The 61,304-nt window shown below is 43.9% G+C and overlaps 1 protein-coding gene and 1 non-coding gene across 2 annotated transcripts; one reads left to right on the top strand and one right to left on the bottom strand.

The window, feature by feature from the left end:
* Positions 1-2,655: 2,655 nt before the first annotated feature.
* KIF7 (kinesin family member 7) lies at positions 2,656-23,875 on the top strand (the record flags this gene model as incomplete). Its single annotated transcript, XM_089684287.1, has 8 exons — positions 2,656-2,853; positions 3,193-3,318; positions 3,575-3,751; positions 5,589-5,804; positions 11,748-11,954; positions 18,834-19,032; positions 22,152-22,313; positions 22,391-23,875. Coding segments are annotated over 8 exons (1,674 nt in total), but the record flags the coding sequence as incomplete, so codon positions are not given.
* Positions 23,876-48,795: 24,920 nt separating this feature from the next.
* TRNAR-ACG (transfer RNA arginine (anticodon ACG)) lies at positions 48,796-48,868 on the bottom strand. Its single transcript has one exon. It is a non-coding gene; the product is annotated as a tRNA-Arg (tRNA).
* Between the last annotated feature and the right edge of the window lie 12,436 nt (positions 48,869-61,304).

The following is a 61,304-nucleotide window of genomic DNA, read 5'->3' as shown; positions in this document are numbered from 1 at the left end:
CTCACAACCCCTAACATTCTAACATTTCATTTGTCATCTACCTGAACTGCTCTTTGTGTTTTTTGTATTGCTGTATTGGGGTTATAAGATGTATGTATGGTTCTGTGTAGTGTTGTAGAATATTTAGGCCATATATAAAGAAATGAAAATCCATTTTTGCAATTGCTCTGGCTCCATTGTTAGTGTTTTCACAGGCATATTAAAAAACAAACAAACAATATTTCATGCATGTACCTGAATATTTTTTTTTAATAACCTCTTATCTGTTTTCAGTACCTAAGTTTGGAAGAGAGGGGGCATTACTAAAACCAGCCATAAATGAATCTCAGCCAGTTTAGCAGGAACCATCTATGGGCAAGGCAGGTTGTATCCAGGTTGATTGATTGAATTGGGTACGACCAGCTCGTCGGATCCTTTTACTGCCGGCAGCTATAGCCGCTAGCAGTAATCCTGTTCTACCAGAAGAGAAGACTCCCTGCCGGCAGAACACAATAGCACTGCTGGAGGGATTCCCTCCTCAACAATGACTGTGTTGATGGGGGAATCAAGTGATTTTCGTTTCTGCAACCAATGGTTGCAGGAAAGAAAATCAAATCTATGGTTTGCCTAAGAGTTTATTAAGCTCTGCTGCATTCACTAGTGGTGAAAAACAATCTGCTGACAGGAAAAGAGATTAGAATGAGCAGATTGATGACTTCTCATTGTGTTACTACTCTTTCATTGTCCAGTCAGCATGCTGCAGCAGAGAGGTGCCACCACTGTATTTATTAACATTATTATTAGTATTCAGGATTTATATGGCGCTAACAGTTTGCTCAGCGCTTTACAATATAACGGGAGACAATACAGCAACAATACAGTTCAATACAAGAGGGATAGGAGGGCCTGATCCTTGGAGCTTACAATCTAAGAGCATTGGAAATGGAGTCATCCTCCGGACCTATAATATAAATTTAAACAAAAGACTGACTGGCATTATCCGTTTATAAATAAATACCATATGGACTGCGCATATGCCGTGCTAATAATTATTATTATTATTACATCGAGTTTATATAGCGCCAAAGGATTTGCTCAGCGCTGTACAATAGAGGGGGGGACAATACATGAAACGGTACAGCAACTACAAACCGCACACGAGGGGTTAGAGGGCCCTACTCTTTCGAGCTTACAATCTAGAAGGGAGGGGGTAGTGGTACAGGAGGAAATGGCTGTGGGGGATGGAGTGGTAGGAGGAATGAAGGAGAACGGCTGTTAGGTGAGGGTGGGGTAGGCTTCCTGAAGAGATGGGTTTTCAGGGAGCGCCTGAAGGTGAGGAGGGAAGGTGACAGTCTGATGGATTGGGGTAGTGAGTTCCAGAGGATGGGAGAGGACCAGGAGAAGTCTTGCAGTCGTGCGTGGGAGGAGGAGTCCAGGGAGCAAGATAGGAGGTCCTGTGAAGAGCGAAGGGTACGGGTGGGGTGGTACCTAGGAATCAGGTTGGTGAGGTAGTCAGGGGCAGTGTTGTGAATGGCTTTGTAGGTCAGAGTGAGTAGTTTGAATTTGATGCGTTGGGCAATAGGGAGCCAGTGGAGGGATAGGCAGAGGGGGGTGGCAGAGGTGGGAGCGGGTGGTGAGGTGGATGAGTCTAGCCGCTGAGTTCAGGATGGTCTGAAGCGGGGAGAGCCTGCACTGGGGTAGGCCGGTGAGGAGGGAGTTGCAGTAGTTGAGGCGTGAGATAATCAGGGAGTGTACGAGTAGTTTAGTGGTGTCTGGGGTAAGGAAGGAGCGTATCTTGGCGATATTGTGCAGGTGGAGCCTGCATGTGTTTGTAAGTGATTTGACATGAGGTTGGAAGGAAATGTTTGAGTCCAGAATGACGCCAAGGACTTTGGCTTGCGGGGCGGGATTGATGGTGGTGTTGTTGGTAGTTATGGATAGGATGGGGGGGGGGGGGGCATGGGGATAATAAACACTAAGTGAAAATAAATAAATAACTTGTGACATTGAATAAACATTTTGTTATACTGGTATTAATAATTCAGTCCCAGTATATGAAAAATAAAGTGCTCAATTCTTGATTGTGAACTCTATATAGTGATAGGCGCTCTACTGTGCGCAGACTGGTGCCCCACATGGACTTGCACTCACCGTCATCCCATGACCACCTATCTCTAGGATGGTCATTTGTGCTTTTGGGACTATCCCAGTATGCAGCATTTCTAATGGTATCCGGTGTTCCTTCACAGCGGCTATATCAATACCAAAAATCCTCCTCAGGCAAGGAATGCAAGTATTCAACATAAAAATAGAAACAGAAACGAACATCCCACAGTGTAAAACCATTACAACTTTAATGTTGGGGACATACTGAAAAATACAACTCACAAAAGAAGTGCCATAAGCTGGCACTTGGTGTATTCAGCCTTGTTGCTTGTAAAGGGAAGAAAATGGCCGCAGCTATTGCGGTTTAGCCTCTAGGCAGCGTGCGTTCCAAAGGGCGGACATGATGTTGCCGAAAGTTGCGTCATCAAACCTCGACGCGTTTCGATCAATGGGTCATCATCAGGAAGTGCTGTGCAGTTATTGTTCCTTGTCAATGGATTATTTTCAATATCGATCATGTAACACGAACCATGTTCCCAAAGTGCCTTGAGATGTTTTTGTTCTCTGCAGGTTTTAAAAGAGAAGAAGCAAGCCACAGAAAGGCTGGCTTCCCTCTCTATCCAGAGTGAGAGACGGGTTCAAGAATTGGAGAAGAATATCTCACAGATGAAACAGCAGCAAGGGCAGCTACAGAAGAAGCTTAAAGAGGAGAGCGAACAGAAACGGAGACTGGAGACTGAGATGCAGAAAAGGAGACACAGAGTGAAGGTGACTGGAACACTTTGTACAGACTAAACAATTGTCTCTTTCTAATAGTGTTCATTCAGCCAAGAACATGTTTATAACAGACATGAAAACCACAGCCTAATCTGCTAAACATTCTGATTCCTTCGGACACATGCAATGCAAAAGACTTTTTGTAGGAATTAATCATTAAAAAATGCAAAGTTGCCCTTTTGTTTTTTTTTGTGTTTTTTTTTTTTTTTCTCATTCAAAGGCTTTAGTTGCCTTATTGTAGTATGAAATGCAAAGTGGGCCTGGAGCAACTCAGCAGGTGGCAGGTAGTAAGAAGACCAATTAACAAAAGATTTCCTGGCTTGCTTTTAGGAGCTTGAGTTAAAGCATGAACAGCAACAAAAGATACTGAGGATCAAAACTGAGGAAATAGCAGCTTTTCAAAGGAAGAGGAGAAGTGGGAGCAATGGATCAGTTATCAGTCTGGAGCAGCAGCAGGTAAGCTTCATGGATTTCACAGCATCTTCTAGTATAGAACTGTTTGATGCAAGCGGGTTGTATAATTGTTCTTTCATCACCAGCCAAACAGGTTTGCCGCTGTTATCTGTTTAGCTGTGTTTTGTGCTTTTTGTGTAGATATAAAGTTAAATAAGCAATTTGACTTTCATAAAAATGAGTTGGCAAATCCCCCTGTTTAGCATAGCAGTCACTTGGAGCGTGTATAATCTATCTGCATGCATCCTTTATTTGCTAGAAAATTGAAGAGCAGAAGAAATGGCTGGACAGCGAGATTGATAAGGTACTGGAACAGCGCCGTGCCTTGGGGGAGTTGGAGGAGGAACTCAAGAAAAGGGAAGGTATATTGATTAAAAAAGAAGCACTTCTACAGGAGAAGAATGATTTGGAGATCAAGAGGCTTCGATCCAGCCAGGTGAGTCTGTGGTCCTAAATACCATAATAAATGAGATTTGCCAGTAGAGAATTTTAAGACTAATCACTATCCATTTGAGTATATGCATTAGCAAGTTGCTTGTTAACCTCTTGACGCTGATCGCACGCAAAGTAGCTGCCTCACAAAACTGGTCTTTTTTTCTGTGGGGCCGCTAATTTGCATTCCTGACTTTCTGCTGGGAGCGCGCCGCACGGCATGCTCCCAGCACAAAGATCAGGGTGTCGCTGAGAGTCCCAGGTCCCGTTTCAACGATCAGGACCCGGAACTCCCGATCCTGGGTCACCTGATATCCTCTGATTGGCTTTCACAGTGATCAGTCACTGTGAAGCCTGCCCCCCTTGTTTTCTCTTTCTGAATGAAGGAGAGAGATAGAGATTCTCTCTGTCCTTTCAGAGAGAAAAAAAAAAGTGTGTGTAAAAAAATAAATATAATAATAAAAAATAAATTAAACTACCTAGATCAAGGTTTAATCCCAGGTTTGTGCCAGGGTTAGTGTATGGGTCAAGGGTCAGGGTCAGTTTTGTTTTTGTTTTTGTTTTGGGGGTTTTTTTTTAGGTCAGAGTGTTTTTTTTTTTTTTGTTTTTTTTTGTTTTGTTTTTTTTTTTTTTTAATTCTTAAATTAGTATCAGTGTCAGTTAGTGTCAGGATTAAAAAAAAAACGGCAAATTGCGCACTATTGTTTATGGGCTGTACTACGGGTACAAACAATAACTAACATACATACTGTACATACATACATACATACATGTATTATCGCTGCGAGCAGGAAAAACATTTTTTGGGTTGTTCTTTAGTGGTAGGTTATGGTAGTAGCAAGAAATATACAGCTACATTTAAAATAATGTTTGGGCCAGTTTTCTTTTGGTAATAAAAAAAAAAAAAAAATAGGAGATATCCATTACCTTTTAGCACCAAATGAAAGCCCAATTTTTCATGAAAAAAAATAAGGTATATTCCACCTGGATGCACAAAGTAGTTGTGATGATATGTTCGGTTTTGCTAACACATGTCAAAGTTGCAAAATTGTGCTTAGGCGCTAAGATTTGTTTTACCATCAGGCAAGAAGGGGTTAAGAACTCTTAAAGTGTTGTGTGTATCTCAGGTCTCAAGCACTTGCTCCTCCAAATACGCACTGCATTTCTAATCCTTACTTTAGGTTATGGGTAAGCAGCCTTTCAGAGGCTGAGATCTACCTGGACAACATGGAGGAAAACAAAAATCCATGGGGAAGGGGGTGGGAAGGGTGTAGTAGTGTCCTCTGCCCCCCTTTACATCACTGTCCCCCACAAATTAATTTGTTATACTTTTTTTTATATATTTTATTAACACACCTTTTTTTATTGTATATATGTGTATATATATATATATAATATTTATTTATTTTTTTTTACATATTTATTATTGTGGTATCCATTAATCACGAGAGCAAATACCAAGTGGTTTGTGAGGAAGGTGCATTGTAGCGCCACACCAACATCACAGTCATGTGATTGGGCAGTGCAAGAGCTGCAGCATTTTGATAGTCATCGTTGAGCTCTGAAATGCATTCTGCGAAGCGTTATTGACTAAAAGATTGGCCTTCCTTTTGGCTGTACAGACGTTTGCAGGAGGCTGATTCTAAGAATCTTAATTCTGGTTATATGCGAAATATGTATTTAATATTTTCTTTTTTTATAAACCTGTAACTGACTTGTTTTTTTGTTTTTTTTTATATTTGCCTGGAGATCTATTTTGAAATATGAAAGTGTCAGCTTTCTGTTCATGGACATCATTCTGTGGCTGACTTTTCATAAAATGTTTAATAATTGTTCTTCAGGCTCTGAGCAACGATATCGTCAGGGTGTCCAGCCGCATTGAGGATCTGGAGAAGGAGCTGACTGAGAAGAATGGACAACTCTGCCAGGGCACTGGCTACGACCAACAGCGAATAAGAGATGAAATTCATAACCTGAGACAGGAGAAGGATCTGCTGTTAAAGCAGAGGGTTGACATAGATGAAAAACTACGGCAGGGAAACCTCCTTTCTGCTGAGGTAAATTGTTATATTAACCACTTGACCTCCAGAAGGCTTTACCCTCCTCATAACCAGAGCATCATTTTTTTTATCCCACAAATATACTGAAAATTTTGAAACACATATTTTCCTTAGTTTCTGTTGTAAAATTTTGCTAACAAATCTTTTTTTCATAAATTTAGGCCAAAATGTATTCTACCACATTTCTTTGGTAAAGATAACCCCACTCTGTGTATATTATTTAGTGTGTGTGAAAGTTTTATATGTGCAAATTACATATATTTGAAAGTTGATCAGCCTTGATGTACTGACGGCCTATCCGTGGGTGGCAGCTGGGTGATCATGGATTTTTTTTTTTTACACTATTATTGCCTATAACAGCGATGATCACTGTTATAAGCAGTAGTTTTACCTTTTATGAATGGCTTTCCATTCATGACAGCTTGGTTACTATTGTGATGCGGTGATTGGCTACAGCTAATCACATGGTATAGGTTGTCAGGTACCATGTGATAGCTGTGGGCAAATCACAGCATCACAACAGTAAGCAAACTGTCATGAATGGAAGCCATTCATGACCAGGGGCGGACTGACCATTTGGGAACTCAGGCACTGTCCGAAGGCCCGGGGTCAGTAGGGGGCGCCATGAGATGCACCTGGTACCTTTCATAGGCTTTTTTTAGGTGTGGTTTGAGTGTGGGCGAGGACACAGGGGCCCCATGATCCCCTTTTGCCCGGGGGCCCCATGAGTTGTCAGTCCGCCCCTGTTCATGACCGTTTTAAATTGTAATAGTGTGATTGCTATGATTGGTCATAGCGATCACATGATACCCTGGCTGTTCGTAGTGCCCAGGCACCGAGTGTCGTGATCTGCTTGCTCTCAGTAAATGTACTGTCGTTTTGGTGGCAAGTGCAGTACAGGACACAGGAATAGATTTAGACCATGACTAATATGCCTCTACTTATAGGTGATTGGACACTATCAAGTCTTTGGTAGAATTGCCCTGTATGTTTTAACAGATGTGGAGTAACTGCTAGATTTTCTAGTATCGTCTTATATTTAAAACTATGTTTTTTATTTAAAATAGGTGAAGTAGTTTAACTTAAACAGGTCAGTTGGGAAACCTTCATTGGAAAGGTATTATGTTCTTACCAGGAGTAAATCAGGAAGGAAAAATTATCCCGCAGGAAGCAAAGTTGGTTCAGAACTGGCATGCCACCTATTTTTAGGATGATTTTGTAGCAATGCTACTTCTTTCCTGGGGAAAGGGTGCGTTTTAGTACGTTTTCCTTATGTTTACGTCTGTCTCCTGAGCCTGTTTCCCCCCCATAGTATTATTGTGGTGCCCTAGCAGTCAATGCCCAACCAGCAGTTTTCCTGCCTAGGCACTTCATCAGACTTCTTTATCAGTGTGAAACCTGGCACAGTATAAAGAGAAACATTTCTAGATTTACCCCATAGTTCTGTGTTGTGCAACAGAGGAACACCCTCATCTGCTTTATAGTGGTCACATACTAGAGGAGATCTGGAAATTGTTCTCTGCAGCTCCATACCTGCCGAATGGAAACCGTCACTCCATACTACAAACACACACTGCCAGTGTCACAAATTTAGCAGGTGACAAATAAAACTACATTCATTTCAATGGCCCTTGCTAGTTAAATATCCTTTCTCATTTATTGGGGGACACAGGAAAACTTTCACCTGGTTATATCACCCCACCACAAGAGGATTGAACACAGGTAAACAAGAAAACTGTGGGCCAGCTCAGTATAATCTGCTGAACTACTGGCATGGCATTTTTTGCTGATTTTGGTGGTTGGACGTCTTCTCTTTAGCTCTTCTGTGTAAAAAAAAAAAAAAAAAAAAGTTAACCACATTTTTTTTTTTTTTGCCAGCACCATTTTTCTTTCTTTCTCTGCAAAACTTTTCTTCAGTCAAGAGACTTTCTTTCCATTGCTGCTAGAGCTTGTCTCTTCAATTTTTGGCTTTCGGTGCAGCCATCCTCAACCTTGCTTTTATTATGCTGCATCTGGGCAACTCTGGATAGTCTGGAATTGCCCTCCAGGCACTGGGTTCCAAATAGGATTAGCTGCAGTGCACTTTCCAGGTCCAGAACCACTGACATTGCCTCAGAGCTTGCCCTATCTGTGAACACTCACTTTGTGAGTAGGCCAGTTGGGCTACCTTGTTGATTTGGGCCTCTGGACCCCTTTTAAAGGCTAGGTTCTCCTTTTGGAACATGTTACACCTCCTGATTCCCTCTCCTGTGACCGCAGGCATTAGATTTTCTCCCCCGCACCCACTGTCACTTTTTAAAAACAGAGCAGCCTTGTGGGACCCTGCCCACACGGCTGCATCATTCACTCAGAGTTCTATGAATGAATGAGCTACAAGTGCCAATGCTTACCGTGGCCAATGGCTTGTAGCTCTGAATGGACTGCGTGAGCGCTGGTGAACGCCCTCGTAGTTCAGTGATTCTTCCTTCAATTCAGTAACTGCTTACTCATATGAGGTGTGAGCAGACAGTGTACTGAGAGTCTTCAGGAGCCTGGCATTGCATCCGCGATGTGCTGATTGTGGGTGCAATGATTTACAGCATGTGTCAAAACACAAGGCTCAGAGGTCAAATCCGGCCCGCCAGGCAATTTTATATGGCCCTCACACCTCTTTTGCAGATGCCACCCCCCTTGTCTCAGCCCCCACCTTGGCTCCGCAGTTGGCAGCAGAGAGGAGGACAGAACTCCTACAGATTCTGCAGGCTCAGCACCCCCTCATCTCTTCGCCTCCCCTGGTCTCAGCATTTAGCAGACTCCGGCGGCTGACCTCCAGCCTTCCTCTTGTCGTCCTCCTCTAGACCCTGCACTTTCTGCTTCCCAGCTCCACCTCCAGCTTCTTCCGGGCAGCAGCACAAGTTAGGGGGGTGCACTGTGATGTAAGAGAGGGTGGTGGACTCTTGACTTCTAGTGGGGGGGGGGTGCTCTGCACCTCTAGTCTTACAGATACAACTGGCCTTTTGAGGGCAACCATAATGCTGATGCGAACTGCCACAAAACTGAGTTTGACACCCCTGCTTTACAGGTTCCAGTGTAAAAAAAATAAGTACACATTTTTTCACCTGCAAAAAGATGTGCATTAATTTATTTTAAAAAGGTGAACTGATCCTTTAACCACTTGCCTACTGGGCACTTCCCTCTCAAACCACCCCCTCCCCCCACTTCCTCCTGCCCAGGCCATTTTTCAGCTTTCAGCGCTGTCGCACTTTGACATTTGCGCGGTCATGCAACACTGTACCCATATGAAATTTGTATCATTTTTTTTCACACAAATAGAGCTTTCTTTTGGTGGTATTTAATCACCACTGGGTGTTTTTTATTTTTTGCGCTATAAACAAAAAAAAAAGTTTTTCTTTGTTTTATTAGAAACTTTTGCAAACAGTTAATTTTTCTCCTTCACTGATGTGCGTTGATGAGGCTGCACTTATAGGCAGCACTGGTGGTCACTGATGAGGTGGCACGGATAGGCAGCACTGATGCGGTGGCACGGATAGGCTGCACTAATGGGCACTGATAGGCAGCACTGATGAACTGGCACTGATAGGGGACACTGACTGGCGGCACTGACTGGCAGCACTGATGGGTGGCACCGCTGGGCACAGGTGGGTGGCACAGGTGGGCTGCACTGCTGGTCACTGATCATCAGTGCCCTGATGATCAGTGCTGATCCCTTCACTGACAATTGCCAGTTCTCGGCAGCGTGAGGAAAGTGCAACCGATAACCGGCAACTGTATGTACCCGGTGATCTGCTGTGTCATTGGACACAGCTGATCACGTGGTAAAAGACTGCTGTGATTGGCTTTTTACCATATCACGTGATCAGCTGAGTCCATAGGACACAGTGATCACCAGTGGCGCCAAGGGCACGCAGAGGGCATGTTCTAGCAGGACATCCGTGGATGTCCTCCCAGAACTGGACAGCCACGCTGTAGCCGGCCTTCGGCTATAGCACGGTTGGGAAGTGGTTAAATCTCCCCAGTTTCCGCTAGCTTTCTCTGTGGAAGAGGTTAATGCTGTGAGTTTTGATGTCATCCCCTGGGTGGACACAACAGCAAGAAAGTATCTCCTAGCTGCTGCTCCTGCTTGCAGAAAGTCATGTGGAACTCTGATCTCTGATCCATTCCTCTTGCTTGCCTACAATAACTGGGGGGGGGGGTGAAGGGGTGCTCTACTTACAGCTTCAGGGCTGCCCGCAGTACACCCACTGATGGTGCTGACATCTGCAGCCTGGAATCATGTTCCCATCTGCCTCTCGTCTACTTTGTCATTGAAGTCCTCTTTGGCTCTGCAGCGTGTGGTCAGTTCCTCCACTCTTACATATACGATTTTTGCTACAGTCATACAAGACTTTCTATCCAAATCATCCAGTTATTTGCTCCCTAGAGAGGCCAAAGGTGTGATGCAGTGCCTTCTCTTGCAGATTCTCTATCTATATACCTTTGGCCATCGTGTCTTCCGAGGCATTGGCGGCAGAGACTCTGTCCGATTCTGAATCACACCAGTCTTCGACTAATAAGCTTTCCCTTGAGGAGTCTACTGCCATAATTCCCAAATTGAAGGGGACAGTGTCAACACTCTGATACTGGAGGATTGATCTGTTCATTCTATCATGCTGTTTCCAGTCTTAATTTGATGTATGGACGATATGTAGTCTCTGACTGTCTTCTGCAGCATGTCAGTGGTCTGTGGCTGTCTTCTGCAGCATGTCAGTGGTCTGTGGCTGTCTTCTGCAGCATGTCAGTGGTCTGTGGCTGTCTTCTGCAGCATGTCTGCGGTCTGTGGCTGTTTTCTGCAGCATGTCTGCGGTCTGTGGCTGTCTTCTGCAGCATGTCTGCGGTCTGTGGCTGTCTTCTGCAGCATGTCTGCGGTCTGTGGCTGTTTTCTGCAGCATGTCTGCGGTCTGTGGCTGTCTTCTGCAGCATGTCTGCGGTCTGTGGCTGTCTTCTGCAGCATGTCAGTGGTCTGTGGCTGTCTTCTGCAGCATGTCAGTGGTCTGTGGCTGTCTTCTGCAGAATGTCAGTGGCCTGTGGCTGTCTTCTGCAGCATGTCAGTGGTCTGTGGCTGTCTTCTGCAGCATGTCAGTGGTCTGTGGCTGTCTTCTGCAGCATGTCAGTGGTCTGTGGCTGTCTTCTGCAGCATGTCTGCGTCTGCATCTAGTTTCTGCAGCGCGCATCTGCATGTCGGCCGCTGGCTTCTGCAGCATGGCGCCGGTCGGTGACTGTCTTCACTGTTGTATCTACAAGTTAAATAAATTCATCATTCACCGTGTGTGTGGAACACAAGTTAGCTATTAAGTGCGTGGAAGTATTTTTCGCGTTTTTCCATGCTGCCTGGTTTGCCCCCTGAAACCTAAAAATAAAATCAGTACTTTAAGGAGTAGGAGAGCACACGACTCACTCCCTTGCTGCCCACAATTTAGCATTTGATGCTGGAGTGCTGTTATAGGTGTGTTCTTAGTGTGATTAGACTGTCTCAGTATATGATGGCGAGTTACACGGATATTTGTGGGGGACAGGGCTCTGCCAGGCACAAAGGGAAGCTAAGAAGCATGTACTGTCTGCTATCCAGGTAAACTGTTACTTTACTCTAAATGGCCAAATAGTGTCAGAATTCAGCTGCTTAGGCCTGGTTATTTGTCTGCACAGTGACATCAATATTAGGGACCTGTCATATTATTATTATTATACAGTATTTATAAAGCGCCAATGGTTCGCTCAGCGCTGTACATTACAAAGGGGGACAGAACATGTGACAGAACAATACCAATACAATGCACAACATGAGGGGATCGACCATAGACCAGCATCTATGGTTGAGCGATGACTAAATCGGAGTTGAAAATCTATTACAGTTATAAGTTATAAATATTATGAATATAACCTTTTTTTTTTTTTCCTCTTCAGGAAGAGAGGATCCTTTTCCAGTTGGATGAGGCAATAGAAGCTCTCGATGCAGCAATTGAATACAAGAATGAATCGATAACACGCAGGCAGCGAGTTCTGCGAGCCTCAGCTAGTCTGCTCTCCCAGTGTGAAATGAACCTCATGGCAAAGCTGAGTTATCTGTCATCCTCTGAAACCCGGGCTCTTCTCTGTAAATATTTTGACAAGGTAAATGTTCTAGTGAATAGGCTACAGCCAGACTGCTCCATGAAATGTTAGGTTGAAGAATGCAGAGAATGAAGTGTGTGTATAGCCCGGCCTCCGACTGTACTCCGTGCATGTTATTTACAACCTTCCAGTAGCTATAAACTGGCTGGATTAACCACTTCCCATCCGCTGTATAGCAGAAATACTGCTACAAGGTGGCACGGGTGTGCAAAACTACATATATATACACGTGATTTGTGGCCTCAGCTGTCAATCACCGGGTCCCAGCCGGTGATTACTCGCTGGCACCCAGTTATCGCCGAATATTACTGACGTGGGGAGAGAACTGTATGTAAACAACACAGTTCTCTCTCCTGTCAGCTCCTGCACACTGCTTTGTATGGCTGTGCATAGCAGAGCCATACAAAGCAGTGTGCTTACAGTTGAACGTACACACAGCACATAATGTGAAACAGCACACAGTTAACCCTTTGATCACCCCAGATATTAACTCCTTCCTGCCCGTTGCTATTAGTACAGTGTCAGTGCTTTTTATTAGCGCTGATCACTGTATTGGTGTCACTGGGGATGTCGGTGACACCAGGTCATTTCCCCCCAGTGTCAGAATTCCCGCAGTCCCGTTATAAGTCGCTGATTGCCGTCATTAGTAGTATAAAAAAAAAATCCAGTATATATACCGCCATTTGTAAACGCTATGACTTTCACATAAACTAATTAATTTAAACGTATTGGGATTTTTTTGTTTTAGCAAAGACGTGTCGCAGAATACATTTTGCTCTAAATTTATGACGAAATGTGATTTTTTTTTTTTTTTAATTGGACATGTTTAACCCCTTCCTGACCAATTATTTTTTTGCATTACGGCACTGCATTATTTTAACTGACAATTGCACACTCATGCAACGCTGCACCTAAATGAAATTTACATCCTTCCCCCCCCCCCCCCCACAAATTTGGCTTTCTTTCAGTGGTATTTGATCGCCTGTGCTGTTTTTATTTTTTGCGCTATAAACAAAAAAAGACCATCAATTATGAGGATATTTTTTAATTTTTGCTATTAAACATGTCCAGTAAAAAAATTTAAAAGATCAAATTTCATCATAAATTTCGGCCAAAATGTATTCTGTGAAATGTCTGTGCTACAAAAAATCCCAATACATGTAAATTAATTGGCTTACGTGAAAATTATAGCATTTACAAATGGCAGTATAGATAATGGGATTTTTTTTTTTACTAGTAATGACAGCAATCATCGACTTTTAGTGGGACTGTGGTGGACAGTCTGACACTGGGGTGGAACTAACTTTGTGTCACTGACACCCCAGTGACACCAATACAGTGATCAGTGCTAAAAAAAAAAAAAAGCACTGACACTGTACTAATGGCACTGGGCAGGAAGGGTTAATGTGTTGCTGGCTATAGCCAGTGGCACTATTCGTACAGGAAAAACCTGACAGACTGGTTGTCCACAAGTCATTCCATAGATTGACTTGTGTACAACCAGATTGCCCATACGTGGATCTAAATTCGGCTGGTTCAGCAGGGAGCAGACAGAATTCGATCCATGTATGGCAGGCTTTAGCATTAGCTTGTAAATTCACACTAACCATGACATCAGATTACAGAGTAGAAGAAAATGTTGCTGTTTGTCACCTTAAACACTTCATATCCTTAGGCTGTTGTAAGGCATGAGCTTGGTGTCATTTTTTTTTTTTTTGTTCAGTCCACGATCTTAAGTTTAGTATAAATTATCCAGGCAACTTGTTCCTCGATCTTCACTGTGACTAATAAACCCATGAAGCGTTTTGTCATTTCCAGTTTTAGAGCTGTCATTCCCCGGCTATTGAAACTGGGAAATTAGCTAATCAAGCACAATCTGTGCTTGATTAGCTGCAGTGGAGGGCAGGGGAGACATTGAGGGTTTCAAATGAGGATGGATCGGGGGGCGGGACTGAGCTATGCTCTCTGTGTCCCATATACACACCAAGCCAGCTCAGGAGTGAGTATGCACGAGTGTCATCACAGTAAGCAGCTTGCTCTGATAGCATTTGGCAAGGGGGAGGGGCCAGAAGTGCTGGAGGGGGACCCGAGAAGGAAGATCGGGGCTGCTCTGTGCAAAGCTATTGCAGAGAGCAAGTAAGCATGATGTGCTTATTTTAAAGAAAAATAATTGAACCTTTAGAAACGCTAATAAAACCCTAATGTCTATTCCATAAAAAGTACCAGCTACCTGCCCTTGCTAAAACATGGACTTGTTAGCCCTTTCATCAAAGCAATAAAGTTAGTGCTACTAAAGGTTTTTTTTTTTTTTTAAATGGCAAACAATTTTTACTTACCTGCTCTCCACAATGGTTTTGCACAGAGCAGCCCCAATCCTCCTCTTCTAAAGTCCTCTGCTGGCGCTTCTGGCTCCTCCCCCCTAAGCAGTGCCCCTATATTAAGCTGCTTGCTATAGGGGCACTAGTGCATGCTCGCTCTAGAGCCCCACTCTCTGCATCCATAAGACACAGCAGAGTGGGACTTTGCCCCATCCCCTACTCTCTCCTCAGTGAGGAGAGCTCTGAGAGCTGATTGGAGGGAAGAGACACACCCCCCTCCACACAGTACACAGGAACAGAGCTGAGTCTGGCAATCTGCTGGAGGTCTTTCACCTGTCACCATTTTTCTCTTGGTGTCAGGAAAACTTGTCAGAAGTGATTCATGCTGATAGCAGAGGAATGAAGCACCAGACATAAATGATTATGCAGTTTCCTTTCTTTCTACCACGAAGTGGAAGGAAAAAAAATTTGCTTGATTATCCCATCAATACAATCCGTGTTGATGGTGGAATCCTTCCCACAGTGCTATTGAGCCTTCCCTGATGGCGGAACACAATAATTGGTATTGCTGGCTATAGCCGGCGGCACTAATCATACAGGAAAAACACCCTCCACACAGTACACAGGAACAGAACTGAGCCTGTCAATCTGCTGGAGGTCCCTCACCTGTCACCATTTTTCTCTTGGTGTCAGGAAAACTTGCCAGAAGTGATTCCTGCTGATAGCAGAGGACTGAAGTAGCTGACACTTAGAGCCCTGGATTGATACAAGTACACACTAATAGAGGGACATGCTTTGTTCATATTTCATCTGAGGTTTACAACCACTTTTAAATATACTGTATCCGACGTTCACTTTTTTCATTATGAAATTTTGTATCTTTATTTGGAGGGTTATGGTGCAAGGATATAATATTGTAGATGTTCTTTTCTGTGACAGGAATTTATGGATTTTGATTAGAATGTCTGAAAAGCATTGTTGTGTGAACAGGGAGCTTTGACAGTGACATAAAATACAATCCTTTCAGTGAATGGGGATTATATGTCAAGGAACAGAGGCATTGGAATTCTTTAGAAACCAGTTTGGATGAAACATTGCTAAAATGAATACTCCATTCAGAACTGGACACAAAACAAGAAAGAGAAGAAAGTGGGATTTTTTTTTTTTGTGGTGTCAAATCCTCAGGAATTAACTCACAACTCAAAACATTAGATACAAATATTACATTTTATTGAGTACAAAATGTTTAAATCATATATGTTTTTGACACTATGTGCACGCTATGATATGTTGAGAAGAATAATGTGTATGCATTCCCTAGTATCCAAAGGTCTCCTGAAGAAGCAATCTACCCCGAAACGCGTTGGGAGCTTCTTTTAAATCTCTACTATTGAGGATTATTAACCGTTTCCCCGCCGACGTATAGATATACTGTGGCACGGGTGCACAAAATCACGTATATATACGTGATTTTGCATTTCCGGTACAACTTATGTAGGAGGATCTGTTTAATCTCCCTGTATCACCTGAGCCCAATCACTTCACTGGGACAAAATATGAGAGCGTTCCAGTTTTGGTATAGTTGCAGTGCTGGCTGCATAGGGTTAGTAGCTCATTGATCATCTTCACTGGTTGCTAGAAATTACCCTTTAATCCCGTTAGAACAGTGGTTCTCAACCTTCCTAATGCCACGACCCTTTAATACAGTTCCTCCTGTTGTGGTGACCCCCAACCATAAAATTATTTACCCAGTAATTATAATTCATGAGTGTCGTTTTACCTTCAATACTGCTGCTTTCAACACAGTAGCTGCTTTTAACAGAGTAGCTGCTTTCAACACAGTAGCTGCTTTCAACACAGTAGCTGCTTTCAACACAGTAGCTGCTTTCAACACAGTAGCTGCTTTCAACACAGCAGCTGCTTTCTACACAGTAGCTGCTCTTTACACATCGGAAATATGTGTTTTCCAATGGTCTCAGGCGACCCCTATGAAAGGGTTGTTCGACCCCCAAAGGGGTCGCGACCCACAGGTTGAGAACCACTGCGTTAGAAGGTCATACATTGCCTGCCAAAAGATGAGTAAAAGGGATGCATGCACTTTGGTAATTCTGCACCCCTGTTGTGGTGTACATTTGCAAATCTTTTCAAAGTCTGCAGTTCACAATCTGCTATCTACTCATTCCTATTTCTAAGTACTCCTAATTGCGCCCCAATTTTCACCTTACAACACAGGTGTTCCCACCGTAAGCCTGATCTCAGCTTTCATCTGGAGAGTGGTAGTTTTTTGGTAGTTACACCTGATCAGCAGAGAAATAATTTCATGACTTTTCTATTTTGGGACGTTGTGTGTCATCAAATCATCTGCTACTTTGTTGAACTAAAGTGTGAATGGGCCTTTAATCTAAGACCCAGTTCACACTGGTGAGGCTTTGAAGTTGTATAACAAACCCCAGCGCACAGGAAAAAACCTCCAAAGGTATAATAAGGGTATGGATTGCTGCTGCGCACAGGTGTGATAAACCAATTTAGTATAAGAAATATAAATAAACAGCGCAAATCAAAACCCCCTCACTAGATGAATAACATAAATCAATTCCATACGGTGTAGAAATCAATATAAATATTAAATAATAGTAAAGTGTCCAAAAAAATAATTATAAAATTAAAAATGATAATAAATGAACAAAAGTCGTTTCTCCCAAATAGATTGTGTATTTAAAAGACTATTTCTCCTAAAAGATTGTGCTTCCATCATCCACCAGTGAGAAACCAACATCAACCGCACTCACCAGATGATGGTGAGTAATGCGCCTTTTAGGATTTTTGGGATCTTAAACCCCCATTATAGCCTCTAGGACTCCTTTCCTTAAACTGAACCTCTCCAAAACCGAGTTTCTTGTCTTCCCCCCCCCCAGCCCGGACACCACCCCCCATTGACTTCTCCATCACATCCAACAATACCACCATCAAACCCGCCCTGCAGGCCAGAGTACTTGGTGTCATTCTGGACTCCAACCTATCCTTCCAGCCCCAAGTCCAATCTTTAACAAACTCGTGCAGACTCCACCTCCGCAACATCGCCAAAATCCGCACGTTCCTAACCCCAGAAACCACTAAACAGCTCATCCCCTCCCTCATCATATCACGACTCGACTACTGCAACTCCCTCCTCACTGGCCTGCCTCGCCGCTGGCTATCCCCGCTTCAGTCCATCCTGAAAACGGCTGCCAGACTCATTCACCTTTCCAACCGCTCCATCTCCGCCACCCCCCTCTGCCAATCCCTCCACTGGCTTCCGATTGCGCAACGGATCAAATTCAAAATCCTAACACTGACGTACAAAGCCGTCCACCATACTGCCCCGAACTACATCACTGACCTAATATCCAAGTACCGCCCAGCATGCACACTCCGCTCCTCACAAGACCTCCTTCTCTCTAGTTCCCTGGTCTCCTCCTCCCATGCCCGCCTCCAGGACTTCTCCAGGGTGTCACCCATCCTCTGAAACTCCCTGCCCCAACCCATCAGATTATCACCTACTCTCCTCTCCTTTAGGCGCACCCGGAAAACCCACCTCTTCAGGGAAGCCTGCCCCGCCCCCCGCTAACTTGCCGACCTCCTCCACTCTTCCTACCACCCCATCCCCCAGCTATCTCCTCCTGTACCACCATCCCCTCCCTCCTAGATTGTAAGCTCCAAAGAGCAGGGCCCTCGATCCCCTCATGTTTTGCATTGTATTGGTATTGTTCTGTCACATGTTCTGTCCCCCTTTGTAATGTACAGCGCTGAGCGAACTATCTGCGCTTTATAAATACTGTATAATAATAATAATATAGGATTTAGGATTCTCCTTCCACTCGCTCCTTCCTTCTCCTTTTACCAAGCTCCACAGCAGTGCAAGGGAAAAAAATATAAAATAGTGTAATACTGCTATTACCCCGTGCAGTACTAATAAAATTGCCAGGCCACTCACATTTCAAAGGATGAATAAAAGCATTCATTTATTGCCTCCATCAGTTAGCATAAATTCCAAGACTTCCACAACCACATATCAGAAACCTCACCACCTATTTCTGCAGAGGATGACAGGATACAGCTCTAACAAACATCAAAGATGGCCGCTTGGAACGCACCGCTTGGCAAGCGTTCCACTCACCGGAAGTGACGCAGGGCGTAAAAACCGCAGACTGGAAGTGCGTTGACGCGTTTCGCCCCTCCCACAGGGTGTTCTCAAGACCTGCTTCAGCACAATTTCAAAGCCACCGACCTGTGCAATTTCATGTGCGACGTGCCCCCATCTGTGCAACTTTATTTACACAAATATAAATGCAAGCCACACATGAAATCGTGCAAAAATAGTACAGGAATATTTTTCAAATTTGCTGCAACTTGAGTCACACCGATTTGAATGGTTCCATAGCAGCAAATAAGGTGTGACCTGTCTTGCGGGTTTGATCTGTCAAGTCGCACCGGAGTGAACCGGGCCTAGGATAGTCGTGATTTATAATATTTCCCCATATACTGCTATCAATGAATTCTGCCATACTTAACCCTTTTCTAGGTGGTCACACTGCGTGAGGAGGAGCACAAACTGCAGATCGCCTTCTCAGAGTTGGATATGAAGCTGGAGGAGCAGCAGCAGCTGGTGTGCTGGTTGGAGGTGGCACTAGAACGGCAGCGTCTGGAAATGGATCGTCAGCTGACCTTGCAGCAGAAGGAACATGAACGTAACATACAACTCCTGCTAAAGCAATGCCAAGGTATAGCAAAGCTTTCGTCCTGTTTATATACCTTAGACTCTGTAATAAGCAGTGTGGGATATGTTCATTAGAATATGAGCTGTGTTCACATATTATTATTATTATACAGTATTTATAAAGCGCCAATGGTTCGCTCAGCGCTGTACATTACAAAGGGGGACAGAACATGTGACAGAACAATACAATACAATGCAAAACATGAGGGGATCGAGGGCCCTGCTCTTTCGAGCTTACAATCTAGGAGGGAGGGGATGGTGGTACAGGAGGAGATAGCTGTGGGGGATGGAGTGGTAGGAAGAGTGAAGGAGGTCGGCAAGTTAGCAGGCGGTGAATTTGATCCGTTGCGCAATCGGAAGCCAGTGGAGGGATTGGCAGAGGGGGGTGGCGGATACAGAGCGGTTGGAAAGGTGAATGAGTCTGGCAGCCATATTCAGGATCGACTGAAGCGGGGATAGCCAGCGGCGAGGCAGGCCAGTGAGGAGGGAGTTGCAGTAGTCGAGTCGTGATATGATGAGGGAGTGGATGAGCTGTTTAGTGGTTTCTGGGGTTAGGAACGTGCGGATTTTGGCGATGTTGCGGAGGTGGAGTCTGCATGAGTTAGTTAAAGATTGGACTTGGGGCTGGAAGGATAGGTTGGAGTCCAGAATGACACCAAGTACTCTGGCCTGCGGGGTGGGTTTGATGGTGGCGTTGTTGGACGTGATGGAGAAGTCAATGGGGGGTGGTGTCCGGGCTGGGGGGGGGGAAGACAAGAAACTCGGTTTTGGAGAGGTTCAGTTTAAGGAAGTGGAGCGACATCCAGTCTGATATGTCGCTCAGTCAGTATATTGACAATATTGTACTCCCTTCTGCTATTTCTGACTGTTAAGTCTGATTCTGATGTCTGGTTGTCAGAACATTCCATTCTTAAAGCGGAGCTCCACCCAAAAGGGTTTCCGCGATTATTGCAGCAAGATTCTAGAACATCACTGAAAACCAGTCCACGGAAATTTACAGTAATACCTCCGTTAACGTAATTTTCGGTTTACGAATGAAAATCCATTGAAAATAATGCCTTGGTTTACTATTTTTTTTTTTTGCAGTACGAAGTGTATGTCGGTGCCGATTTTTAAATGCAATTGCCGGCTTTTTTTTTTCTTCACTATAGCTCACAGAATTAGCTGTCACTTTCCCAGGAGTTAACGGAAACTTTGTTTCTTTTAAGAAACTAAAAGGAAACATTGTTTCTCGGGGAAATAAGCTAAAATAAAACTTTCTTTCTTTTAGCTGAGGGAAAGTGACAGCTGAATTTCTGAGCTATAGTAAAGAAAAAAAAAAGCGGTAATTACATTTAAAAACCGGCACCATAATAAATTTAAAAAAAAAACGGTGTGGGGTTCCCCCTCCCATCCATACCAAGCCCTTCGGGCCTAGTATGGATTTTGAGGGGAACTCCCACACCAAATTTTTTTTTAAAAATAGCGTGGGGGACCCCCCCCCCCCGGAATCCATACCAGACCCTTATCCGAGCATGCAGGTCAGGAAAAGAGGGGGGGGGGGGAACGAGTGAGCAAGCGCACCGCCACTCCCCCCCCCCCCCCCCCCGAACCATACCAAGCCCTCAACATGGGGGGGGGTGCTTTGGGGCAGGGGGGGGGGGGGTTTGATGTAAAAGGGGACAGTGCTGGAGTGGGGTGGGGCTGGCATGGATATCAAGATTGCAGAGCACGCTAGTATGGGGGTAGAATGTGATGTGAAAGGGGAGCAATGCTATGGGAGAGAGATAATGTAAAGGTGGGGCAGAGCTGTGGTGGTGGTGCGGGTTAATATAAAGGGGAGGTAGTACTATGGTGGCCTGTGAAGGGAGGCAGTACTGTGGGGGGGTGATGTGAAGAGGGCAGAGAGCACTACTGTGGAGGGGGTTGTGATGTGAGGGAAGCCAGTGCACTAGGAGGGTGATGGGGGGGGGGGGGGGGTGATGTGAAGAGGGCAGAGCACACTAGTGTGGGGGTAGAATGTGATGTGTAAGGGGGGCAGTGCTATGGGAGGAAGGTAATGTAAAGGGGGAGCAGAGCTGTGGTTTGGTTGATGTAAAGGGGAGATAGTACTGTGGGATGGAGTGAAGAGGGCAGAGCGCACTACTGTGGAGGGGATTGTGTGATGTGGGGGAAGCCAGTGCACTAGGAGGGTGATGTAAAGGGGTGGAAGTGCAGTCAGTAGGGGGAGATGTAAAGGGGAGCAGTGCTGTGAAAGGGGAAGCTGGTGATGTGCAGAGGGGCAGTGCTGGGGGGGGGGTGAAAGGAGCTGTACTGTGGGGGGTGGTGTTTATTTAAAGGGGGATTGAAGACAATGGGCGGGGTGTGATAGGTAAAGGGCATTCAGTACACAAACTGTGAAGGAGGTGGGGGTAATCTGAAAGGAGGCCTGAGAACACTACTCTGAAGTAAAAACTGTGATGTGAAGTGGCAGACTGAGATATGGGGGGCTGAGGACACTGATGTAAGGGGGCTGTGTTGTAAAGGAATCTTCGCACAAACATGCGATTCGGATAATCGCAAATGTTACTGATCAAACCTTCGTTTATTTGAATTCAATATCCCTGCTCTAAAGCATATGCAGTGGTCTTGAGGTCTTCCTAAACTATGATTGACCAAATCATATATCATAATCATATCACACTGGAATCCGTGTGATAAATCTTGACAAGGATTTTACAATTTTAAGTTTTGTTCATTTATGTAATTATTTTTTCCTTTTCAAGTCAAACAGGAACAAGAAGACCTAGTAGGCTTCTGAATAAAACACAGTACAGTCATTGGAGCATGGTACACATATACTTCAGAGATTAACTGTGATTCCGACACAAGGAAATGTATATCTAGACATTATCCTTAGTCTAAAAAAAGAAGTAAAAATTATAAGCAATCTAAATAACATGGCAACAATAATGTAGCTTCCCGGTATGTAGTATTTCCTGGGTGCAGTACCCAAGGCTTGTCCTGTATAAATTGTGTAGTTAGAAAAAAAAGAAGTTAGAAAACAAAAGAACAACTTTAGGTTTTTGATCTGTGTGACAGCCATCTTTGTAGAACTGGTATGGACTTTTGGACTAAATTTGCTGACTTTTCTTTGTCTATCAGACCAAATGGGCGAGGGATTGGCTGGAAGCAAAAGACAGTATGAAGGCAGGATCCAGATGCTTGAGAAGGAGCTTAACTGGTACATGTGGGCTCATCAGGAGCTTAGTCAGAGACTGAACAAAATGGCCGTCCCTCTGAATGCTGCAGTAAATCAAGTGAAAGGTAAGAGTTCTCAAAGTCCTTGCAAGCAGCAGTTATGGTCTGCAACATGCTAATCCATCTTATTTCCTCTTTTAAAGCTCCTCAAGGAGATGGCAGGGTCCTTCTTAATGCTGACCGACATGTCCCCTTAGTTGGGTGTGCTGAAGAAAATAACTTGAACAGTCAACCACTTGCTGCAGAGCGCAACCTGAGGCCAAGAGAGGACTTGCTACATGTGCCATTGCCACCCACATGGAGGCGCTCCTCCCTACCTTCTGAAGAGCAGGCAGGACTGGAAGAGCTTAGACATAGGGACACTGTGATTGAACCACTGAACAACAGAGTGATGCAACCAAATGATGGTGTTTGTCAAAGACCACTTATGTTCTTGCCCATATCCCGGCGAGACGTTCGTAGAAGTAATATAAGTGTCATGCCATTGATGTCCAACATGGAGATGATTGATGTACGAAGACACCCACTGTAAGGACAATTCTGAGCTTGTTTTTGTCTCCAGGTAGGTTGTTTCTACTATACACCAATCAGACAAAACATTATAACAAGCCATCATAAAGCGTAAAGGCATGGACTCCACTAGACCTCTGAAGGTACGCCTGGCACCATGCTGTCAGTAGCAGATTCCTTAGAATCCTGACACTTGTGAGGTGGGACCTCCATGGGTTGCACTTTTTTTCCAACACATGCCACGGATGTTTGATTGGATCAAGATCTGGAGAATTTGAAGGCCAAGTTTGTAGTTAACACCTTGAACCTGTCATTGTGTTCCGCAAACTGTTTTTGGATTTATCATACCAGGCCACCTTCTTCCATTGCAATGTGGTCCAGTTCTGATGCTCATGTGCCCGCTGTAGGCACCTTTGGCTGTGGACTTCGGCATGGGCACCCTGACTTGTCTGTTCCTCTGCAGCCCTATACACCGCAAACTGCGATGCACTGTATGTTGTGACATCTCTCTATCAGAACCAGCATTAACTTTTTCAGAAATTTGAGCTAAGTAGTTCTATTGGATAATACTACACAGGCCAGCCTTCGCTCCCCAAGTGCATTTGCTTTCAGCACATCAACTTCAGAGACAACATGTTCACTTGCTGCCTAATATATCTCACCCACTTTCAGGTGCTGTTGTAAGGAGATAATCCGTGTTATACACTTTACCTGCCTTAGCTAATTATCCTGATATAAAGCAGCTAAATATAAGAAAGTGTTAAAAGCTGCACAATACTCCTCTTTCTACAAGTTACGCACCTTAAATGTCTTGTCCGGGGCCCTTTGCTTGCTCCTTTGTTGTTTTGCTGAGCTCACGGTTTGACCACCTGAACTCCGAGAAAATGAATTGTGGCCTCAAAAGAGCACAAACCCTCATTCGTGATCAAGTCCACCGCATCACATGCCTGTTACAAAGTGTGTGGTTAGAAAAGTGTGGAGGCGATGTGCTACTTTACTTTTTTATTAGCTAACTAAATTAGTTATAGTTTTAGGGGATATTTTACTACCCCACGGTAACTAGTCTGAATTCCAGTCAATCTGTTGGTAAACTACTTACTGCAGCTTTCAGAAAACTAGCCTGTAGAATTATATAATAAAAGCATGCAGCGCTAATAATGTAATAGGAGCATAAAGTACATATAACATATAGAAAAAAAGTCCAATTGTTATCAATATAAAATAAGGGACTATATAGTGATTATATTGTAACCTATAACAGCAATCAAAGTAAGTAGATAAGCGCACTATGGCGTTGTAAAAATTCACATTTGAAAACGTCCAGAGTTGGCGTTTATAAGGTGCATAAATCCAAAGTTCAATCACAGTATATTGGTGGGAATCCGTGATAATAGTGTTGAGATAAATGAGTGTAGATTGCACTAACCAGAGAGCGCAAATCAATGCGCATTGGAGTATATTAAGACCAACTCCTGGTCATCAACATCTGGTAATTGGAACACTGGGGGTCATCTAGTGAGCATCAGTAAAGTAGGCAGCACACCATCAGGACATCCAGGCACCAGGAGTACACTCGTTCAACACCAGGGGGAACCACACGTGTAGATAATGCGAGGTCACCAAAGATCTCCTTAAAGGGGGGGGGGGGGGGGCTCATAACAAACGAGCCAGAGCAGAAAGAATTCCCATAGTGTAGTACTTTAATAAATTATGGGGATAGGAGTATAAGAGAAAACACACGCACATTAAGGCAGAATGACAGTAATCAAAATGGCCGCTGGCCGTCCACGTGGGCCGTGCGGGGTGACGTCATAGGATAGGGCACCTCCCTTACATGTTTCATGCGCATGCACGTTATCAAAGGCTGGTTCCCCCTGGTGTTGAACGAGTGTAATCCTGGTGGACATTTTCACATGTGAATTTTTACAACGCCATAGTGCGCTTATCTACTTGTTTTACTTACTTTGATTGCTGTTATAGGTTACAGTATAATCACTATATAGTCACTTATTTTATATTGATAACATTTGGACTTTTTTTTATATATGTTATATATACTTTATGCTCCTATTACATTATTAGCACTGCATGCTTATATTATATGAGTTTACAGAAGGTTTTAGAGGTTTTTACCTTTCATGCTAGCAGCTTTTTTACCCTATCCAGCGCTAGTTTATCACCCTTTTAGTGGCCTGTAGAATTGCACATTCCTGAAGCAACTTAAATTTTTTTTTTTTTAAACTTTTTGGATAGATCAAGGAAGGGTTCTAACCCATGAAAGTTTATTTTTTTGCCATCTGTGTCCCATTGGGGAGATTTCCCTTCAGTTCCTGTCCCATAGCCAAAACAGGAAGGGACGAAATCCCCATTGCAAAATTTCCCCTCTATTACTTTTCTGAGGAAAACACAAAATTTGGGATTTCTTTTTCTTTTACTTTTAACGGTGATAGTAAACAGGACGAATAGAGAGGGGGAATCTCCTGAACTGTGGATTCACACATGTGCAGTGCGAGTTTAAGTTTCGTTTTCACAGCTAATTGACAAAGTGGTTCTGCTGTTCAGGTCAGGTTTAGATCAGGAATCAGGCCAGGATTTTATCCTGTTCACAATTGATGACATGTACAATTTAGAAGCGTTCGCATAGAAGTCAATGAGCCTGAAGTTGCACCTGAGGCGGACCGCACTGCTCAGAAAACTGACAGGAGTCTTCAATTCGCACTGAATCTGCACTGCCGGTTGCACCGCATGTGTGTGTGTACAAGCGTAGTAGAAACCAATGTTATTTCACATGACATGCGAATTGGATGAGGTTCAAAACGCATATATGTGAACCAGCTATTATGGGGACAGACAGCAATAAGCACCTGACAAGTGTTCTATTCCATCTCCTCTCTGTCCAAAACAGAAAAAATAAATTTGCATTTAGTTATACTGTCCAGCTCTCGGTGAAAAACCTAAGGCCTGGTTCACACACCTATGCATCTTCCGTTTGATCTGTTTCTTTGTGCTGTTTTGCGTTTTTCACATTTTTTGAGCTTTTATGTTTTTTTTGCTCAATTTGTTGTTGGGCAGATTAACCGGTTCCGCACCGCCCTATAGCAGAAATACTGCTACAGGGTGGTACGAGTGCGCAAAATGATGTAATTTTGCAATTCGGAGTGGGGGGCGTGCGTGCCCTACCCATGTCGCCATTCGCGGCCTTGGCTGTCAATCAACGAGTCCAGGCCAGTGATTTCTCGCCAGCACCTTGTGATCACTGAGTATCTCCGATGGGGGAGAGACCTGTGTATAAACAACACAGATCTCTCCCGTCAGCTCCTGCACACTGCTTTGTATTGCTTTGCGGTGGGCTTACAGTGGAAAACACAGCATACTGTGAAACAGCACACAGTTAACCCTTTGATCACCTCAGATGTTTACCCCTTCCTGCCCAGTGCCATTAGTACAGTGTCAGTGTTTTTTATTAGCACTGATCAATGTATTGGTGTCACTGGGGATGTCAATGGCACCAAGTCATTTCCTCCCCAGTGTCAGAATGCCGGCTGCAGTCCCGCTATAAGTCGCTGATCACCGCCATTACTAGTAAAAAAATTCCAGTATCCATTCCGCCATTTGTAAATGCTATAACGTTCACGTGAACCAATTCATTTCCATGTATTAGGATTTTTTTTTTAGCAAATACATGGAGCTGAATACATTTTGGCCTAAATTTATTAAAATAATTTAATTTTTTTAGTATTTTTTTTTACTGGACATGTTTAAAAAGCAAAAAGTCAAAAATACTGTTTTTTTCTGAAAATTGACAATTTTTTTGTTTATAGCCAAAAAAGTAAACGCACAGGCAATCAAATAACACCAAAAGAAAGCTCTATTTGTGGGGAAAAAAGGACGTAAATTTCATTTGGGTGCAACATTGCATGTTTAATTGTCAGTTAAAGTAACGCAGCGCTGTATTGCAAAAAAATGGCCTGGTCAGGAAGGGGGATAAATCCTATGGAGGGCAAGTGGTTCAAAACGCATAAAAAACGCACCACACATTTTCTGCAGTGTCTCCAATTAAGTCTTTTGAACCAAAAATGCACCGTTTTGCCTTTTTAAAAAAAGTCTTTGACCATTTTAAAAAACGCATTGCCAATAAAAAAAAAGAACCGCATAGATTTGAACGTGTTCTCTAGGATACCATCTTAAATGGATTATAGTGTGTTTCTGCAAAAAGCATCTAAAGCTGCGTTGGTGCGAACCAGGCCTTAGAGTGGAACTACATTTGTAACATGTTGGGTGGGCTGTGGTCCTAATGGAATGGATGAGCAGGAACCCCTCCAGCACTGCTGCAGCCGCAATGTCTCATTGCTTTGGCACTGGGTTCAGCGTCTTCGGCCATCTTGATTCGCTGGCACCGGATGATGTAATTCCCGCACATGTATGCAAAAAGTTATTTTATCCTGACACTAAGGCATGTTAGGCATGTACTCTGAGCTGCACATACATGCTGCAGGGCACATTCAGAACACACGAGAGCAATAGCCTACCTGTCAGCAATGTTTCATAAAAGAGCCTTTATTTCTGCCCAGGGGCAGACTGACAGCTCATGGGGCCCCCGGGCAATAGGGGATCATGGGGCCCCTGTGTCCTTGCCCACACTCAAAAAAGTCTATGAAACCAGGGGCATCTCCCCTATTGACCCTAGGCCCTCGGGCAGTTTCTGAGTTTCCATATGGTCAGTCCGCCCCTGGTTCCGCCTTAAGTTGTTGCGACTGATCAGCTGTATATACAGAGGTAATGTAAGGCTGATCATTTCGATGTACATAAATACATTTTTGAGAAACGATATGTAATAAATGTAATAAATGCCTTCACACTTTTTACACTGTTTCTGCAGTTCTAGTGAAACGGGCATGGCCTAAAACAGGTCTGCCACCGGCACATCCATGGCCACTCACTTGTGCTGCAGATTGTGCTGATTTTTCCATGCACACAATGTTTATATGGCGTTTCTAGAGTCCGAGCGCCTAGCCCCACGCACACGGGGCGTTTTCATGACGCTGGTAACGTTAGTTGTATAAAGTCACATTAAAAACGTGAGTTTTTCTGCTTTTTTTTTTTTTCGTGTTTTTACATTGGCGTTTAACAGCGTTTTTCCTGCGTTTTTTTTTTTTTTTTTTTTTACAGAAGAAAAACTTTTTTTGGTCAAAAAATGCCAGTTTGCTGCGTTTTTCAGTGTTAGAGCGTTTTTACAGCACCTAGCCTTAAGTCCCCACGCATACGAGATGTTTTGATGATGCAGGTAACATTAGTTGTATAAAGTCACGTTAAAAACATGAGTTTTTCTACTTTTTTTTTTTTTTTTTTTAGTGTTTTTACATTGGCATTTAACGGCGTTTTCCTTTTCTTTTTTCCTTTTTTTTTTCTTTTTTTTCTAAGAAAAAAAAAATTTTTTTTGGTCAAAAAACGCCGGTTTGCGTAATTTTTCATCGTTAGAGGGTTTTTACAGCACCTAGCCTTAAGTCCCCACGCATACGAGATGTTTTGATGACGCAGGTAACGTTCGTTGTATAAAGTCACGTTAAAAACATGAGTTTTTCTGCTTTTTTTTTTTTTTTTTTTTAGTGTTTTTACATTGGCATTTAACGGCGTTTTCCTTTTCTTTTCTTTTTTTATGAAAAAAAACTTTTTTTGGGTCAAAAACCGCCGGTTTGCGAAGTTTTTTAGCATTAGAGCATTTTTACAGCACCTAGCCTTATGCACACGGGGCGTTTTAATAACGCTGGTAATGTTAGCTGTGTAAAGTCACGTTAAAAATTTGAGTTTTTCTGCTTTTATTAGCGTTTTTGCATTGGCGTTTAGTGGCGCTTCCCCGCATTTTTTTTTTTTTTTACGGAAAAAAAACTTTTTTTTTGGGTGAAAAAACACCAGTTTGTGGTGTTGTACATACAGCGTTTTTCAGTGTTAGAGCGTTTTTACAGTTAAAAAATTCCTCTAGAAACCTACTAGTCCTGGGTTTTTTTATTCCAGCCAGAAAACGTTGATTACTGTCTGTGTGCATGGACACGGGGCACTGCTGAGCGATGGAAACTGCTGGAAAACGTAGGTTAAAAATCGTTTGCGTACCGCGTTCATGTACACGGGGCGCTTGGAAAAATCTTCTGAATGATGGAAACTGACTGCTGGAAAACGTACTGTAGGTTAAAAACGCCAGTTTAGCCGCGTTTGCATGCTGCGTTTGTGCGTTTGCATTTAGAAGCATTTTTTTTAAAGATAACCTCAGGAGACCTTCCAAAATGCCCAGAATGCACTGAAAAACAGTAAAAAAAAATAACTATTTCAGACATTTTGAGAGAAATAGAGCGAGCAGAAGCTGAGAGAGCAGTATGTGTTGAGATGACCTGTCTTTTCTGGTTGTATTCACTATGGATCCCATCATGAGCATAATGCAGCACATTCTAACATTTTTTTCCTTCAAGCAGAACCTGGAACTGACTGCGCTGGTGTACCGGGTCCATTTGAATACATGGAAAACACTTTGCATGCATTTCTGATGATGAAAAAAGGCTCTGGACAGCATCTGGATATGGAACAGTTAAAAAAAACGCTTCTAAACGCAAACACTTATAATCGCAGTTAACCGCATTTGCAAGCGTTTGGTATTTGAAACGCTGATAAAATCTACTCCTGAACACAAGTTTGGTGCGTTCAAAAAAACGACAAACGACTGTAAACTCAGCTGCCTGTAAACAACTTTTTTTTTTTTTGTGGTGTTTGGATGTGTTCCGGCTCATTTCTGTGCAGAAATTATTGCAGCAGCGTCTAACATATTTTCTCTCATGCGAAACCTCTAAGTATGATGTATCGGGTCCATTTGAGTACCGGGAAACCGCTTTGCATGCATTTTTCATGATGAAAAAAGGCTCTGGACAGCATCTGGAAATGGAAGCGTTAAAACATTTTTACAAACACTTATAAACGCGGTTAGCCGCGTTTACAAGTGTTTTGCGTTTGAAACGCTGATAAAATCTACTCCTGAACACAAGTTTTCTGCGTTCAAAAAAACGACTGTAAACTCAACTGCCTGTAAATGACGATGTGTACATGGACACATAGGAACACATTAGGGAGACTTCAGGGGTTACTGAAAAAAACGCAGGAAAAGCTCCTAAACGTGAGTTTATCAGCTGCACTGTATATGGAGCCTAAATCTGGTTTTCACTAAAGAGATACCAGATTTTAATACAAGCCATTAATATTTCCTAACAGCATCTAGTCACCCTGGTCTGTATGTTACCACCACATGGTTCCAACATGTCTGATTCTAGAGTACCAGGTGCCCCCAGCTCACATTCCACTAATGCAGTGTTTCTCAACTCCAGTCCTCATGGACCCCCAACAGGTCATGTTTTCAGGATTTCCATTATTTTGCACAGGTGATTTGATCAGTTTCACTGCCTTAGTAATTACCACAGCTGTTTCATCTGAGGGAAATCCTGAAAACATGACCTGTTGGGGGTCCATGAGGACTGGAGTTGAGAAACACTGCTCTAATGGTTCTAGGGGCAGCTTCTGACAATGCCGACGTCTGCAGCCTGGAATAATAATTCCTGGGGGAAAAAAAGTAGAGGGGGTCTGAATACTCTATGAATGCGCTGTATATTCAAGGACACTAGATGGGAGCAATCCTCTGTACTTGGATCCAGCACAAGCCTTTAGGACGTCATGTACATCGGACCGCACTGCTTTGCTCCAATATACATTATAGGCTACACTATGCTGCAGTACTATTTATATTCTTGGTATGATGAGATCCCTTTCATTGCAGCCACCCCTTTAACTTTTTTTTTTTTTTTTATTATTATTTAAACCACTGACTCTTTCATTACTGGTATAACCTCATCCACTAGTGTTTTCAGAGGAGCTAGGCTACCTGCAGTATTGGGAATATAGTGCATGTATTATGAGATGTAGGTCTGTTGGATAGTCGCCCCCTCTAGTGATTTGCCCTTTGATTGCCGACTTAGAGTACTTTGGGATATTGTAAAGAATCTTTTAATACTCCCAAAACAACCCCTTCCCCCTCCTCACACCTATTCTTACTATTGGAGCCTATGGGAGACATCACTGCTCCAGGCATTACTAGCCATTGGTCGGATTGGTCTCTCTCCTGCAGCCACTGCTGGCTAACACAGGGGATCACGTGACCCGACCAGAGCGGCCTGAAAATAGGCAAGTTTAACCACTTAAAGCGGAGCTCCAACCAAAATGGGACGTTCCGCGTTAGTGCTTTGTCCCCCGCTCCCCATTAAGGTTTGGCACCTTTGGGGAGTGGGTACCTGAATTTGACAGGTACCCACTCCCACTTCCGCTGCGATCGGAAGCGGAGGTCATCATTCCCCCCTTCCTGTGGTCTTCTGGGACATGTGACAGGTCCCGGACCACAGGGCCATTCACAAAGTCTCAGCGCTTCTCGCGCATGCGCAGTGGGCACCCGGCTGTGAAGCCGCAAGCTGTCACAGCCGGGTGCCCACACTGAAGATGCCAGCCCTGGGAAGAGAAGACGGCCGGTGAAACCAGTCATGGTGAGGACACCGCTGGACTGAGGGACAAGTAAGTGGCTGTATTTTAAAAGTCAGCTGCTACAGTTTTTGTAGCTGCTGACTTTTATTTTTTCAGCTGGAACTCTGCTTTAAGGACTAGCGACATACCAGTATGTCACTGGACTTTGGGTATAGCAAGATAATTGTTTTTTCAGCTGGCAGTCAGCTTTCTTGTAAAAGCAATCCTAGCTACTGATTAGCCACTGGATTGCTTTTACAAGCAGTGGGACGGGAACAGCTCCGATTATCTTTATGGCCTAAGAAACTAGAAGTGACCACTATTTCGTGACTTGCGTTTTCACCGGATGTAAACAAACCCTTAGTAGTTTGAAAAAAGCATCTGACCACACTGGTCTTGGTATGATCTGAAGCTTTGAAGGGCAGAGGAGAGATCCCCAGAGTTCTCAGTAAAGAGGACCTGTCACTGCCTATTGCTCATTTCAAGGGATATTTATATTCCCTGTGATAAGAATAAAAATGATCCAAAACATTTTTAAAGGGAGAGTGTAAAAATAAAAATCAATATAAAATAATTTTTAAAAAATTGCACACGAAATCGCTCCATCATACTTCCATAAACAGCGATCACACAACGCGTGAGGTATCACCGCAAACGTCAGATTGAGGGCATTACTTCTAGCACCAGACCTGTGTAAATCTAATGTTGGGAGCTCATAAAGTCTTTTAAATCATTGCCTATGGATAATAAAATGTACGTAGTTTGTTGCCATATGTTGACATATGTGCGCAATTTTAAAGCGTGACATGTTTTGAATCTATTTACGTGGCATAACATCTTTTACATTTTACCAAAAAATTGGGTATTGTGTTTTTGTGCATTAAAATGCAAAAAAGCGTGTTTTTCCAAAATTGCGTTTTAAAAACCGTTGCGCAAATACCTTACGACATAAAAAAATTGTAACACCCACTATTTAATTTTGTAGGACCTCTGCTTTAAAAAAATTATAGAATGTTTGGGGGTTCCAAGTAATTTTCTAGTGATTGTTACATGTAAATGAAAAGCATCAGAAAAGGGCTTGGTCTTGAAGTGGATATACATCGTTCTTACGCAGGGTGGTAAAAATAGGTCAGCAAGCACAAATGCTCCTGCGCTTGGGATGGACTTGACAACCACATTAAGAATGTCATGGGACATGCACACCTTGCTGCCCTCAAATGGACCGGGGGAATCCAAATATACTGAATGGGGAAAGAACACACAGAGGGCGCACAGGCCTAGTGCATTACCAGAAAAAATGTTTAATAAATAAAATAGGTGTTGTACTCACAAACGACAATAAAGTCAAGGCACATCATAAAAGAACAGCTGGGTCAGCACCGCGCTGAGTAACAGTCCGCAATGGGGAGTATAGACATCCAATAGGCTGATGCGTTTCGAGGACTTGCCTCTTCCTCAGAGCCCTTGGCGGACTGTTACTCAGCGCGGTGCTGACCCAGCTGTTCTTTTATGATGTGCCTTAACTTTTTTCTCGTTTGTGAGTACAACACCTATTTTGTTTCTTATTAAACATTTTTCTGGTAATGCACTAGGCCTGTGCGCCCTCTCTTTGTTCTTTCCTCATTTGGTAAAATTAGGTGTTTGGAGGGGGGAGGGGACAGTTTTTTAAGAGTAGTTGGGGATACTTTGAAATTCTACTTTATAGGAAACCTGTACTTGAGGCAAATATTTTAGCTGCCATTACTGACCTCTTGTTGTGACAATGATTGTTGCCTGGCTATCAAGTCAACCCTCTGGCTTCAATACTGTTTGTGTAACTGACCAAGAACATGCATGCAAATATGAACTACTGACTTCATGTGCTGCATGCTGGTGCCAGGTCAATGAGTCAGCCTTGAAGTCAGAGGCAGCCAGGCAGCTAGCATTTTCAGATGCTGTACAGCTATGGCATCATGCCTGTTTCTCTCAGTAAAGGATATGATGTAAACCTTTCATGAGTTCAAATAGGGACTGCCATTGTTGACCTTGTTCTAAGGGCTCATGTATACGGGGCGCTTGGAAAAATCTTCTGAATGATGGAAACTGACTGCTGGAAAATGTACTGTAGGTTAAAAAACGTCAGTTTAGCCGCGTTTGCATACCGCGTTTATGTGCGTTTGCCTTTAGAATTATTTTTAAAAGATAACCTCAGGAGACCTTCCCAAATGCCCAGAATGCACTGAAAAACCGTAAATAATTAACTATTTCAGACATTTTGAGAGAAATAGAGAGAGCAGAAGCAGAGAGAGCAGTATGTGTTGAGATGACCTGTCTTTTCTGGTTGTCTTCACTATGGATCCCATCATGAGCATAATGCGGCGCGTTCTACCATTTTTTTCCTTCACGCAGAACCTGGAACTGACTGCGCTGGTGTACCGGGTCCATCTGAATACATGGAAAACGCTTTGCATGCATTTCTGATGATGAAAAAAGGCTCCGGACAGCATCTGGACATGGAACAGTTAAAAAACGCTTCTAAACGCAAACACTTATAAACGCAGTTAACCGCGTTTGCAAGCGTTTGGTATTTAAAAAGCTGGTAAAATCTACTCCTGAACACAAGTTTGGTGCATTCAAAAAAACGACTGTAAACTCAACTGCCTGTAAATGACGATGTGTACATGGACACATAGGAGACATTAGGGGGAGTTCAGGGGCTGCTGAAAAAAACGCAGAAAAGCTCCTAAACGTGAGTTTATCAGCTGCAGTGTACATGAGCCCTAAAGATGCTGGATGCCTGATTGCTATTGTAACCTGGCCTCTAAACTTCAAGTCTGACCCAGAATATGCAGCTCAGGAAATCCTTATCTGCCTGCTATTTCCAGATCAGTAAAAGTATTGAAGTGAGAGGATCAGGATAATAGCCAAGCAACTTGTATTTTTGTACAGAGGAGCCCTCTCTGTGTTTGCCATGACACACCAATGACCTGGGAAGCTCAATTCTCCAGCTACTATCAAATGTTCTTCTAGGACAGGGGTGTCAAACTGGCGGCCCTCCAGCTGTTGTGAAACTACAAGTCCCATCATGCCTCTACCTTTGGGAGTCATGCTTGTAACTGTCAATCTTAGGCAGCACAGTGGCTAAATGGTTATCACTTCAGCCTGGCAGTACTAAGGTCATTGGTTCGAATCCCAGCCACGGCACCACCTGCCTGGAGTTTGCATGTTCTCCCTGTGCCTGCATGGGTTTCCTTCGGCTACTCCGGTTTCCTCCCACACTCCAAAGACATGCTGGTAGGTTAATTGTCTCCTGTCTAAATTGTCCCTAGTATGTGTATGTATGAATGTAGGTTAGGGACCTTAGATTGTACACCCCTTGAGGGTTAGGGACTGATGTGAATGTACAATATATATGTAAAGTGCTACGTATATTGATGGCGCTATATAAGCACCTGAAATATATAAATCTTGCAATGCCTCATGGGGAGGGCCGCCAGTTTGACACCCGTGTTCTAGGATATAGAATAGCTATTGCTATCAGTAGGTAACAGCACATTATTACTTTGCACAGCTGTTTCTGGATTCACCTATGCAGTCATTTTAGTTTACATGTATATATGTATTTTTTATGTTTGTAAATGACTTTTTTACATTTTTGTATTTTTGTAATATTGTTTTACATTAAACTTCTATTTAAGTACTCTTAATGTGTGTCTGTGCTGCTTTGTAACTATTATGTCTCACAGCTACCTAGGAGAAGCCGCCAGTTTAATACGGACGCAGACATTATGGCTAGGTTTACACACGCAGCAGTGCTTGCTGCCCTTCTGAAAAACGATCTGTGGTGGATCAGTTTTAAGAGGTATTTGACAGGCGTCAGGGAGGCAATTTGCTGCTTCCATATCTTGTTTTTTGTACTTACTACCCTGTGATTTGTGTGCCACAAATCAGCAATTAAAATCAAGTGAAAACAAAAACAGAAAAATATGATGTCCAACAGCTGCACTCGCTGTGTATTCCTACCACAACACAAACCAAATTAAATCTCCTGAATGTGTTGAGCTGTTGAAAAATCCTATATACGTATAGAACACCTATATTCAAATAAAGTGCCTATATACGGAATTCATAAACTAAAAAAAAATTCCTATTTCAAAAGTGACAAACACAGCCTAATAAAGTGCTGAAACAAACATAACTGATTACAATAATAATACATAAATTGCTACAAATAAAAAATTGGATATGAAGAATATAAAGACAATTTGGGGCTAAGAATATACATGCATCATACATACTGGGGGGGGGGGTACAACTGGGGGAATCAATGGTGGAGAAGGATCTGGGAGTTCTGTTAGATCACACTCTTAATAATGGCAGCAATGCCAAGCTGCGGCTTCTAAAGCGAGCAAAATCCTCTCTTGTATTAAGAGGTATAGACTCCAGAGAGAGAGATATCATTTCCCCGGTACAAATCATTAGTAAGACCTCATCTGGAATATGCAGTTCAGTTTTTGGCACCAATTCACAAAAAGAACATTGGGGAACTGGAGAAAGTACAGAGATGGGCAACCAAACTGATAAGAGGTATGGAGGAGCTCAGCTATGAGGAAAGATTAGAGGAACTGAATTTATTCTCTCTTGAGAAAAGGAGATTAAGGGGGGATATGATCTCCATGTATAATACATAAGGGGGGATATGATCACCATGTATAATACATAAGGGGGGATATGATCTCCATGTATAATACATAAGGGGGGATATGATCTCCATGTATAATACATAAGGGGGGATATGATCTCCATGTATAATACATAAGGGGGGATATGATCACCATGTATAATACATAAGGGGGGATATGATCACCATGTATAATACATAAGGGGGGATATGATCTCCATGTATAATACATAAGGGGGGATATGATCACCATGTATAATACATAAGGGGGGATATGATCTCCATGTATAATACATAAGGGGGGATATGATCTCCATGTATAATACATAAGGGAGGATATGATCTCCATGTATAATACATAAGGGGGGATATGATCTCCATGTATAATACATAAGGGGGGATATGATCAACATGTATAGTACATAAGGGGGATACGATCACCATGTATAGTACATAAGGGGGATATGATCTCCATGTACAATACATAAGGGGGGATACGATCACCATGTATAGTACATAAGGGGGATACGATCTCCATGTATAATACATAAGGGGGGATATGATCTCCATGTATAATACATAAGGGGGATATGATCAACATGTATAGTACATAAGGGGGATATGATCAACATGTATAATACATAAGGGGGGATATGATCAACATGTATAAATACATCAGTGGTTCATATAGTGAACTCTGTGTAGAGCTATTCACCCTGAGGTCATCACAGAGGACAAGGGGGCACTCTTTACGTCTGGTGGAAAAGAAATTTAATCTCCAAACACGGAAAGGTTTCTTCACAGTAAGAGCTGTGAAAATGTGGAATAGACTCCCTCAAGAGTTGGTTCTGGCCAGCTCAGTGGATTGCTTTAAAAAAAAAAAGTCCTGGATTCTTTCTTGGATACACAGAATATAACTGGATACTAAAATTTATAGGTAAAGTTGATCCAGGGAATATCCGATTGCCTCTCGGGGGATCAGGAAGGAATTTTTTTAACTTCAGGAGCAAATTGGATCATGCTTTGCTGGGTTTTTTTTTTGCCTTCCTCTGGATCAACTGTGGGTATAGGATTTTAACTTTTTTTTTTTATTGTTGAACTGGATGGACTTTTGTCTTTTTTCAGCCAGACTAACGATATAACTATATACAGCTGAAACTTGAAAAATTAGAATATCGTGCAAAAGTTCATTTATTTCAGTAATGCAACTTAAAAGGTAAAACTCAGATATGAAATAGACTCATTACATGCAAAGCAAGATAGTTCAAGCCGTGATTTGTCAAAATTGTGATGATTTTGGCTTACAGCTCATGAAAACCCCAAATCCACAATCTCAGAAAATGAGAATATTGTGAAAAGGTGCAATATTCTCGGCTCAAAGTGTCCCACTCTAATCAGCTAATTAAGCCATAACACCTGCAAAGTGTTCCTGAGCCTTTAAATGGTCTCTCAGTCTGGTTCAGTAGGAATCACAATCATGGGAAAGACTGCTGACCTGACAGTTGTGCAGAAAACCATCATTGACACCCTCCATAAGGAGGGAAAGCCTCAAAAGGTAATTGCAATTGAAGTTGGATGTTCCCAAAGTGCTGTATCAAAGCACATTAATAGAAAGTTATGTAGAAGGGAAAAGTGTGGAAGAAAAAGGTGCACAAGCAGCAGGGATGACCACAGCCTGGAGAGGATTGTCAGGAAAAGGCCATTCAAAAGTATTGGGGACTTTCACAAGGAGAGGAGTGAGGCTGGAGTCAGTGCATCAAGAGCCACCACACACAGACCGATCCTGGACATGGGCTTCAAATGTCGTATTCCTCTTGTCAAGCCGCTCCTGAACAACAAACAACGTCAGAAGCGTCTTACCTGGGCTAAAGAAAAACAGACCTGGTCTGTTGCTCAGTGGTCCAAAGTCCTCTTTTCTGATGAGAGCAACTTTTGCATCTCATTTGGAAACCAAGGACCCAGAATATGGAGGAAGAATGGAGAGGCACAAGGACCCCAAGTATGGAGGAAGAATGGAGAGGCACACACTGCAAGGTGCTTGAAGTCCAGTGAAGTTTCCACAGTCTATGTTGATTTGGGGAGCCATGTCATCTGCTGGGGTTGGTCCACTGTGCTTCATTAAGTTCAGGGTCAGCGCAGCCATCTACCAGGAGATTTTGGAGCACTTCATGCTTCCTTTCGCAGACGAGCTTTATGGGGATGCTGACTTCATTTTCCAGCAGGACTTGGCACCTGCCCACACTGCCAAAAGCACCAAAACCTGGTTCAATGACCGTGGGATTACTGTGCTTGATTGGCCAGCAAACTCGCCTGATCTGAACCTCATAGAGAATCTATGGGGCATTGCCAAGAGAAAGATGAGAGACATGAGACCGAACAATGCAGAAGAGCTGAAGGCCGCTATTGAAGCATCCTGGTCTTCCATAACACCTCAGCAGTGCCACAGGCTGATAGCTTCCATGCCACGCCGCATTGAGGCAGTAATTGCTGCAAAAGGGGCCCAAACCAAGTACTGAGAACATATGCATGCTTATACTTTTCAGAGGTCCGATATTGTTCTATGTACAATCCTTGTTTTATTGATTGCATGTAATATTCTCATTTTCTGAGATTGTGGATTTGGGGTTTTCATGAGCTGTAAGCCATAATCATCACAATGATGACAAATCACGGCTTGAACTATCTTGCTTTGCATGTAATGAGTCTATCTCATATATTAGTTTCACCTTTTAAGTTGTATTACTGAAATAAATGAACTTTTGCACGATATTCTAATTTTTCGAGTTTCACCTGTATGTTGCAGTCCAATCACCAGAAAGTGAAAAAAAACTCAGTGCTGAGTCCGTGGAACAAATGGCAAAGTAAGATAAAGTAACTTGTGCTTCAAATCTTCAAGGCTGTGCATGCCACCAACACAAAAATCAGCCTCCTACCAGAAGCAAAGACCATACAACCAAGGTATGGCAGCGCTTAATGGAAAAAACAAATTCAGGATGGATGGATCAGCACCCGGGAATCCAGCGGTATTCAATCTCTACTGCAGGTGCTCTTGGCCCCATTCAAGTCTGTCAGGTATCCACCAAGTTGGTATAGAGCAGTCACCAGATCCACATGCAACGAGGAAGGGAATTGCTCATGGTCCAGTATGTATGATACATTTTTTAATTAATAACTCACAAATTTAAAATCAAGAATCATGTCAGATACAAAACATCCTGTGCTCCAGTGGGCATGATGACGTCACTGCTAAGTCTCTAACTGACGCGTTTCATCCTAAAGGACATCGTCATTGGAGCAACGGAGATAGCTACGAAGTTGGACACAGAAGACTATATACACTCATAAGCTAATCCATCAGAGGGCTCAACCTCAAACGTAAATTAGACATAAATGACGGCCGCCATATTAAGAAAGCACATTGGCTGCAGCCACTACTTCCTAAGTGGCATATGAACAGACAGCCAGAGAAGCTAATTGAATAATAAAATATTATTAAACCTGGAAATTAATGTACTTAAAAACGTGATCAAAAACTTAATAGATCCTAAAAAATGTATTGCAATACATATTATTTATTTCAGGTACTTATATAGCGCCGTCAATTTACGCATCGCTTTACATATATATTGTACATTCACATCAGTCCCTAACCCTCAAGGGGCGTACAATCTAAAGTCCCTAACTCACATTCATACATACACATACTAGGGCCAATATAGACAGGAGCCAATTAACCTACCAGCATGTCTTTGGAGTGCGGAAGGAAACCCACGCAGTCACAGGGAGAACATGCAAAACTCCAGGCAGGTGGTGCCGGGGTTGGGATATGTTCAGTGCATATGTATGTACATATGTTCAGTGCCCTCAGCAGAAATTCTATAATATAACAATTTTAATCATAATGGGAAATTATAAAATAAATCATAAAAAATGATAAAATAAAGAATTTATTTAAAAAAATGTTTATCTAAAAAATATTAATACAAAAAGAAAATGTGTTCAGCGCCCTCTAGAGTAATTTTAAAATATTAATATAACATACTAACACCGATACAGATACATCCTTCACCCCCGGTTCACATCTATGCGGCCGTGCGGGCCGTGTTTTGCATGTGCACGAGAGCCCATTCATTTGAATGGATGCCCGTGACCTGCAGGGAAAGAAGTCCCTGCACTTCTTTGGAAAACCCAGCCCGCACGGGAACCTTGGTTCCCAGTACGGTCGCGTTTTCCAGTGCAGGCAGCGTGCCATTAGAACGTGGGTCCGCATTTCTCTGTGCGGGTGGTGTGGCTGCACGGATTTTTGTGCGGATCCGTAGTGGCACCACCCGCACAGATGTGATTCTAGGGTAAAAAAGGAGACATAGTTAAACTATTATTAATAAAACCATTTATATCCCACTCTACGTTAAGTCCTAGTGGGCAGTGGGTTTTGAGCTCAAAATCCAAAGTGTTTCACGTTTTCAGATCTCTGTAACATTAATAGTCCCCCTCCAATGAGATGAAAATACATCTATTCTAGTCACCTTCACACATGAAGTGTCCTTGTGGTGTTTGTAAGCAAAATGTTTGGTCCCTCAAAGTCTTTCTTGATGTTAGTGAGATGTTCACCTATTCTCACTTGCTGTGCTTTCTTGGTACTGCCCACATATTGCAGGCCACAAGAGCACTGCAGGAGATAAACTACACATTTTGTGGAACAGGTAATAAAACCAATAATCTTATAGGTCCTATTAGTGATTATGGATTGGAAAGTCTGAGTTCTAATTGTATTCAAACCACAGCTTCTACATAACGGATACATAGCTAATTGGAGACTGGAACGTCTTCGATCATCTTTATGGTCTAAGAAATCGAAAGCAACAAGCATTTTGTTGATTCCAGTTTCGACGTTTGTAAACAAACCATTAGTGGTTTGAAAAAAGCATCAGATTGTATGATCTAAAGCCTTTAACCTCCCTGGCAGTCTGATTATGTCAATATTTTTTAATATCAAAGCGGTACACTGTTTTGCATGGAAATTTCTGTGTTTGATGACGAATTTCCCCGCGAATCACTATCGCTCAATTCTGCAAGTGATTCTAATTTACTATCGCTGTTTTCTAGCTGGTCTAGAACCACTTTTGACCTAAAGGGACGCTTTTTGGATGCCATAAATGTTCTCAAGTTTCCAGGCAGAAAGAATGGTGAAAGTGCAGGCAGGGCACTGAAAAAAAAAGCAGTAGGGACAAAACTGAGGTGAAATGGTTCGATACAGTAATGTAATCCTAACAGATTACAATGAATTGTGTGTATGTCATGTTTTTACTTTTTTAAAACTCCCGCCAGTTTCGCCCCCCCGCGTCGCAACGCTTTCAGGGAAGGGAACCCGGAAGACGGATGCTGGACACAGTGGGAGGATATCAGGGAATCACAGGGACAAGCTGAATTACCTTACACACACTACAGTGTAATCCTGAGTGTGGCTCGGGGTTACCGCTTTTGGGAGGTTAAGGACCCCAGATCTCTCAGTAAAGAGTACCTGTCACTTTCCTATTGCTACCACAAGGGATATTTAAAAGTGATTAAACATTTTTTTTTAAGGAACAGTGTAAAAAAAAAAATTAAGCACCCCTGTGCTTGTGCAAAATGCAGACATCAGTCCCGCACTTATACACTGCTCAAAAAAATATTAAAGGAACACTTGTTAATCAGAGTATAGCATCAAGTCAATGATATTGATCTGGTCAGGTAAGTAGCAGAGGGGGTTGTTAAGCAGTTTCAGCTAAAAACAAAGATGTAACTTGCGAGCCACTCACTACTATTACAGGATCGCAAACATACAACACATCCTCTTTAAATGTGCAAATAATTAAAAAACATAAAAACAATATGTTGCGCTCCTTTGAATATTAAATCAATACAAATTTCCAATAAATATATCAAAAAATCAATATTAATAAACTTGTGAAAAACAGAAAATCATGTGAAATCAAAATGTCATCTCGTGCTCATCATACAAAAAAATATATAATTTAAAAAAATATAATATATATAAAAATTAATCAGTCTTCAATGAAAAAAATATAAGTGACTTTTCCCAGTGAATCCAATCAATAATTCCAGGTGACTTCCTTAGTGAGTATAAGATGTGCGCTCACCTCCAGATTAGCCTGTAACAGGCTAATAACGCTTTTTGTCCACTCAATGGGACTGATGTTTGTTGCACCATATGAAGAGTGGTGGGTCCCTCTCAGGCTGCTTCCCGTCCCGTCGGACTAACATTTTTAATGTGACTTTACACAGCTAACGTTACCAGCGTTATTAAAACATTGCGTGTGCATGGAGCCTGGAACCTGGTTGGTTTGTCAGCAGATCTGCACCCGATTCTGCACCATGCATTTGTAGTAAATAAACCCCCAAAGTGTCAGAAGAACTGAACTGACATGGAAGTAATCTGATGATCATCCATTTACATCAGATTGACCATAGAAATTAATTGCTATCCATTTTTCATTTATCAATGGACACATGAAAAACAAACAGAATGCCTGTGTGAAAGGGCCCAAGGCAGATTGACTTAGTACTTCTAGTAACAATTGCGTACTGTCCGTGATACTTTTTTTATTTGCACTAACATACAATTTTGAGGACAAGCTTTTGGGGAGTGTCCCCTTCTTCAAGGTCCAAGCAGTACTATACAAATCACAAAGTTTTAGCAGAATGTTAAAAGAGATGAAAAAAAAAAGGCTAGAGATAAGACACAGCAAAAGCAAAGGGGGAGGGGGGGAAGACAACACTCACACAGAGGGAGTCATGCTTGAGCTGATAGTCATAAAACTGTTGGATAATGATTGAGGAATCCCATGTCCAAATTCAGGCCGTTATCTCTTGTATCAATTATCATTCTTAGTTCAAAAGTTTTTCTTTCCTGAATGGATTTTAAATTTCCTTTAAGAATTAAAATATTGAGGTCTCCCAAAGTGTGGTCTGGTTGTGCGAAATGGTGTCCTACAGGTATGCAGAGATCATCTTCTGTATGTTCCTTGATGGTATGTCTGTGCAGATTCATCCTTGTTTGCAACTTCTGTCCTGTTTCGCCAACATAAGATCCTTTGCTGCATTTTCTGCACTGGATAAGGTGCACAACATTACTGGAGGTGCAGCTGTATGATCCGGAAATATTGAAGATCCCTTTTGAGTGTCTGACACTTTTTGATGGATTGATTTGGTTCCACAGTTTGCAGCGTTTTTTCCATTGCAGGGTTTGCTTCCATTATTTGTGACATCTTGATCAGAAGGAAGTTTCCTACTGATTAGTTTATTTCTGAGGTTGGGGGGTTGTCTGAAGGCCAGTATTGGGGGTTGCTGGAATATTTCTTTTAGAGTTCCATCCTCTGTTATGATGGGTTGTAAATCTTTGATTATTTTTCTTATCCCTTCTAGTGCTGGGTTGTATGTGGTTACTAGAGGTACACGGTTGTTTGTTTTTTTCTCTTTGTACTGAAGCAGATTTTCTCTTCGGGTTCTCAAGGCTGTGTTTATGCCGGTGTTGATAGTTTTGTCCTTGTAACCTTTCTTATGGAAGGCGTCTGCTAGTGTCCCGAGATGTTTATCTCTGTCTCTTGGGTCAGAACATATTCGGTGGTATCTAATGGCCTGATTGTGTATGATGGCACGTTTCGTGTGTTGGGGGTGGAAGGTAGAACTGTGGAGGTAGTTGCATCTGTCAGTGGGTTTCCTGTACACCCTGTTCCAATTTATTATGCAAATTCTATTTAAGTGTCACAAAGATTAAATATTTTATTTTTCAGTGTAACTCATGGATGGCATTGTGTGTCAGGGCTCTTTTGATTACTGAAAACAATCTCGGACACCTGTGATAATTAGATTGGCCGGTGAGCCCAATTTAAGGAAAAACTACTAAAGGACGGCGTTCCACATTATTAAGCAGAGCACCATTTTCAAGCAATATGTGGAAGAAAAAGGATCTCTCTGCTGCCGAAAAGAGTGAAATAGTTCGATGCCTTGGACGAGGTATGAAAACATTAGATATTTCATGAAAACTTAAGCGTAATCATCGCACTATTAAGAGATTTGTGGCTGATTCAGAGCACAGACGGGTTCGTGCAGATAAAGGCACATTGAGGAAGATTTCTGCCAGATCCATGCATCGGATCAAGACAGCAGCTGCTAAAATACCATTACATAGCAGCAAACAGATATTTGAAGCTGCTGGTGCCTCTGGAGTCCCACGGACATCAAGGTGTAGAGTCCTCCAGAATCTTGCAACTGTGCATAAACCTTCATTGTAACCAATGCTCACAAGCAGAAACAGCTGCATTGGGCAGAAAAATACATGAAGACTAATTTTCAAACAGTCCTGTTCACTGATGAGTGCCGTGCAACCCTGTATGGTCCAGATGGATGGAGTAGTGGATGGTTGGTGGGCGGCCACCCTGTTCCAACAAGGCTGCGACGTCAGCAAGGTGGTGGTGGAGTCATGTTTTGGGCCGGAATCATGGGAACAGAGCTGGTTGGCCCCTTTAGGGTCCCTGATGGTATAAAGATGACCTCTGCAAAGTATGTGAAGTTTATGACTGACCACTTTCTTCCCTGGTATAGAAGGAAGAACTATGCTTTCCGTAATAAAATCATCTTCATGCATGACAATGCACCATGTAATGCTGCAAAGAATACCTCTGCATCAATGGCTGCTATGGGGATAAAAGGAGAGAAAGTCATGGTGTGGCCTCCATCCTCCCCTGACCTCAATCCTATTGAGAACCTTTGGAGCATCCTCAAGCAAAAGATCTATGAGGGTGGGAGACAGTTTACATCCAAACAGCAGCTCTGGGAGGCTATTCTGACATCTTGCAAACAAATTCAAGCAGAAACTGTCCAAAAACTCACAAGGTCAATGGATGCAAGACTTGTGAAGCTGCTATCAAATAAGGGGTCCTATGTTACAATGTAACGTGACCTGTTAAAATGTTTAAAAAGTTAAAATGTTTTTAAAAGTTTGATTGAAATAGCTTTTGATTTCAGTAAATATGCTGCAAACACAACAAATGACAATTTTCAGTTCTTTACAAAAGTGTTTTGAAACTTACTGTGCGGAATAATTTGGAACAGTGCATTGTAAGTGTTTTATGTTTAACAAAAATCCTGTTATCATTAGGAGGTTTGTTCAATAAAATGTGAATTGTACTCTTAATAGTTGATAACATGAGAATTATGCTGACTGTTATTTACATCAATTATTTAGGTAAATGAGAAAAATATCATTTGCATAATAATTTGGAACAGGGAGTATATTGAGGTGTGAAGCGTATCATCCCTGATGTATACTGTGGTGTCTAGGAAGTTGACGTGTGTGTTTTGAGTATTCAATTTTTAGTTTGATTGATGGATGAAAAGTGTTCATCAATGAGTAAAATTGTTTTAGGTTTTCTACACATTCTGTCCATATGATGAAAATATCATCAATATAGCGATCGTATCTGTATGGTTTTTGTTCCATTCTGTTCAGGAATTTTTCCTCCAGGTCAGGCATAAATAAATTTGCATATTGGGGTGCCATTTTACTTCCCATCGCAGTGCCCATACATTGAAGATAGATGTCTTTATTGAAAGTAAAGTAGTTGTGTGTAAGTATGAATTCAATGAGCTGTGTAACATCCTCAGCCATGTATTTATGGTTTGGTGAGGATGATAAGGATCTGTGACATGAAGCTAATCCATCCTTGTGAGGGATATTACTATACAGGGATACTACATCCATAGTCACTAGAAGTGTATTAGATGGTGTGACGGAGGAAAGGCAGGACAGAACACACAGAGTGGATGGCAGACGCACAAAGCTTTATTGAGACAAACAGACGGCAATCCTTCAATACGGGGGTGGCAGAGAGGGTGGATTTGCCACTAAAGGGTAACGAGGGGGCCCCACCCACTTATAGTCCACTAGGAGAGCCAAGGGGGTGTCCCTGTAACAGGGGTAGTCCGACACAGGAGAGGGGTGCGAGGAGTCACCACCGCAACAGTTCAGGTAACACAGTGGGGAAGCAGGTACTCACGGATCCACAGGGTGCCTGGTCTCCCAGGGGTAGAAGCAGAACGCAGGTACCTGTGGAGTCCGGATCAGGCGGGTGGCCTCTGGCTCTGGTAGACGGGCTGTGGTAGTCTCTCCCCCTTCTGTGGGGTCTCTCGCAATCGTAGGCAAGCTTTCTCTGGTTGTCTCTTCCTTCCTGTGGGGTCTCTGTGAGGCTGGGGTAGGCTTGCAGAGTCTATTCACAAGGGTCTCGCCGGAGCTTGAGATCCCTTGCAGACTACACAACAGAATGAATAGGAGCTCCCAGCATCCACCTCTTAAACTGCTGCAGGATGCTCCCCGGTCGCCTTGGCAACCGGGAGGGGGAAGGGAACACTAGACCCCAGGGAGAATCAGGCTGGTGATAGGGACATCCTGGGGAGGCAGGGATGCTGTCTGCATAGATGAAAAGCAGGTTGGGAGGTGTGCAGAGAGCTCCCAGCCAGCTGGCCAGGAGGGAGGGGGCCCAGAGTAATTTGATATGGCCATTTGGCCTAGTGACACAGGGGACAATTGGAACAATACAGAGCAGGACACTGAGGGCATGTGATACAAGGCATTAATAAGGGGATTAATAATTGGCAGGCTCCCATACCGTGACAGATGGTAATTGCTGGATGTTGTTGATCTTGTTCAGAAAGTCAGTTGTGTCTTGCAGGAAACTAGCAGTATTCTTGACTAACGGTTTTAAAAAATTTTCTACAAAGCCTGAGATTTGTTCGGTGAAAGTATTCATACCTGTTATGATGGGTCTGCCTGGATTTCCTGGCTTGTAGACTTTGGGTAGCATATAGAAGTCCCCGATTTCTGGATGATCAGGAATCGCATTTATGAGGTTCTGAATGTAGGTGGGCTGGAAGTCTTTTAATGAGACCTTTTAATTGCTTTGTAAAGTCCTGGGTCGGATCATAATCCAGTTTTTTATAGTAGATTGCATTTTCCAGCTGCCTCTGGCCTTCTTGTATGTATTTGTTTGTATCCATCACAACAACTGCTCCCCCTTTGTCCTCTGGTTTGATGGTGATGGCCAGATTATTGCGCAAATCGTGTATAGCCATTCGCTCTAGTGGTGAAAGATTGTACAGAATTTTCTTTTGCTGGGTGGATATCAGTGATGTAGCTCGCAGTCTGAAGCTATCAATATAGGTGTCCAGTTTGGGGTTGTGTCCTTGTGGAGGTGTGAAGCAGCTGTTCTTTTTCTTTGAGTAGCACTCCATTGTCCTGGGATTCCTTTCATTATTGTGGAAATATTCTTTGAGCCTTAGTCTCCTGAAGAAATCCTCCATTTTCCTCAAACTTAACCTATCCAAAACCGAGCTCCTGGTCTTCCCCGTGCCCCCCCCCATCCTCTCCATCACTACTAACAACACCACCATCTCTCCCACCCCACACGCCAAAGTCCTGGGTGTCACCCTGGACTCCCACCTCTCCTTCCTGCCCCACATCCAACTGCTATCTAGATCTTGCAGGCTCCACCTCCGCAACATCGCCAAGATACGTACATTCCTCACCCCAGACACCACCAAACAACTCGTACACTCCCTCATCATCTCACGCCTGGACTATTGCAATTCTCTTCTCACTGGCCTACCCAAACGAACGCTATCCCCACTCCAGTCTATCCTGAACTCAGCGGCTAGACTCATCCACCTCACCAACCGCTCCACATCTGCCTCCCCCCTCTGCCAATCCCTTCATCGGCTCCCGATTGCCCAACGCATCAAATTCAAACTGCTAACTCTGACCTACAAAGCCATTCACAACGCCTCCCCGAAATACATAACTGACCTGATACCCAAATACTACCCTACCTGTGCCCTCCGCTCCTCACAGGACCTCCTACTCTCTAGCTCCCTGGTCTCCTCCTCCCACGCCCGATTGCAGGACTTCTCCAGGACTTCCCCCATCCTCTGGAACTCCCTACCCCAATCCATCAGACTGTCACCTACCCTCCTCACCTTCAGGCGCACCCTGAAAAACCATCTCTTCAGGGAAGCCTACCCCAACCTCACCTAACACCCGACCTCACCTAGCAACTAACCTCCTCCACTCCTCCCACCACCCCCACAGCCATCTCCTCTTGTACCACTTTCCCCTCCCTCCTAGATTGTAAGCTCGAAAGAGCAGGGCCCTCGAACCCCTCGTGTATTGTATTGTTACTGTCTTGTCTCATGTACTGTCCCCCCTTGCTACTGTGCAGCGCTGAGCATACCCTTTGGCACTATATAAATACTGTATAATAATAATAATATCTGACAACAATTGTAAATGATCCAATTCGGTGGTTGGGCAGAATGTAAGGCCTTTGGAGAGGATGGTTAATTCTGGTTGTGAAAGTTTATGATTTGACAAGTTGATTATTCCAAGTTCCTCTGTTATATCCACATTTTCAGTCAAGTCAGCACTTGCACAAGGGATCCCTTGGGATTCCGGATTGGAATAGTAGGAGGTATAGATGTTGGGTTGCTTCTAGTACAATGTACTAAGGCCCTGATGACACCCAGGAGGTGCCTGTGCACCTCCAAGAAAAAAAAATTATCTGGCAAAGAGATTCTTCGGAACACTTTTTAACAGCTCGCTAATACCATCAGGCAAACTAAAAGAAAAGAATAAATAATGGAATGCAGTGGCGGAGCAGATTTTTCGCCTATCATCTTTTTTTTTTCTTTTTTAACATTAAGTGTATTTATAGGAACAGTATACCAGTATATAGAATAGATTAAAGATTACTTGCAAAGTAGAAAAAAAAAAAAAAAAAGTTTCGAGCCAGCCAGGAGTCGAACCTAGAATCTTCTGATCCGTAGTCAGACGCGTTATCCATTGCGCCACTGGCCCTCTTGTTGAAAAAAGTTTTAACTCTTCCTCACCCAGCTAACATCAAACATTTCTAACCAATCAATGTAATTGTTTTAATGTCAGTATGACCAATCATATATTTATGCTTCCACTTTCTGTCCCATTCACACTGGTGTGTTGCAGCAATGTGTCAGTTCCTGCATGTGCATTGCATTGTGCTTCCTTCCGTTCATTGTGAATAGTAACAGTAGAAGGCAAGGAACCGCAGTCTACATCCTAAATACCATGCATTGTGGTGTGCTGTGCTGCTAAAAACCCAAAAGATTGCCTTACCTTAGGTTCACACCTATGCGCAGGGACGGACTGACCATTTGGAAACTCGGGCACTGCCCGAGGGCCCGGGGTCAGTAGGGGGCCCCGTGAGATGTCCCTGGTACCTTTTTCATAGGCTTTTTTGAGTTTGGGGAAGGACAAAGGGGCCCCATGATCCCCTATTGCCCGGGGGGCCCCATGAGTTGTCAGTCCGCCCCTGCCTATGCGGGTTGCATTTTGTGCGTTTCTGCATTATGTTTTGCATTTTTGCACTTGTGTTTTTGCTGCGTTTTGTGAGGGGGGGGGGTTATTTTTTAAATATTTCTTGCTGCTAGACAGATTTTAAAACACATAAAAAATGCGGCAAAAACGCAATACATGCTTTTCTACAGAGTTCCTATTGAAGTCTATTGAACAAAAAAATGCAGCTTTTTGCGTTCAAAAAAGTCCTTGATCCTTTCCAAAAAATGCACCGGTTGAAAAGACAGAGATGTGAACTTGTCCCATAGGAAATCATATTAAATGGACTGTACTGTGTTTCTGCTAAACGCTGCAGAAAATGCATAGATGTGAACCTAGGGTTACATTAACACACCATAACAGATAAAAAAAGTGTGAATCGGCCTTTAGTCCTGGTTCACACCTATGCATGCTGCAATCTGCTGTGGGAAAAAGTGTCCCTGACAATATTCAAAAACACAGTGGCTGGAAATGCAGAGATGTGAATATGTCCCATAGGAAACCATGTTAAATGGACTGTAGTGAGTTTCTGCAAAACGCAAAAAGCACTGAAAAAACGCCTTGGTGTGGCCAGTTCACACCGCATTTTTTTTTCTTCATCAAAAACACACTGATTGTAGGTCACATGGTTTCCAATGGCATAGTTCACACCAGTGCAGTCAGTTTCAGTTTCAGAAAAAAAAAGTAGAACATGCTGAATTTTTTCTGCACTTAACTGTACTGTAACGTGGTCAAATACATCACAAACGCACCAAAAAACGCACTGGAACTCACATGTCCTTATTTAAATGTAATTAATATCCTTTAAGAGCCTTATTTTAAAACATTTTATATCAACAATCATAATATCATTGGTAAGTCTTTGTATGTATATACAGTATATCTCCAACATTTATTAGCTGTCATAACAGTAATATACATTATATTGCCAAAACTATTGGTCGGCCGGCCTTTACACACACATGAACTTTAATGGCCCCCCAATTGCAGTCCGTAGGGTTCAATATTGAGTTGGCCCCGCCCTTTGCAGCTATAACAGCTTCATCTCTTCTGGGAAGGCCATCCACAAGGTTTAGGAGGGTGTCTATGGGAAGGTTGGACCATTCTTCCAGAAGCACATTTGTGAGGTCAGGCACTGACGCAGTCTCCACTCTAATTCATCCCAAAGGTGTTCTGTTGGGTTGAGGTCAGGACTCTGTGCAGGCCAGTCAAGTTCCTCCACCCCAAACATACTCATCCATGTCTTTATGGACCTTGCTTTGTGCACTGGTGCTCAGTCATGTTGGAACAGGAAGGGGCCATCCCCAAACTGTTCCCACAAAGTTGGGAGCATGAAATTGTCCAAAATGTCTTGGTATGCTGACGCCTTAAAAGTTCCCTTCACTGGAACTAGGGGGCCAAGCCCAACCCCTGAAAAACAACCCCCCACCATAATCCCCCCTCCACCAAACTTTACACTTGGCACAATGCAGTCAGGGAAGTACCGTTCTCCTGGCAATCGCCAAACCCAGACACGTCCGTCAGATTGCCAGACAGAGAAGCGTGATTGGTCACTCCAGAGAATACGTCTCCACTGCTCTAGAGTCCAGTGGCAGCATGCTTTACACCACTGCACCCGATGCTTTGCATTGCACTTGGTGATGTAAGGCTTGGATGCAGCTGGTTGGCCATGGAAACCCATAACATGAAGCTCTCTACACACTGTTGTTGTGCTCATCTGAAGGCCATATGAAGTTTGGAGGTCTTTAGCTATTGACTCTGCAGACAGTTGGTGACTTCTGCGCACTGTGCGCTTCAGCATGTGCTGACCCCGCTCTGTCATTTTACGTGGCCAACCACTTCGTAGCTGAGTTGCTGTTGGTCCCAGTTGCTTCCACTTTGTTATAATCCCACTAACAGTTGAGCGTGGAATATTTAGTAGCAAGGAAATGTCACGGATGGACTTATTACACAGGTGACAACCTATCACTGTACCACGCTTGGAGTCACTGAGCTCCTGAGAGCGACCCATTCTTTCACAAATGTTTGTAGAAGCAGTCTACATGCCTTAAGGGCTTTATTTTATACACCTGTGTCCATGGAGGTGATTGGAACATCTGAATCCAATGATTTGGAGGGCTGGCTCAATACTTTTGGCAATATAGTGTAAGTGTATATGGCATTTGACTTAAAGCTGTAGTAAACTAAAAAAGAACCACACTTTCTTCCTGCACGGTAACATCATAATGTGCTAGTATATACCAGCATACCAGCACATTTTGAAAGACTTACCTTGAAACGAAGCCCTCCAGGAGCGCACTGTCACTGCTGCAGAGGCTTCCATCTTCACTTACTCTTCCTTCTGGGATCGTGGGCTGCGGATGAATGGCCGAGCTGCGATGACGTCATAGCCATGGTACGGGTATGACGTTCCTTCAGAGCACTTCACTGGCTGCCAACCAAGCAAAAATCTTCTAAATGGTGCACGTTTAGGAGATATTCTTTTAACCTACAGGTAAGCTTTGTTATACACTTTGGTGTTCCCCTCAGATGACGTGCGGGTGCACGACATGCGTAAGGAGGAGCCAATAACGCCGTGACGTCACACCGCCGGAGCAACGTGGAGCTCCGGTGGCCATCTTTAAGTGTGGACGGTTAGTCCTGTCAGATACCTTTGTACAGTCACTGTGTACATTTACCTGGATGATTTTATTTTAACCACTTGCCGCCCTGCCACTGTAGGCAAAACCACGTTTTAAAACATGTGTTTTGTAAACAGATAGGGGGCACGCGCGAGGCGTGCCGCCGCCCTATCTGTCCCACAGATCACCGCCACGGATGTCAGTCGCCGGGTCACAGCCGGTCCTTACCGGCTGTTTCCCGGCGATCGGCGGCAAACAGTGACAGACAGCACAGCTGCAGTAGCTGTGCTGTCTGTCACTTCCCTGACAGCTCGAGGACGAGCTGATCGAGAAAGAACAGTTTCTCTCTCTCGATCAGCAGTGTCCCGTCCAGCACACACCCCGCCCCCTAGTAAAACACTCCCCCTCACACAGATAACCCTTCCCTGCAAAATAAAGTTAACCCCTTCCTCCCCAGTGCCATTAGTACAGTGTCAGTGTTTTTTTTGCACTGATCACTGTATTAGTGTTTTTGGGGATGTCAGTGACCCCAAGTCAGTACCCCCCAATGTCATAATGTCCGCCGCAGTCCCGCCATAAGTCGCTGGTCGCTGCCATAAGTCACTGATCGCCGCCATAATTCGCTGATCGCCGCCATTATTAGTATAAAAAAAAACCTAAAAATCCCAGTATCTTTCCCGCCATTTGTAAACGCTATAACTTTGACGTAAACCAATTAATTTACATGTATTGTTTTTTTTTTAGCAAAGACATGTCGCAGAATGCATTTTGGCAGAAATTTATGACTAAATTTGATTTTTGCATTTTTTTTTACTGGACATGTTTTACAGCAAAAAGTCCAAAATATTGTTTTTTTTTCCTCAAAATTGTCAGCCTTTTTTTTTATAGCGCAAAATATTAAAACTGCACAGGCAATCAAATACCACCAAAAGAAAGCTCAATTTGTGGGGAAAAAAGCATGTAAATTTAATTTATGTACCATATTGCATGACCGCGCAATTGTCCATTAAACAAGCGCAGCGCTGTATAGCAGAAAAATGACGTAAATTGCAGTATCTATACCATAGTTTGTAAACGCTATAACTTCCACACAAAGCAATCAATATACACTTATTGGGATTTTTTTTACCAAAAACATGGAGCAGAATACATTTTGGCCTAAATTTATAACCAACTTTGAGTTTACTATATATTTTTCATAGCTGAAAGTAAAAAATATTGTTTTTCTTCAAACTTTTTGGCATTTTTTTTGTTTATAGCGTGAAAAATAAAAAGCGCACAGATGATCAAATACCACCGAAAGAAAGCTCTATTTGTGTGAAAAAAAGGACATAAATTTTGTTTGGGTGCAGCATTGCATGACCACGCAATTATCAGTTGAATTAGTGCAGCGCCGAGTAGCAAAAAGAGGCGTGGTCATTAAGGGGGGTAAATCCTCAGGAGCTCAAGTGGTTAATGTTTGCTTGGATGCTTTTATACTTTCAGTTAAAATACCTGAAATGACTACACTATGGGCACATCTCTGCTTTAACTCCCCTGGGGAGTATTGATTTCCAGACAACCCAGTATCCAGTATGCAGAGAGGGAGCTTCCTGTACATCTTGTGAGCTGCACCCATCCACCCCTTAAAGAGGACTCTGGTAGCTTCCTGATCATCATTTAAAGTCCCAGGACCCATACACCCTGTGAGGGATTCAACCTCGCTCCTGTTCCACCATAGATGACCTCTGATGACATCAGGAATTAAAATACAATCGCGCATTTTATTATGCGTTCCGGTGAGTGCGCATTTCTTCCATATCTGATTGCACAAGCACCAAATTGAGGAGAACGCAGGATACCTATAAGCACCTAAAGTCACTTTATGAACATTTCTCATGATTTTATCTTTTAAAACTTCATGATATTTATTTCACTTGTACCTTTTTAATTGAATTTAAAATATCTTTAGCGCTGCACATTTTTGTATCTATTTATTATAAACTTGTCTGTAGGCAAAAATCAAATTCAAGAGTTTTCTATCAATTTAATCCATCATGTGTACATTTGTTAATGTCGCCGTGGAGATATGGGGATTCCTCAACACTTCTCACAGAGATATTCCTCTTCTTCAGGAGCTCAGTATGGACTAGTTCTATATCAAATATAGAAACACATAATAATATGTTTTTTAATTAAGATAGTTGTAAATAAATATGTATTTGTCATTTTTAAATTCAACAATTACCACACAAAATCATTATATACCAGGGGCGGACTGACCATTTGGAAACTCGGGCACTGCCCAAGGGCCCGGGGTCAGTAGGGGGCCCCATGAGATGCCCCTGGTACCTTTTTCATAGGCTTTTTTGAGTTTGGGCAAGGACACAGGGGCCCCATGATCCCCTATTGCCCAGGGGCCCCATGAGTTGTCAGTCCACCCCTGTTATATACTGTTGATCTCTAAGCCATGCCAAGGTATAATTTAAACATTTGCGGTTCATTTCGTTCTGAATCGAAATTTGGACAAATTTTTTGTTAATTGGAAATTCGGGTGCATCCGAATTTCTGCATTACAATAGTATGGAATCCGAAATAACAAAACATAATTTGTACAAAATTCGAATTAGAAAAGAATAGAGTGTAAAGAATATAATAGAGCAATAAAGAATAGAACTGAAAAGAATGGAATAGAATAGAAAACAATTGAATAGAAAAACAATAGAATACAATACTATTACTGTCATTTTTTCTCTATGTAAAGAGAGAGAGATACAATGCATCTCTCTCCTCCATTCAGAGAAACTCCTCTGGAGGGCAAGTGGTTAAAGAAAGGCTTTTAAAAGATATTAATAACAAATCTATATTTTTGTAACTTTTATGTTGTAGTAATAAAAGATAAGTTCACCTTTACTGACAAAATTACTAAATGCACATATTTTTGCAAAAAAAAATAAAAAAAGTACATTTATTATTTTTTTGCTGCTGCAGTCTAAAAGTCATTGCACCTGTGCCATGGGTGCAATGTGGACTCCTGCAGATTTTTAACAGGAAAGCAAAATCAAAAACGCGGGGACTAACTGGAGGAAAGTTCAAAACTAGTCTCAGAAAGTATTATTTTACTGAAAGAGTAGTTGATACTTGGAATAAACTTCCAGCAGAGGTAGTGAGCCAGTCAGCAGTAAATAACTTCAAACATCGTTAGGACAAGCATAGATCTATACAAAAAAGTTAACAAGAACAACAAAAAAACACCCTCCCCCCCAAAAAAAAAACATGGCAGACTCGATGGACCACTTTTTCTGCCGTCGCTTTTCCATGTTTCTATGTCTTCTGACTTTCTGCACAACCTCTGTACAAGATTTGTGTTTGAAAGTCAGAGGACATGCCAGTGAACTGCGAAAGTACTCATCAGTGCCCTTACAATCAATTGGAACTACAAGTCCATCTGCCGCAGTGGTAGACAGTACTTGTAGTTTATTCACTTGCTGGAATCTGTGAATGAATGACGCAGCTGTGTGGGTGGAGCCCTGAACTAGACATGCGCTTGCCAGAAAGTTTTGTTTCATTTCATAGAATTCACTCAATGAAGAATTTTGTTTCATCCAGGGGCGGACTGACAACTCATGGGGCCCCCCGGGCAATAGGGGATCATGGGGCCCCTGTGTCCTTGCCCAAACTCAAAAAAGCGTATGAAAAAGGTACCAGGGGCATCTCATGGGGCCCCCTACTGACCCCGGGCCCTCGGGCAGTGCCGAGTTTCCAAAAGGTCAGTCCATCCCTGGTTTCTTCATATTCATTGTGTTAAACTGATTTGTCTTTGGAATTTGTTTCATGTCTGTAGCAAACATTTTGTATATTTCTTGATCCAGGTGAATATAAAAAAAAATGTAGTTGTTTTTCTGGAAGATTGCTAAATATTTGATGTTATCAAATCGGATGGATTCAATATTTTCTGACGCTACCAAGAGATATGGCATGAGTTGACTGGACAATATTGACTGGCATTATGTGCATCCGGATTAATGAATGGAATGAAATTTGGATCCATTCATCATCCGAATCTGAATTATCAAACGAATTTGAAAATTTAATTAATTTCCCCTTGGGATCAATCTACTTTTGTATCATGTGATGTCATACAAAAGAAGCGAATGAAACAAATGCATTCATTCATTTTGTTATAACTTTTGTTTTCGGATTAGTTGACATTTGTTGCTTTGTTCATTTGGAGATTCATATACATCCAAAAATAAAATTTTCATCTGAAAAATGAATTGCAACTAAATGAAACGCACGTGTCTACCCCAAGCAGCCACACTATTTTCAAAAACGTGACAGTGGGTGCGGGGAGAGGATCAGGGGGAGAGGAGGCAGGAGCTGGAACATGTTACATGTTCCCCCCTAAGGCTAGGTTCACACCTATGCAGGTTGCATTTGACCCATTTCTGCACTGCGTTTTGCGTTTTTGCACCTGCGTTTTTTACGTGTTTTTGATGCATTGTACATTTTTTTTTTTATTTTATTTTATTTTTCTTGTTGCTAGGCAGATTTAAAACACAAAATGCATAAAAAATGCATTAAAAGTGTGGCAAGAACTCAGCAAAAACGCAATACATGCAGCGTGTCCATGGAAGTCTATAGAACAAAAACGCAACTTTTTGCGTAAAAAAAAGTCCCTGACCCTTTCCAAAAAACGCAACAGGGGAAAACGCGGAGATGTGAACCTGTCCCATAGGAAATCATGTTACATGGACTGTACTGTGTTTCTGCAAAACGCTGAAGGATCTTTTACTTAACTATTCCAGTAAGGTGGTGTCATGGGCAGCATCCCAGAAACTGTACTTTGCCCTCCTGATCCCAGTATTGTGCCTTTCTGACTCTCCCCATACTGTACCATTCTGATCCCCCCCTGTACTGTACCCTTTTAATCCCCCCTGTACTCTGCCTTTCTGATCCCCCCTGTACTCTGCCTTTCTGATCCCCCCTGTACTCTGCCTTTCTGATCCCCCCTGTACTGTGCCCTTCTGATCCCCCCCTGTACTGTACCCTTTTAATCCCCCCTGCGCTTTGCCCTTCTGATCCCCCCTGTACTCTGCCTTTCTGATCCCCCCTGTACTGTGCCCTTCTGACCCCCCCCCCCGTACTGTGCCCTTCTGATCCCCCCTGTACTGTGCCCTTCTGTTCCCCCCCCCATACTGTGCCCTTCTGATTCCCCCCACTGTACTGTACTCTTCTGATCCCCCTTGTACTGTGCCTTTCTGTTTCCCCCCCCATACTGTGCCCTTCTGATTCCCACCCCCTGTACTGTACTTTTCTGATCCCCCCCTGTACTGTGCCCTTCTGATCCCTCCTGTGCTGTGCCATTTTGATCCCCCCTGTACTGTGCCCTTCTGTTCCCCCCCCCGTACTGTGCCCTTCTGATCCCCCCCCCGTACCGTACCCTTTTGATCCCCCTTGCGCTGTGCCCTTGTGATCCCCCCTGCGCTGTGCCCTTCTGATCCCCCCTGTACTCTGCCCTTCTGATCCCCCCTGTACTGTGCCCTTCTGACCCCCCCCATACTGTGCCCTTGTGATCCCCCCCTGTACTGTGCCCTTGTGATCCCCCCCCATACTGTGCCCTTCTGATTCCCCCCCCTGTACTGTGCCCTTCTGATCCCCCCTGTACTGTGCCCTTCTGATCGCCCCTGTACTGTGCCCTTCTATCCCCCCCCCGTACTGTGCCCTTCTGTCCCCCCCCCATACTGTGCCCTTCTCTCCCCCCCCCCGTACTGTGCCCTTCTGATTCCCCCCCCTGTACTGTACCCTTCTGATCCCCCCCTGTACTATACCCTTTTGATCCCCCTGCGCTGTGCCCTTCTGATCCCCCCTGTACTGTGCCCTTCTGACCCCCCTCCCCATACTGTGCCCTTCTGATCCCCCCCTGTACTGTGCCCTTCTGTCCCCCCCCCCCCCCATACTGTGCCCTTCGGATCCCCCCTGTACTCTGCCCTTCTGATCCCCCCTGTACTGTGCCCTTCTGATCCCCCCTGTACTGTGCCCTTCTGACCCCCCCTGTACTGTGCCCTTGTGATCCCCCCCCCATACTGTGCCCTTCTGATTCCCCCCCCTGTACTGTGCCCTTCTGATCGCCCCTGTACTGTGCCCTTCTGTCCCCCCCCCTGTACTGTGCCCTTCTGTCCCCCCCATACTGTGCCCTTCTCTCCCCCCCCCCCCGTACTGTGCCCTTCTGATTCCCCCCCCTGTACTGTACCCTTCTGATCCCCCCCTGTACTGTACCCTTTTGATCCCCCTGCGCTGTGCCCTTCTGATCCCCCCTGTACTGTGCCCTTCTGTTCCCCCCCCCCCCCATACTGTGCCCTTCTGATCCCCCCTGTACTCTGCCCTTCTGATCTCCCCTGTACTCTGCCCTTCTGACCCCCCCCCCGTACTGTGCCCTTCTGATCCCCCCCTGTACTGTGCCATTCTGTTCCCCCCCCCCATACTGTGCCCTTCTGATTCCCCCCCCCCTGCACTGTACTCTTCTGATCCCCCCTGTACTGTGCCCTTCTGATCCCCCCCTGTACTGTGCCCTTCTGATCCCCCCCTGTACTGTGCCCTTCTGATCCCCCCCCTGTACTGTACCCTTTTGATCCCCCCTGTACTGTGCCTTTCTGATCCCCCCTGTACTGTGCCCTTTTGATCCCCCCTGCACTCTGCCCTTCTGACCCCCCCCCATACTGTGCTCTTGTGATCCCCCCCGGTACTGTGCCCTTGTGATCCCCCCCTGTACTGTGCCCTTCTGTTTCCCCCCCCCCATACTGTGCCCTTCTGATTCCCCCCCCCCCCCGTACTGTACCCTTCTGATCCCCCCCGTACTGTGCCCTTCTGATCCCCCCCTGTACTGTGCCCTTCTGCCCCCCCCCCCCGTACTGTGCCCTTCTGATTCCCCCCCCCTGTACTGTACCCTTCTGATCCCCCCCTGTACTGTACCATTTTGATCCCCCCTGTACTGTGCCCTTCTGATCCCTCCTGTGCTGTGCCATTTTGATCCCCCCTGTACTGTGCCCTTGTGCTTCCTCCCCCCCTGTACTGTGCCCTTCTGATCCCTCCTGTGCTGTGCCATTTTGATCCCCCCTGTACTGTGCCCTTCTGATCTTCTGATTCCCCCCCCCCTGTATTGTACCCTTCTGATTCCCCCCCCCCCGTACTGTACCCTTCTGATCCCCCCCTGTACTGTACCATTTTGATCCCCCCTGTACTGTGCCCTTCTGATCACTCCTGTGCTGTGCCATTTTGATCCCCCCTGTACTGTGCCCTTGTGATTCCTCCCCCCCTGTACTGTACCCTTGTGATTCCCCCCCCCCCCCTGTACTGTGCCTTTCTGCCTTCCCCCTGTACTGTGCCCTTGTGACCCCCCCCTGTTCTGTGCCCTTGTGACCCCCCCCCTCCGTACTGTGTACAGGCTGGTAGGGACCCCAGTGCATAACTTTGCTCGGGGGCCCATGATGTTATCAAGACGGCCCTGGTGGTATTCCCATATGAATCCCCATGAAGCCCTAAAAAAAATATAACAGTGGTATTGCAAACCCGACACAGCCTCCTCTGAAAAGTGATCCACATTAGAACAGTTATAAGGGGGGAAGCTAACACTGTTGTGCATAAGAAAGAATCCTAATATTAGAATCTCAGCCAACCAAAAAAAACAAACAAAAAAACAAACTGACGTGTGCTCAGCTTTTACAATATATTGACACTTCAAACAGGTAGTTTGGTTGGTGTGTGTCGAATCTTAACGTTACTGGGTGCACAGCGGCAGTAACAGTTATCTAAGGCATAGGTGTGCGCACAGGGTGTGCCAGTTGTGGCTGGGCACACCCTCATCACCCCGTGTGCCAGATGTGGCTGGGCACACCCTCATCACCCTGTGTACCAGATGTGGGTGAGCACACCCTCATCACCCGTGTGCCAGATGTGGCTGGGTACACCCTCATCACCCGTGTGCCAGATGTGGCTGGGCACACCCTCATCACCCTGTGCCAGATGTGTCTGGGCACACCCTCATCACCCTGTGCCAGATGTGGCTGGGCACACCCTCATCACCCTGTGTACCAGATGTGGCTGGGCACACCATCACCCTGTGTACCAGATGTGGCTGGGCACACCCTCATCACCCTGTGTACCAGATGTGGCTGGGCACACCCTCATCATCGCCTGTGCCAGTTGTGGCTGGGCACACCCTCATCACCCCGTATTCCAGATGTGGCTGGGCACACCCTCATCACCCCGTATGCCAGATGTGGCTGGGCACACCCTCATCACCGTCTGTGCTAGATGTGGCTGGGCACACCCTCATCACCCCTTGTGCCAGATGTGGCTGGGCACACCCTCATCACCCCGTGTGCCAGATATGGCTGGGCACACCCTCATCACCCTGTATGCCAGATGTGGCTGGGCACACCCTCATCACCCTGTATGCCAGATGTGGCTGGGCACACCCTCATCACCCCGTATGCCAGATGTGACTGGGCACACCCTCATCACCCCCGTGTACCAGATGTGGCTGGGCACACTCTCATCACCCTGTATACCAGATGTGGCTGGGCACACCCTCATCACCGCCTGTGCCAGTTGTGGCTGGGCACACCATCATCACCCCGTATGCCAGATTTGGCTGGGCACACCCTCATCACTGCCTGTGCCAGTTGTGGCTGGGCACACCATCATCACCCCGTATGCCAGATGTGGCTGGGCACACCCTCAGCACCGCCTGTGCCAGATGTGGCTGGGCACACCCTCAGCACCGCCTGTGCCAGATGTGGCTGGGCACACCCTCAGCACCGCCTGTGCCAGATGTGGCTGGGCACACCCTCATCACCCCCGTATGCCAGATGTGGCTGGGCACACCCTCATCACCCCCGTATGCCAGATGTGGCTGGGCACACCCTCATCACCCTGTGTTCCAGATGTTCCTGGGCACACCCTCATCACCCCGTGTTCCAGATGTTCCTGGGCACACCCTCATCACCCCGTGTTCCAGATGTTCCTGGGCACACCCTCATCACCCCATGTTCCAGATGTTCCTGGGCACACCCTCATCACCCCGTGTGCATTGCTATTATTGCTCTGTGTGCCAATGAGATGGGAAAGATCTCCCATTAAGCGGCATCGGAGCTGCACCGATTTCTAAAGTAGTACATGCACTGCTTTTGGTGCGATTTGCATAGACGTTTGTGTTAGATGTCTTACAAATCGCACCTGAAATCGGCATGTCATCCAACTTTGAAATCATGCGACTTCACTCTAAGTCTCATGATTTCAAAGTCGGTTTGGTGTGACCGGGG

The sequence above is a fragment of the Staurois parvus genome, unplaced genomic scaffold (genome assembly GCF_062004578.1).
Source record: "Staurois parvus isolate SC_StPar_1 unplaced genomic scaffold, SC_StPar_1.0 ptg000342l, whole genome shotgun sequence".
NCBI lineage: Eukaryota > Metazoa > Chordata > Amphibia > Anura > Ranidae > Staurois > Staurois parvus.
The sequence above is the reverse complement of the archived record's forward strand: the minus strand, read 5'-3'. Positions and strand labels throughout refer to the sequence as shown.